Genomic DNA, 72,089 nt, shown 5'->3' with positions numbered 1-72,089 from the left:
TCATATAGGCGTAACACTCGCTCCCTCCCTCTCTCTCTCTCTCTCTCTCTCTCTGGCATCTACACACTCTTCTAAACCCAAATATACACAAGCTCACAAAATTCTGTTCCATTATAAATCACACTCTTGCACTCAAACAGTTCCCCAATCACAGTGAGCTCCCAGAGGTATTTCAGTCCAGATAAAGAACCTCCCTCCCTCTCTCTCTCTCTCTCTCTCTCTCTCTCTCTCTCTCTCTCTTACACACACACACACACCAGTACACACTCGCTCACAGATAGATAGTGCACAGTTGAAAAGCTGATGAAACTCAATGTAACTCGGTTATGGCAGTAACTCAGCATCTTCCACTGCTTCCAGAGCTGTCTCTGTATGTGTATATTTATACATATGGTTAAATGAAGGTTTTTTTTATATATATATATATTATCTATATGATTCTGCCTGTGAAATTTGTATAAATACAGGATATATTTGTTGTGCTTTAAAGTCATCAAGGTTCCAGTGGTGTGACAGACTTACCTTCACATTTTTATACCTCTCTCCTCTCTCTCTCTCTCCCCCACCCACCCCAGACTCTGTTAGAGACTACTACTAATCTGCTGAACTCAGACCTGCACTGGTCTCTGGCACACCTGCGCAAAGCTGTCAGCAGGGGGCTCCACCCACGACAGGACCACTGCAACATCTGTCTCCAGCAGTACAAGAGGCGACAGGAGAGCGAGGAGGAGGTCATCATCTTCAGGTACACGTGTGAAAACACACACACACAGACACACAATACCGTTTAAGACACACCCTGAAGAAAGCATGTGGCTTAATGGGGTTGTTTAAATCCTTGGAACTGTTTAAAGTCCAACATTTGCTGTCAGTGTTCGCCTCTGTTCTGCTGCCAGATTATTTTAAATTCTCAAACAGAAGTAAATATAAAGACAGCTATTTATTTGCTAAATTTAGCATTTAACAAATAAAAAAAAGCCTATCCATTTGTCACAGTTTCAGTCAGTGCTTAGTAAGACCCCCTTTGGCTGAAATCGCTCAGTCTTTCTATTCTTGGTTTAGGATTATATTCCCACTTTTCCTTTCCTTTTCACACTTCCAGTTCAGAATTAAACATGATGGTACATGCAAAAAGACTACCCAGAGATTCAGAACGTTCTAGTCCTGGGGGCTGAGGATAAGGCCGTTTCAGAAGCCGTTTCATGGTTTGAAGTTTGCTTTGGAATATTGTTTTGTAGAAGCCAGGATCTTTTCATCTTCACTGGACTTTCTGCTTAGGAAGTGTGTTTCTCCTCTCCATTTCTCGATTGGAGTTGTGACTGGTAATTACAAGCAGGAACCATTTGGATATCTTTTATTGTCTTCTTTTGCGTTATGGTGTCATTTTAAGGCTCAGACCATAAATAGTAGTGATGAATGGTAATAATATACAACACTGGTGCTTTAATACAATTTTAAGATATTTTTTTTCCTAGTGTTTTATTAAAGCCACATATTGTGTTGTGCCTAATGACACTGAGGACAATATTTAACCGTCACTGCATCTCATCTGTTGTAAATATGTTTTCCCCCCTGCAAAATTCTGTGAAACTGTGATTGAGGAATATAATGCTCTGCCACAAAATATGGACTAACAGGATTAATAACTCACTACACTGCAGTTTTAACTGTGGTAAAATGACTATAATATTCAGGCAAATGGAATGATTCTATGTTTGTTTGCCTCTGTATTTGTGTGTGTGTGTGTGTCTAGTTGTGGTCACCTGTATCACTGCCAGTGTTTGCAGCGGAAGGAGCAGGGGGTTATGGGTAAAGAGCCAGGGTATTTGGGAGAGCGTGTCCACTCTTGGAGCTGTTATAAATGTACATCCAGCCAAGGCTCTCGGACAGGGGACCGAGTCTCTGCAGAGGGAGGGCGAGCCAGATCCACATCTCTAGCCCAGGTCAGTTCACCGATCCATCTGAAATATCGTCCTTATCCAATGAAAACCCCGAGTCTCCATTTTTGTCTATGTTTAGTTTACTACGTCATTACTACACACAGCAGGTCTTCACATTGTGTGACAATTTTCAAAAGAAGTGCTCCAGAATTACTAATCTTTTTACATTTAGTTCAGCAGAAAGTTAAAGGAAATATCTAGTTCAGGGTCACAGTGGGTCAAGAGCCTACCTGGAATCATTGGGCGCAAGGCGGGAATACACCCTGGAGGGGGCACAAGTCCTTCACAGGGCAACACACCACACTCCTCACAGACAGTCACCCAGAAGAAACCCACAGACACAGGGAGAACACACCACACTCCTCACAGACAGTCACCCGGAAGAAACCCACAGACATTGGGAGAACACACCACACTCCTCACAGACAGTCACCCGGAAGAAACCCACAGACACAGGGAGAACACACCACACTCCTCACAGACAGTCACCCGGAGCGGGAATTGAACCCACAACCTCCAGGCCCCTGGAACTGTGACTGCGACACCTACCTGCTGCGCCACTGTGCCGCCTATATATTAATTAGTAATATATTTTTTATTAATTTAAAAAAACAATAAAAATTTCTGGAAACATCCTTGTGAAAATAACAAAGTTATGTCAGAATCACTGAGTCTCTTAAGCCCTATACGGATGGGATTAGTTTTACCTGTGGACGTGGGGGTGAAGTAATAATTACCTGAGTATCTCAGTGGTTCTAATCCCGTCTGAATAGATCTCAGTCATTTTTCTGGAGTGTACACTCCGGTTTCAGGAAAGATTCCTGAGCCTCTTACTTACTGTAAAACGAGCAGTAAATTAATCCTGTTTGAATTAAAATGTGGGTTAATATTTCGGCATATCCTGGGGGAATATTTTTTCACATGTTTTCTTGAGAACGGAGTGACCGAAAGAGTTGTTCAGTGATGAAATCCACAAAATTTATAATACTGTGTTATCTGTCATGAAGGACTAGAAGATGAAGTCGTTGAGGGCTGTATGTTTTTGGTGGGAGGGCTGACCTCTTTGTTGTGACAGTAAACTCAAGTAGCTCTGCTGTGTGACGGCAGTGCGTGAATTGAGCAACCCCTCCTATCTGTTGTTTTCTCAGCAAATTCTTATCCGGTGTGAATTACATTACACCAGCTCCCCACATAAAACTAATCCCTCATTAAAAAAGTGTACGTATCCCATCTAACCTTTTGGGGACACTTAATGTTCTATCACTTTCTGTTTTATTCGGGTATAAGACACAAAGGCAACATTTCCTTAACAGCCAGATGTCCTATAGCCCATGTTACGAGACACCAGAGTAATTAGACAGAGCATACTGCAGTGAACCGTCTGAAAATTATTGCAGAGGACAATCAGTTTCTTCATCAATCTAAATGGGTATACACAGGAGTTTACTGCATGTTACTTGTACTGTATCAGGGCTCTATGGTCAGATGAAAGTAAAATAGCTGTTTGAGCCACAAACATTTCAAAAGTGGTGAAATATATAGCCCTCAGTTCTAGGAGTGAAGATTTACTGGATTAATACACACTGGATGGTGCAGATCTGCCTGTGGTTCTCACTCACTCTCCTCCTTTCTCCTCCACCCTCTCTCACCACACTATAGTCCTCCCGTCTATTTCCAGGGAGAGGAGACACAATGTCGACTGGTTAAAGTAATGAGAGATCTCTATGTATAGATTTCCATATACAACAGGATGAATTATTCACGCAAATTGAAACAGATTTAAAAAATGCAAATGGTATGTAAATGAAGCACTCTGGCAGCATCTGGTTGGTTGTAATGGCAGGAGACTGATAACCAGTCAAAGAAGCCCGTTACCCCTGGATACCACCTGCATATGTAAAGGTGGGGAATAACTCGGCCTCTAGAGGTGGTTCAGTATGAATATTGCAGCCAGTATATGACAAATGTGGGTTATAAATTCAGTTATATAATGTCAAAATCATGGAATTACACCTGGAATCATGCAATCACCAAAACAGCTTTGATTTCTCAGATTTGCTTATATTTCAATATTAATTTTATTTTTCAAAATAATACACACAATAATACCACAACCATCACACATCACAGTGGTGTTGCAGTAGTCTCTGATGTCTCTTACGTTTTTGGCTTGAAATGAAGGAGCCACTGTCTGATGGTGTATTTTGAAGGTGGGGGGGACATTTTTAAAAACAATAACAGCAACGATACCTCTACTGTTTTGGCTGGATTAGTAAACCTGGGTTTAATCTAAAGTGTAGTAACTGTTTCGAAAACATTGGAGAGGACTGGAGAGTTTAAACAAGAGGTCCTCACGTGAGCATAGCAACAAGCTAAAAGCTAAAGTTAGCTAGCCTAGTACACATGAAAAAACTAGCATAGCTTTTGTGAGAAATAACAACAAAATAACTGTTTTTTGTGATTTTTACTCAGTAAATGTTTATACTATATATATATATACCCTTATGCCTAGGTGTTTATCCACCTATAGATTTGTGACTGAGCTTGTAGCTATGATTGACTGACACCCCAGGAATACTCTGTGACTGTGTATTTGCATAATGAATGCTGGATATTCCTTTGAGGAAACATAAAAGTAACATAAAATCATAGGTTCTCTTAAACAGATAAAGCTAAAAGGATATAGTGCTGTACTACAGAGTACCGCATAAGATGGAACAACATATTAAACCCTAGTTTTGGGCCAGATTAACCCTTTGCAGTTATAAATGCATGAATTAATCACAATAAATATTCAAATTTATATACACAAATTTACTAAAAGTAATGTATATACTTTTGTGGGAATATCCACATTGTTTTCATTTAAAATGTGAATATTCAAATAACAATGTGCCCTTCTTTACTAAACACTCACTAAAACAAGCATGGCTCTTTTGTACATGGCTCACGTTTTCTTCACATTAGCGATTAAGGGGATGATATTTGGAGGTTGAGACCACCGCAGGGCTATAATTGAGCCTGTCCATTCTCATCTCTCTTCTCTTCCACACTGCACTGTTTTTTTTCCCCTTGTTCTGTCAGTCCAGCTGTGTGTCAGAACCTCACCTGCCATCCTTCGTTTTGTTTCAGACCAAAGTGACATCTACGCATCGAGGGAGTGCCGCTGAGGCTCATGGGAGAAAGGTAAGAAGGGGTTTTATGAAATGGATTATGATATGATTGTAATGGGATTACCATCCATGATGGGATTACGCTTGATGAGATTAAGATCAGGTAATCCGAGGTGGAATACCAGGAAGTTATATTTTTATGTCTGTTGGTATGTGGTAACGTGTGTTTTTATTGATTTATTTATTTTATTTATTTTTTCAGGAAGCTTTATTGACTTGGCAATATTTAGATACAGTTCATTTCAAGGTGTATAGTAAGGCAAGAAGCCACTCGAGATTGTGAGTGCCTATAACTAACTTTACCAAGATAAAATCACTGTAATACGTGGTCTGGATTGGCTCATTGCTTTCATAAAACAGCAGCCAAGCCTTCACAATAAAACTAGTCTTCCTCCACACAACATAATTTCTTAAAATTGTGTACTGTTGCTGGGCAACATGAGGGCGAAAATATAACTATATTGATGTTGTGTAGCACATCTGGGGCTATGTTTTTAGCCTGAAGCTGGCTGAATAGCATTAACCTTCCCAAACAATCTGTGGCATTGTACTTCTGTTCACGTCATGGTGTTTGGGGCGCTGACATCGTTAGTTTTAAGGGTCCTATTTAGGGGGCGTATGATCCCATTACTGTGTAAGCCCAGCTCCACAATCCACTCATAAATCTCTAGCCATTTTCCTGGTTTCAAGAGAAATTTTAATAAGATTTAGATTAAGACTCTTAAATTTTAGAAACCAGAAATGCTATATTATCGTCTTTTTGACAGCTTCACTTTTTTTTATAATATAAACAAAAATTTGAAGAAGTGTATTCTTATAAGCTACTTGGAAGAGCACATCTTTTTTTCTTTTCTCCTCGTTCAATTAATATTTGGTTTTGCCAAATATCAAATTGAATTTTTCTCAAGGTACTTGCCTCAAATGTTGCTGGTAATCGCTTAATTTACAATGTCATGAGATCTGCGTTCATTTCTATAACTATAATGGGACTATGCTTCTTGAACACACAACACCATATTCTGTTATATTCTCTGATGCCGTAGCACCCCCTGCATTTCCTGTAGTGTATTGCAATCTGTCATAATAACATTATTGCTCATATGAATATATCGAGCTGTATTGACCCCTGAAGTTGTTGTAGTGTATTTACAGTCTGTTATAATGTCTGCATAGGGGTTATACATATATAGGACTGGACAGTTATTCATTATCAATATATGTCATAATAGAAGTTTAAAACATAAACACATTTTCAATATTTCAATGTATATTACTTACAGCATCTGTCACTGATATAAAGGACAAATATAATTTCCTCACAAACTCTAGCCAATAAGTGTCACTCTGATTAAACCAGTTAAGGAGTGTGGTGTGTTTTCCCTGTGTCCGCGTGGGTTTCCTCCGGGTGCTCCAGTATCCTCCCACAGTTCACAAACACACATTGGCAGGTGGATTGGTGACTCAAAATTGTCCCTAGGTGTGTGTCGCTCTGTGAAGGACTGGTTTTCCCGCCTTGTGCCCAATGATTCTGGGTAGGCTCCGGACTCACCGTGACCCTGAACTGGATAAGCGCTTACAGACAATGAATAAATGAATGAATGATTAGACCTGTTGGCCTGAGATGTAGTCCTGCCAGGCCGCAGGAGGTGGAGTGAGCCTGGAGGCATTCTGATAAATATGAAATTGTTTTGTTGCTTGTACAAAACAGAAAATGAAAACAAGCCGCAACATCAGAGTACAAATTGTACTGGAATATCAGATGTAAATTCACACAATCAGACGTGAAAAAAAAAAAAAAAACTTGCTGTGCCTGGAGTGTAACTTACTTAAAATGCATCAAGAAAGGTGCATTCGCTGTTCCGTCTCACCTCGCTCTCATGTTTTTAATTCCCAGCCTGAATCAACACACACTTTGTCTGCATTTGATTGTGTTTGTATGGGTATTGACCTGAGAGAGCCTCTTTAACTGTCAAACAAGGAAAAGCTACAGTTCGGATTTAGCCTGAAAAAAAAAAATGATTACCCATGAAAAAGAAAATCACAGCTAGGAAGATTGAAAGTGTCGTTGCTAATGATTTAGCAAATCTTAGAAAAGTAATTTTCCATTTCTACTGAAGAAAACCACTACCAGACTTTAGCTCATCTCTCGGCCTCAAGGGAATCCTTGTCGCCATCTTGAGCGGGGCAGGAAGTTGCTAATGATACACCCTCGAACCCTTGGTTTTGCTTGAGGGAAGGAGAGTACAGAACAGATTCTTTCATTGCTAATCCTCCTCTTCTACGTGCTTAGATCAGACTCTCAGGAACACTGGCTGTAGGCAGCGGTCGTGCGAATACACTTTAGAGAGAGAGAGAGAGCTCTTTTTTTTTTTTTTTTTTTTTCCTCCCCTTATGAGTGCAGTGGTGTGTGAAACCACCATCCAAGTCTCTGTCTCTCTTTAAAGTATACTCGCACAACCAGTGCCCAAAGCCAGTGTTCCTGAGACTCATTTACTCTCACTCTCTCTCTCTCTCTCTCTCTCTCTCTCACTCACTCACTCTATGTATCACTGGTTATCACAGCCTTCCCTGTCTCTGTTCACTGTGAGAGATGAAGCAATGTTGCAACCTTCCCTTGCCATCTGCCTTCCGTTTTTTTTTATCACACTCTTTGTATCACTTTGTTTCTCCCACTCCTCTTCCCATTTTATTTTTCATTAAACTCTCAGTCTTTGTTGTCAATCTTATCCTTTTTTTTTTACTTTCTTCAACCATTCTCTTTTTTGTTGCCTTTCCTAAACACCTTCCCTTATTTATTTATTTATTTGGGCCCTTCCAATCTTCTTTCTCTTTGCGTCTTTTTCTATCTCTTCTCACTTGCTCTTTAATTTATCTTGTGCCATTCTCTTACTTGATTTCTGTGCTTCTGTCATTCTCTCTCTCTCTCTCTCTCTCTCTCTCTCGTTTAGAATTCATTGCTTGTCTGTGGAGATTCTCCAGCTTCTCATTCAAAGTGACAGTGAGAAGTAAGAGTAAGAGACAGGAGAAGAAGTGGCATGACCTTTTTGACCCTTTCTATTCTCTCTCTCTCTCGCTCTCTCTCTCTCTCCTCCTTCAGTTTTCATCCTTCTATCTTCCTCTCCTCATCTTTCTCTCCAGTTGCCATGTGAAACTGATCATGATTAACCACTGCAATTAAGCCTCACTGTTCGGTAGGACTGTCACGTACAAAGAACTAATCATAGAACTGCGAGAAGTGGAGGAGTTTCAGGCTGAAATGTCCATTTATTTTAAAATTCCCCACATAACACATCTCCAGTTTTCACTCTGACCACACTGCGCCCAGTCTTACCGACCCAGGCAGAGCACGGGTTCAGTATGTGACTGATTATGTACATACTCAGTCTCCAGACAGGTTTAGTAAGGCCAGGAAACACCTGGAAATCCCATAGCATTTTACTGTATGAGTTTTAAACTTGTAAATAAACCTAGATGTCAGTTTGATTTGATTGGTTCTGCCTCAGATAGTAAACTGAATGTAGAACAGCATGTTCTTTTATTTTACTGTTTGATGTTTATTAACTGAAAAAAAATCATAGTTGTTTACTTCTCTTTTATCTTTTTTAATTAAAATACACAACTTTTCTAAACAATAGATCATTCTGAATCAGATGTAGATGTTATGGGCGAGGAAGCATTTAAAAAACATAAAAACAGTCATAATATTGTTTCAAAATACTGAGTAGAAAAAAGACATGGAATGATAGTTAATGAAATAAGCCACTTCAGAATGTAATTAAATGTACTTATTTGTTAAGTTAAAAAATAAAAGATCAGTTTGAAGTGGATATCAGTGAATATCAGCATGATTCAACTGAAATGTATTTACTAAGTGACTTATATCTGTATTTATCATTTGTTTAAGATGAAACAGTCAATTATTTTGAAAATGTTTTAAGTCTAAATGAGAGAATATGTTTTTTTTCCTTCTGGATCCACACTCCGTAAAACCTACCGCTCAATGTGGAGGCTCTTCTTTTGACGGATAGTGGTCCCACTGCTTCCAAACAATCGTTTTAGCCACAGTGTACATTTTACAGTAGTTTGCACTCAAATCTATATCAGGGGGTTTGAATCTCAGTAACTGTGCACATTTTTTCCACTATTCTACACACCTGATCTGATGTGCAAGGAGCTAATTCAGCAGTTTACATGTAGAAAAGAAAAACGGCATGAGGTACATTATTGGTCACTAAAGGAACAAGCAGTTTAAATATACCTCTAAAGGTACAACAAAGTCCAGTTTTGTTCCCTAAAGGTACGTTACATTCTGTTCTCCAGGACGAGAGGTCAATATTTGTAATCTTTCATTATAGAACTGTGTCAAATACAACAACATAATATATAAGTCCTGGAGATGAAATGGAGTGTAGGAAATCAACACAATTTTAAAATCTACAGTTACAATAAGGTACATTTATGTTCCCTATGGGTACCAGAGCAGTGCGTTTTTCTAACAGTGTAGGAGTGTTAACCTGAACTAGGAAAGATCACACGATCCAGCATGGAATAAAATGTAGCATGAATATTTTATAGTTGAACAGCTTCTTGCTACTCCAAAAGGTAATGAAAATCATGTAGTAACAAAATAATGCATATAACAATCTATAGCAAATAAGTCTCCTTCTTTATTTTTCCCCAAACTTAGCCCCAGATGGCGTTGACCTTTTCATTATTGATGCATAATCAATGCTTCGCCAACTGTGCGTGACCGATTGATTTCCCTACTGTCGCCCGTCAATCACATCTCAAGGCTAACTGCAAAATATTGTCTCAGTTGTCTCAAGACAACTGGATGTTGCATCCAATTAATAAAAAAATCACCTTTCTATATGCCGTCCCCTCAGTTGTTAGCACTAATAAAGTGCCAGAGATTGATCTTTTGTCACTAAGCCAATGTGCTCAGCAAAATTCCCTCAGCTCCACTATGCTAGCATTAGCTTTTGAAGACAGAGATGTAGCGGTCTAGACAGATAATGCTTTAAAAAAGAGTCTATTTTCATTTCAAAGGTTGCTGCTGTTATCTTTGATGGGGGGTGGATTATCTCACTGATGGATTATAATGACTCATCACAGTGATTTTCCATCAAGCCTTTTAGTCTCCTCTGGAGATGTTGCTAACGTCCCACTCCCTTACCCTTCCAACATAAGAGAGTCTTCTTAAAAAGCTTTTCTTGAAAGCTCTTCAGCATCCACTCTAATCTGTCTCACATGCACGCACACACATATACGTCACGCTTGGTTTGGAGGGTTAGCAGCGATTGCCCACAACCCTCATGGCTGAGCTGTTGCAAGCGTGCCTTTAATTAATATTTAACCCTCCACAAGCCCAGCATGCTAACGCTAACGAGGCTCCATGTGGTTGGCTGAGCAAGAGGTGCTGTAAATGTCAGCACCGGGATACCATCTTCCTGGCAGCTTTAGAATGACTTAATTAGTGCAGTGGATACACACACACACACACACACACACACACAGGTTTGCGGTTGGGTGTCTCTGAAGTTTGTAGCATGAATGCATTTGCTAGCTTACCTCTTTGTCATTCGTGATGGAGACATGAACGCTGACATACCTTAGATTTCAGAATATTCTGTTCCCACAGGGCATTGAGTTTTACTCATTTCAAACATCTGGTTGTGAACAATTGCATGCAAGAATCTTAATGTTGCTAATAATGAATTAATGCTAGTCACTGCCTGCTATCAGATCAGATCCAATTGGTTCCCCTGGCTAATTGGTTCATTATTGACCACCTTAGTGCCAATGTTTCTTTACTTGTGTTATTTAATGAGGACAACAACACTGAGATTAAATTGTCATTGCCACATGAGCCCTGGTCAAGAACACAGAGCATAAAACATTAAAACTTAGCACAGTGGGCTTTTGCTTCTTTCCCTGAAGCTTATTTAAAACTTTTTGTGTAATTTGCCCCCCCCCCCCCCCCCCCCTTTCATGAATAATCATAATTGATTTCCAATATGGACTGGATTGATTAGGAACTGTTCAATGTTCATTAAGCTCCATTGTAAGGTCTTTAAAAAAAAATTAACACTAAAGCTCAAGTAATAGGAAACGTATACACAACCATACCATGTTGACCCTATCATTAGGACACCATTAATTCAGTTAACTGACTTTGTGGAAAAATATCGTTCTTTGTATTTATTGTAGGTCTTTTGTATTAACTGCGCTCTTTTGTCTGTACTGTGTATATCATGTTATTTGCGCTTGTTCTGTAGTCCACCATGGTCCTGGAGGAATGTTGTTTCATTTCTCTGTGTACTAGTACATAGCTGAAATAACAAATCCTCTTCATCTTGAACTTGAAGAGCCTTAGCCGTCTGAGGCTGGGAGTGCAGAGCTCACTCTGGTGCAGTAGGATGGGCCCTCCCTCAGCAGCCCAGCAGGATGCTAACCAGTTGCATAACAGGACTGGGTTTAGTGTTCTCCCAGTGCTCTGAGCTTGAATTATGTTGTGTCTTATATGTCTAATAACAAACATGCAAGACATACCCTTTCAGCTTGGTAGCATTTTGTGATTTTTGGGTAAATAATGTGTACATAGTTTTAGTGCACAGAGGGATAAGCCTGACTCCAGAAAAAGTAGAAGAAGTTGCACTGCCCCCTCTCTGTGGACTGTTTAACCTGCAAAAGTTATATAAAAAAATATAAATAAATACATTTCCTAAAGATGCAAATATAAATCAATTACGCAATAATACACAAGAGGGCGTGCTATTACGTGAGATATTGGCGCTGGTGTGCTGCGGTCCTGAAGATCAGTACACGAGTGCCAATATATCACGTTATACCACAAACCTGGAGTGTGTTATTGCGATTATACCACAGTTCGTTATCGCTGTTTATTATTATTATTTTTTTTTTTAACAACCTTCCGCGACCTACACACGTTCCTTTTTGCTCTGGATCTTTAACTTTCTGAACTGTGGTTCTCTCCAGGAGCCAGTCGGTGTTCACACCAGTTTTTTGGGAAACAAGGTGGCATTATTCAGAGCTGCCCTCTGTCCAAATCAGGACAGAAGCAAAGATGAATGCATACATTCAATAAAATGCCATGGTTTATCCATTGTTTACAGCATATTCAGATTCTAGTGATATATATCATACACTAAACGATGCCAAGTTCTCTCTGTTTAAATGAAAAGTGAGTATTTTGCAGTGCTGCTCCAGAGCCGTGCTGCTGAGCTGGTGAATGAGAGCAGCGGAGAAAAAAGACGTGGCTCGACTCGAGTTAAACACAATCGCAGAAACCACATAGACGTAGCCAATTGCTTTTTATTTATTTATGATTTTCTTTTGTTTACAAATCAGAAAGCAGATAACGGTCCACTGCACCATAACCTTTTACTCTGTTCAAAATAACGTGCGTGAAATGAAAATGAACCGGATCACCGTTGGGTGAAAAGTCCAGGCAGAGCTCTGTCTTGTAAGCATTGGCATCGTTGCTAGGTTACATGTATTTTGCGGAGTGATACCTGGAGGGCTTCAGTCAGAGTGTCATTATCGTGTAATTTTGGCGCCCCTGGAATGTCTCTCAGCCAATCACATCACAGGGTCTGAATTAACTGTGGTATAATATATTATTTACAGTTTAGTTTTAGCCTTACTTTTAAGTGTAATGTGAAGAGATGGCTCCCACTTGCAATGTATAAGGAACATACTTTTTAGAGGTTTAATTCTTGTGATTTTTTTTTTTTTTTTAAAAGTCGTGAGCGTAACATATGTATGTTTAACAAAGTCATGTGTAACGTGACTGACCTTGACCTCTCTACAGATGGGTGTTTCTGGGATATGTATTCAGTCAGTAAAGACAAGCACAGTCCACTGTCTTGGTGTCTAAGAACAGAAGAAGCACATACATAGAAGAACAGAGAAAACACATGGCGAACAGACGTTTGATCATCTTCATTCTGTGTGCCACCAGTCTCTGTAATTAAAAAGCAGCTAGGATAGTGAAGTCTAATCTGAACAGATGTTAACAGTAACATGATGCCACGCGGCTTAACTTCAGTGTTGTCTCTCTGATGGCCCCAGCAGACTGTGTGTTGCTGATTCCTGGCCCGAAGCCTACTTTTCTGTTTGGGCCAGACACTCTGTGAAAATGTGATCTGAAACTGGATTCTCTGAAAAGTAGATGTGTTTGTTCTTGGCAGAAAGTCTTTTGTTCGGTTTTTAAAGTGTCTCAGGCAGAAAAGCAGCTCGCTGTCTGTCAACACTGGGTGTGTAATTGCTTTATTTAAATGAGAGGCGGTGTAAATATGGATTTAAATGAGGGCTTGGTAGAATTAACCTGACGTTCAGCATGCGGAGGTCACGCAGATTCGGCAAAAACCAAAAGTCCGTGTCCACCCTTGCAAAAACACTCACACTGCCGTGACCAAATAGATTTCTCTACTTCGCTTGAGGGAGACTGAAAAATAATTGCAATGATTTGCTTCCCAACTCTGGAGGCATTCACTTCTTGCTTCAAGTTCAAACTACACAAACACTTCTTTTATGAAGTAAACAGTTCTTCAAAACACAATTTCTTCAGTTGACTGTGAGTCTGGTGCAGTTGGTCATTGTAAAGTCAACTGCTCTGCTACTGGTGGGAACTGGACTGAGCTTCTAACTTCTAACTTCTAACTAACCACCATGTCAGTGTCACTGCAGCGCTGAGAATAATTCACCACCAAAATCATACCTGCTCCGTGGTGGTAACCCTAGAAAAAAACAATACTGTAACACACTCTATATTTTCTGTAGGATGAACTTTTTATTATATTTAGTATTTACATTTATTTTGTTAAAGAACCTGTATTTGATCAAATTTCATGAGCTTGTAAAAGCTTGGACTTAATATAAACCACTTGAGACCATGTTTAACAGGGGTTTTTCCAGAGATATGAAGGGTTTAGGTTTTGAAATGGGTTTGAGTTGTAGAGTATTCGAGTACACTTGATTCTAGGGTTTCCGAAACTTACTGACGCTCTATAAATAAAGTCAAAGATGCGTTCTGAAACTAAAAACAGTAGCACGTTTTCATGTGTTGAGCTCATTAATGTGTCTCAGCTGATTGCATGTCAGCTGTAGCTTTAAGGCACATGTTGCTAATTAGGTGCATGAGCTTGGTGTTTGTGTTGTTTTGACCACAGCTGTATGTCCTGGTTATTTTAATTGATGCTTCTTTGCGGGACTGAGTTAAACGGTCCATTTAGGCCACATAAGGGACAGAGAAAATACAGCCTCAGTATTTCCTCGTTTTTGTTCACTGTCTTAGGCATTGTTTAAATGTCAAAGCCGTCAGTCGATAATCTCTCCTCTGTTTTTCTATCTTCTACCCAATCGCGTAGGAAAATGTCACTTTTAATGTCCAATTAACTCCAATGGTTTGACTTTTAAAGGCTTTTTTTTTATTTAACGATTGCTCTTTGCCAAAAAAGAGAGAAAATCCTGAGGCTAAATTTTTATGCCATGACTCAGGCCTTTAATTTCCTCCTTGTCTGTAGCATGCACATTTTCTCTTTAAATAATTGAAGAGAACTGATACAAAGATTAGTTTCCCGCTGAATCATAGTCTGCCAAAAAAAATACTGTTTTCATGAGCCTCTTTCACACAGGCAACGTCTGATCCCTGTCAAAACATAACAACGTTCCTTTTACATAACGTTTACTTGCATTTTTACTGATGATAGCATGTCCTGTTTGCTTAAAAGGAGAATTATATTTATTAGAGCGTCTATCATGGGTAAAGGAGGTTTGAACCCTGTTCGCAGCAACTCTAGTAGCTTCTGAACTGTTATTACCAACATTCTGCTAGGTTAGTTCTGCATGAGTGAACAGATTCATCTCCAGTCATCCCAGAAAGTGTTTGGACATAGTTTCATGCTTAAATGTGTAATAGAATCACTGTGCTAGACCAATAACTATCATCTACAAATCTAAAGATGCATTTATTTTGGGGGGAAAAATAATTTCTCCTCACATCATCAGTGTTTTAAGAAACACTGTTTCAGAAAATATGCCTGAGCCTTTTACTTAATGTAAAATGAGCAGTTAAAATAATCCCAGTTATCCCATACTTATAGAAATGTGGGGAGTATTCCGTCATATCCTGGGGTTAAAGAGTTTTTAGCATGTTTTCCCGAGAAGGAGGCGTTTAGTGATGTAATGTACAGTTTAAGTATGAGTCTAAGCTCAGCTGTTGAACGACACACCACGCTCAAATCCAGAAAATAACCTAAAGAATCCCTCAGTGAGGAGAAATATAGCTGTAGGTATGTTTTGGGCACAATAGCAGCCTGCAGTATGTGTCTTACTCATTAAGTTACCCCTAAATGGTTTACAATAACAGTGTAAAAGATTGATCCATGCTGTGTGAATCAAATAGCCCCTCCCATCTGTTATTTTCACTAAGATTTCTTATCCAGTTCAAATTCATCATTAACAGGAATGGCATCCTGTGAAAAATATGACATTACCTCAGCTCCCCACATAAAACTGGTCCAAACCAAATAGGGCTAAAGTGTGTAAATACTCCTGAAAACACTGTATATTAATATCCTCAGCAAATACAGTATGTAGAATACTCCGATCTGACGGCAGGACAGTAATTCTGATGTTGTGCTTCTCTCTTGGTGCAGGAGCTGACCGAAGTGACGTTAGACAGCCAGCAGACACAGGCCTGGGATCAGCTCCGCTGCATGTATAAAGGACCCTCCAGAGTAAGACACGCACACATCTTCACACTAGAAATGCACTGACATTTTGGTTGCATTTAAAATACAGTTGGTTACTGTGAGTGTACAGCTGGTCTGTCACTTTGCAGCTGTGGCCATGGTTACCATGAGTTCACTGTTTCTTACTGTAAGAACAATAACAGATACTGGGAAAAGTAATCTTACGCTAGATATTTACTCTGTGCATATTTTTCTATAAATTAAGGCATATGCCATATTTCTGGGCCATTGTCGTGGCTGTCTTTTTAGGTTAAATGCCCTGTAGGACATAATTTACACTCATTTAAATTGTGATTCTATTATAAAATGCCAACTCCTTCTGTTCTGTTGATCATCTCCAGTATTCCATATTTTTAGATTGACTTTAATTTCAAACAAGACGTCATGGCCCATGCAGGATACAGATGTAGTAAATATTTCCAGTGCCCTTCCTGTATGCATACGATCAGATAAGTCAGCGTAGATAGTGCTGAGGCTCATGGAAACTGCAGGTGTAAACAGTAATACATTTCATTTATCACTGGATCACTGAGGACCAGGTATGGAGCTCTGAAGGTACGAGTCTGTGTTCTCAGCGGTTATAAATACCATGTGAGTATTTTGGATTTATATGTGATTCTGCAGTAACTGAGAATATTCTTGCAGATAGGGAAAACATATTATTTATTTTATTATCATTTTCAAAAGCCTTATAAATCACTGTCACGAATATCTAAACCGTACACATGGATTTTAGTTTCTATTGTAAGTGTGGTTCATTTCATGGCAATAAAAACCTCTCGCTCTCTTTCTCTCGTGCTCTCTCTCTCTCTCTCTCTCTCTCACACACACACACACACACACACACTGACTCTCTCCTGGGTCTGTGGTGTTTGCTGATGTAGGTTGAGGGGTTAGTGTTGATCAGCAGCATTGCTGTGTCTGAGGTGAGAGAGAGAATACACTCATCTGTGTGTGTTTCTGCCTTAAGAGCCTGTTACGTAACACACTTCACACACTGTCCTCCATCAAAGAGCACAGCTTACACACACACACACAGGAGCTCTCCCTCATTTCTCTCTCTCTGTCGCTCTCATTATTCCTCTCATACAGTCTCCCTCTATCTTGTTTACTCATACCTGTCTGTCTCTCTCTCACACACACTCACACACAGTCACTCATTATCTCTCCCTCTATCTACATCTCTCAAGCCCTCACTCATCTCTCTCTCTCTCTCTCTCTCTCTCTCTCCCCCTGTTTGGAGTAAATCTGCTAAACGGGGTCTTTTTTGCACCATGCCCCATGTTGAATTCCCCGTTAGAACGTTCCTCTATGGTTCACTCCGGGAACACTCCTGCCAGCGTTATCCAGCAAAAGGTCTGTAAACGGGGACATTAAAGGCCCGTGTGATGAAAAAGAGTTTCCTGGGTTCTTCACTTTCAAGTAGGAGTGGGATTTAGTTTTGAAACGTACCGTATGTTCCCCAGTCTATGCCATCCCTACAGGAAAAGCTTGTTTTCTAGTCATGGTTGTCATCTCATGGCCACTAACAAATTTAAATATGAAACCAAGCAGCCCTTCCCACTCACACTGTGGCCTTGTTTCTGGAGTCGGTCTAATGAATTTGGAGCTAATATTTAGGTTCCGAATTCATTCATTCATTGTTACGGCTTATACAGTTCAGCAGGGTCACAGGGATCCGAATTCATCACTTCATCAACCATCACCATGTCATTTGTGACTTATTTAAAGCTAAACATCATTGTGTGTGTGTGTGTGTGTGTGAGAGACCCATTTTCCCTCCATCCATTTCAGTAATTAAATGCAAGCCTTTAATCCTTATCAATGCTTTTTCTGCCACACACACACACACCGTGTGAGTCAGAAAGGGTTTTTTAACAGTGTGCATTTTCTATATACAGTGAATACAAGTTAAGCCCTCACACACCTGCTTCTGTGATGGGGGTCATTGACCCTCACACTTCTAGATATAGAATTCTATCTCTCTCTCTCTCTCTCTCTCTCATGAAGATGTTGGAGCATTACTGTGAGGATTTGATGACACTAAAAGAGTCAGATGAATGAATTTTCATTTTCTTTTAGAGACAAATCACTGGGAACTTTACGTTTTACAGCTTTTACTGTAATACAGCGGTACACTGTGGTTACCACGCAACACAAAGTATTAGTGGACGCGTCTAACGTGTGTTGATCTAATGATTCACAGCTGCTTTGACTGTGGTTCTTCTTCCTGATTTTGGAACTAGATCTCTGCACTTTGCGAATAATGTTTTGCATAGTTTGTGTTGAGGCTCCTGCAGTTTAGACACCCATTCATTATTCCACTTTAGATATCCAGCAGTGCCTGGTGGTTATTAGCTATTCATGAAAGTAGTTTACAGTGTAAACATAGGCTGCTCTGTGAAGGATGGATTACCAGCTTCTGTAGACAGGTTCTGAAAACACATCTTTTTTTTAGGGGACAGAATTATAAAATTGGACAGCCCGGCATTTGCCTGAGTTTTTGGGCGACAGCTGTTTGACGCGTGGCGTGATGGATTCAGAGCAACAATAGCATTTATCTCAAGAAAGGAGAAGAGCTGAGAGGAATGAAGATGAATTGCTTTCCCAGGCTAATGGAAAGTGGATGGAGAGAAATCTGTTTTCACTTTCCTTCTCTCTCTCTCGCCTTCTTCCTGTGGATTGACAGGGATAAGGACTGGAGGGTCTGTGTGTGTCTGTGTCCTCTGAATGACAGTGGTCTGAAAGCGTTGGCCCCATCATCGGTGGACTGCCAGTTTGATCCCCTTTGATGGCTCTTCAATACAGTAACCAGGAATAGTCCACCTCCAAATCTATACACTAGCCATGAGCTACTACTACTACAGAGCCAAGTCCGTCTGCTAGGCAAGGGTTAATACTAGCGCTATCAAAATGAATGCGTTAATACCCATGGGAATTTTATTTATTTTTTTGACTGCAAACTAATAATTTACCAATTTACTCTATTTACAGAAACTAGTGATGTATTAAAGGGTTTATCTAGCATTTTAATTATTATTACATTTTTAATTTATACACACTACTAATGTAAATAACATTCCATTGGGTTCATTTTACATTGATTCCTTTATTCATTCATTGTCTGTAGCACTTACCCAGTCCAGGGTCGCGGTGGGTCCGGACTCTGCCCAGAATCACTGGGAGCAAGGCAGGAACACAACCTGGAGGGGGCCCCACAGGGCCACACACACACACACTCACCTAACTTTTATTTATTTTATTTTTTTTGGACTGTGGGAGGAAACCGGAGCACCCAGAGGAAACCCATGCAGACACAGGGAGAACACACCACACTCCTCACAGACAGTCACCTGGAGGAAACCCACGCAGACACAGGGAGAACACACCACACTCCTCACAGACAGTCACCCGAAGGAAACCCACGCAGACACAGGGAGAACACACCACACTCCTCACAGACAGTCACCCGGAGGAAACCCACGCAGACACAGGGAGAACACACCACACTCCTCACAAACAGTCACCCAGGGCGGGACTCGAACCCACAACCTCCAGGTCCCTGGAGCTGTGTGACTTCATTGTTTTAACTGATTGACAGCATTAGGTTATACTCAACCCACATGCTTGCTACAAGCTAGAATGCTAAGCACTACTTGAATATGGTACACTTGTACCTTTTTCCCAGTGTGTCAAGCTACACTTAGTGAAACAAGGACAAATTATGGTAATCTGCGGCAAATTAGTGCTCGCTGTCAATTTGGATGATTTACACAAATACAAGCATAAACGTGTGTGTGTGTGTGTGTGTGTATGTGTGTGTGTGTGTGTGTGTGTGTGTGTGTGTGTGTGTGTGTGTGTGTGTGTGTGTGTGCATGGCCTACAGATTATAGAAAAGTGAAAGGAGAAGGCTAAGCAGTTAGTGAGGTACTGTTCTGTCTCATCAGTTATAGGGAGCCTGTGTATCTGGAGAAGACGTATGTAAACTTAGACCAACATTTCAGCATGTCTCCTCTATAAAATGTAATAATTTACATTGGTCCCCACACAAAAGAAGAGTACATGGGGTTTTGTTCCCCCAAATATGATATATTCCTGTTATACACTCACACACACAGCTCAGAGAGCTGTCATTAATATCTATTGCACATTTAAGATTTATCCTTTTACTGTCACTGGCTTTTTATTGGAGTGGATGAAGTTAACACACACTCTAACACACCTGCACACTCATCCTTAAGAGTTATTTTAAAGAGCGTCTGCAGTTAACAACCCACCCACCCAAACACACACGCGCTCGTGCACACATACACACACACGCACACATTCCCCACAGGCTGCCCTCCTGTTTAATTAACACACCAGGACTCCTCAGCCCAGTTTCAGAGCTTTAATTAAACAGTAAATGGGTTCAGAGGACGAGTAAATAAGAACAAGATTGGAGGAGGAGGAGGAAGTGGGGTAGTGGGAGAGAGAGTCCTACCTGTCTCCACTTCACTGTCTTTCTATCTATCTATCTCTCTCTCTCTCTCAGGAAAGTGAACAAAGAAAAGTAAAAGCAGGAGAGGGAGAGAGAAAGAAACAGGCAGAGAAGAAGAGGAGAGAGAAACAGAGGATGTTAGAGTAGAACAAGGGAAAGGAAGGAAAGGGGGGAGAGGAGAAAAAAGTCAGCCAAAAAGATGCTGTGGCCGGAGACGGACGGACGGAGGGAAAGAGAGAAAAGTCAGTGAGAGATTAGGTTACAGCAGATGAGAGGTATATTCCTGGGTATTAGTCTGGTGTCTTCATTTACAGAAGGTGAGGTTAACTCTGTGTGTGTGTGTGTGTGTGTGTGTGTGTGTGTGTGTGTGTGTGTGTGTAAATGTGTTTAGGGAAAGTTGGCAACCAAAGCAAGTCAAAGCTGCAGTCCTGATTGCATAGCAGAACTGGCACTACAAGTGTGTGTGTGTGTGTGTGTGTGTGTGTGTGTGTGCGTGCGTTTGCATGTGACTTTGAAGTGTTTTCTAGTGTTTCGGTGTGTGCTGATTAGGGAGAGTTGAGATCAGATCTCTCTTCTGTGCTGAAACACTACATAATAAAGTGTGTGTGTGTGTGTGTGTGTTTAATAAGGTCTGCATGTGTGTAGTGATTTGTTTTTGACTTGACTTTGATTCCTTCTTTAGAATTGTAGGTTTTCTGGGGGTTTTTTTTAACCCCGTCTCTTCCTCTCAGTAAGAAGAGATGTGGTTAAACTGGAGCTCCATCCAGTACCTTAATGACAACAGTGTTCCTGCATCATAGCAGGTGTGTGTGTGTGTGTGTTACATTTACATTGTATCCATATACATTGTTCTTACACTGATGAAACACTGATCGGCCAGAACATTAGAATGAACTGCTTATTTCTACACCCTCTGTCCTTTGTTATTGTAGTTCTGCAGTCGGTGTGTAGTCCGGCTGATATTCTGCGTACTTCGTTAGCCCCCCTTTAGCCAATGGTCAGGACTAGCACAGGGCAGGTATGATTCGGTGGTGGATCATTCTCAGCGCTGCACTGAAGCTCGTGCGGTGTTGGTGTGTATTGCACGGTACGAGTGGATCAGACACAGCCATCACCATGTCAGTGTTACTCCTGGTTTAAGAACGATCCACCACCAAACCATACCTGCTCCGTGGGGGTCCTGACCATCGGAACAACAAGGTGAATCTACAGACTGTACACGCAGAACTACAGGGGGCTCCTGAATGCTCAGTGGAGCTGCTAGAGTCACCGTGTGGACATATTTACAGTCTCCTAAAGTAACTCTGATGTTAAACTCAGGAACCAGATCTAAATGTTGACAGAGAAACCTGGAGCTTTTATTCTATTGGTTCTGTGGTGTAGCCTTATTTATTTATTTATTTATTTATCTATCCATCCCCCCACGGGCTTTCCTGCAAAGTTGAATTATTTTTGACATGCTACAAAAATAATTCACTAAAATAACCACACGCACACACTGCGCATTAGCCACCCACACTCTGAATCACACACTGCTGCTCGGGGCCAGGAACTCACATTGTCACAAGGTCCATATATTGATCCTTACATTACGTCAGAACACAATACATGTCACTCACATACTCTCTCTCACTCTCACTCTCTCTCTCACACACACACACACACACCAAACTGCCCCAGAGCTTTTTCTATATCCTCATCTGTCAGCCTTCCACACGATCCTCAAGGAGGTTATTATCCACCTCTCTGAGACACACACACACACACACTATTGTACGTCTGGCCTTTTCTTCCCGTGTTGTATAAGTTCTCATTTAGCAGCTGTCCAATTTCCTGTGGACAGAAAGACTGGAATATTTAGTAATTAATGCCTTTGCGTGAAGACGCCACCAGTTACGACGTGAACCCGAGGAACGGAAAGCGTCTTTCTGAAACCTTGAACGCAACCGTGACGTCACTGGTGGACAACAGCTGAACAACGCCGCGGTTAAACACCGTTATGACTGACTGTTATGACAGTATCTAGCTAAATAACCAACATTATTCATGACAATAGTCTAGCAATAAGCTAAACTCAAATTTAGAGGTACCGTTATTCTTGTAAATGTGATCGAAGTCGAGCTCGAATTCATCCGACACTATAAACCTCCGTAATGCAGCTACGCAGCCGAGTATAATCTGAGCCACCGAGTTTAGCAAGTCAAGCTAACGTTAACTAACATCAACTAAAACAGGCGAAGTAAGTGTCCTTACCCTGTTTACCTCCATGTTACAGAGGCTCTTGAACACCTTTCGTTGGTGTCCTTACATGCCCATATTGTTGGAAAAGCGCCAGTGAAATGAGCTACAGATAACGGAGTGAGCAGATGGTCCTTTCCAAAGTGCCCCTTTAAAGTTTTCTGGATATTTTGGGATCTTTGGGCCATTTGTGCACAGATGTCCCACTGTACATTGAATGATTGCAGCCAAAATCAACACACCTTTTCGTCATTTTGCATTAAATTAAGTGCAACTTCTAGAGTTGTTGTCCACCATCTACGTCACAGACAAGACGCCTATTAGAGTTTCCCAACACCGTTGGGGGTGGGGGGGCACCAACGGTCTTTTAAACCTTATTCCTTGAATTAGTAAGAAATAACATGTTTTCTGACTATCAATAAACACAAGTTAGGAACTCAGATTCCACTGTATTTATTTGTTTGACACTTTCATATAGCTGGTGCTTAGCCTTTTAAACTCCCTAAGTGCTAATATTAGGTTTTGTTACTTATTTTAAAATTCCAGCAGCATTTATGTAGCGTGAGCTGTTTATAATTAAATCATGAGTCAAATAAATAAATAGAAGCTCTCCAAAATGGAATGATACATCATCTTTAACAGGTTTCACCTCAGAGCCCATGTCTTGTCAACAACACGTTTTCCTCACTGGATATTTTTAATAAGAGTGCTGGCACTACGTCATGTTTGGGTGGGATCTAGTCAACACCAGTGTGTGAACGTTCCTCATTTCTAGCTCCCAGGTTAGTCTGCGCAGCTATGAATTAATGAAGCCATCACAAAAACATGTTTAAAAAGAGTCATATTGAAAAAGAGAAACAGCCGGTTTCCTCGGGAGACTGGAGTAATTAGCTGAATTAATTCCTGTAGGCTTATATGAACACTTATAGCAGGAGAGAAGTGTACATAAACGAACAGTATTAATGTACTATGCCTTCTGTGAGGGTTTCAGCCTCCTGTCGGATGTGTTCTCACTATGAGTTTTGTCTAAAACCGGTCTGTGACACCAAGATGGAGGCGTGACGGTATGGGGAGCTCCGTGAGCCAGGTGGAGCTTGGTGTAAAGCTGTTTGTCCTTCCATTTGAAGGAGCCGGTTGATTTTTGTTCTGGCGTCTAATAAGGATGCCCCCGGTCTTCCATTGGAGGTACTGTGAGGAAGCCCAGGACTCGCTGGAGGGATCTTATCTCCTGGCTGGCCTGGGAAGGCCTGGGGATGCCCCAGAAAGTGCTGGAGGAAGTGGCTGGAGATGGGGATGCCCTATTGCCACAGCAACACTGAGATGCATGCAGCGTTTGAAATTTGCCCTTCTATTCCACATGCACATACACTCTTTAATTAGGGGAAATAATCGAATCATATCCTATAATAACTGTAGATTTTAAAGTTCCGTTTCATCTCCAGGATGAAAAAAAGTGTTGTACTTTTACAGTGTGTCCCTTTAGTGACAGTAATGAACCTGTACAGTGCCTTTTTTAATTCCTGACAGTGTAGGATAAGCTCAGAATTGCTAAAAAGTAATCACAAATGTGGCTGATTACATGTTCTACTCAGTCGCAGTGGCTGCTTTTGCAACAGATGTCATCAGCACAAGCCTCGAAAACATGAGCGGAAACGTTTACCATCAGAATGAATGACAGCTTTTCGACTCGGCCGCATTCAAAAGGATTTCTGTACCACTTTATAATAAGACGACACGTATAAATGACTTAAAAGACAGTTTGTTACATGGATATTAATTAAGTTATGGACACTTTCCCTAATCACTAGTGTGGGGTCTGTGTGAGGGTTAAACACAGAGGTCAAAATGTTTATATATCTGAGGGTTTATATTAACTCACGATGTATGTATCTTTTTCTCTTTTCTTCTTCTCTTCCAGCTGGCCATCCTCACCGAAATCACGCACTGTCATAGCAACGAGAAGGCGGAGCTGCTCAACCCCGTCCACCCAGGAACAGGAAGCATCTACCACAGTGAAAACTTCAGCCTCAAGCTTTCTCCTCCGCCGTTGGTAGAAGAGTAGGACAGACTCCGCCCACTGTTACACTTTCTGAATAAAAGCACTACTGTGTCCCAACACAAGTCTCTGAGTTTCTCTGCTATGAATGTTCAAAACATCTCAGCCACCTGTTTCTCCTCAGCTCTGTAAATAATGAAGGGCCCATCCACATGGGTCTGTTTCAGCAACATTTCCTGAGCCTTTAAAAGGGTACAAGTGAAAAGAAAATGGGGGGTTGGGGGGGAACAGTAATGCTTTGGCAGATCTACAAAATCCCCTTTAATAACCTCCCAAAAAATACCCTGAAAAACCAAAATATCTGTTTATTCTTTTAAGCTGGTTAGTCACACGTTCACAGCTACAGTGTTCCTGAAAACTAATCCACGCAGGAGGACGCATCTGTTCATAGTCATGGTTCTATGGGGTGAAGTTTTTGCAGCGATCTGGAGCTCGTACAATAGAGTGATGGACACACAGAGGCGTAAGCCTCTGGCTGGTGGAGTGATGTATATTCAGGACTGATACGGTCTGAAACAGTGGACAGCTGGTGTGTGTGTGTGTGTGTGTGTGTGTGTGTGTGTGTGTGCGTGTGAGAGATGAAACATCAGGCTGTTCAGTTCTCTGCTGCGCCCCCACCACCCCCCACACACACATACACAAGCTCAGAGAGGGGATTGTTCTGTCCTCAAAGGCGCAGTTCACCTCCCAAACAGAATCAACAAAGAGCCTTCAGCAGCTGTGAGGCAGCATCTGATAGTCCAGCATTTTTGACGCTGTCAGACAGTTCTGAGGGCAGCAGTGTTCATTCATAAGTGCTGGAAAACATTGTGAATGTAGAACCATGTCATTTTGTTCCTTTTGCAATGTGTTGATTTTTCTTCCCCCCGATTTTCTCCACAATTCTGACCCAGCCACTTCCGACTGTTAGTTAGAACACCCCCCCGATCTCACACAATGCCCCCAGCCTTGGACGGAGAGACATGCTAAGTGCTACTGCTTCCTATCCAATTGCTGCTAGCAAAATCTCTGTGAGGAGAACACTTCCTGCCCTGTTCTGTAAGGTAACAGACGATGACACTGGCTACTATGGCACTGGCTGTTGAGAGGAGAAGCAGGGTTCTTCTTCCCACGTAGAGAGAGCTATTTTGGTGGCCTGGTCTTGGATGGCTGGGAATTCACTCTGGCATCTTTTATGAAAGTGATCAACATGTTTATCGTACTAAAGTATTTCTGAGTTGTGAAACAGAGAGCATTTGGATAGTGGACAGCTTTACCTCCCCACACGAAGTTAAGATCCTTGCCAGCTGTAATTGACAACTGCTGGCCACCGTAGTTTCACAGGCCTTGTGCTAGGGCTCTGGGAGGTGGCTCAAACCTCATTCCTCTATAATTCTGTTATAACCGCCAGAATATAAGGCGGCTGGTCTCAGATCAGTGGAACCTGAACATCTCTGCCATCACTGAAACAGCCTGGGAGGCTGTTTAATTAGCAGAGGGTTCACAAGGACACTGGGTGTTACTTTTCCCACACACTGCACCACCCAACTCATCTCAGAACTATTTACACAAAACTCTGGAGTAGTATTTGTTTCGTTTGACAAGAACTTATCTAGGACCAGCAGAAAAGAAGCATTTAACGTGTTCCCCTCTTTGGGTTCTTCTCTGTTTAATACACACTGAGTGAAGAGCCTGTGTGTGTGTGGGAGGACACAAGAAACAGTGCGAATGAAAAGAATTGAAGGGTGTTTCAGTGTTTCAATGGCAGTATGTTAAATCCTCAGGATTATAGAGAGCTGCCTGCTGTACAGCTGCAGAGAAAACGCAGCCACTTTCATCTGAGCGCTAACAGAATGCCTTAATGCTTGCCTCAGTGTTGTAGGCTTTACAGCTAAGCAAAGGTTTCAAATGTGGGTTATACATCGCTCAAGGTTCGTTATTCTGCTCTGTTGGGGACGGCTGCTCAATATCGCGCACTGCACAAATCATGCAGGCTATTAAAGTAGGGATATTATTCTGTGGCCTGCTCTGCTCTCCCCCGAGAGACTGTGATTTACAGTCACTTTACTACTCTTAATGTGTGTGTGTGTGTGTGTTGTTAGACTCATTTGGAAGCAAATTCAGGGGCTTTGACCATCTGTGGCCAGGAGTCCAAGAGAGTTTAATGGGCCTCACTCTGGGCCCCATGGATGACTCTCCCTCTCACTTTTCAGCGCGGTGCTAGCCCACTCAGGTGTTTGTTAGCTGATGTTAACAGAGCTGGCAATTGGTTTTCTACTTCAAGCGTGATAAACTGTGTTATGACTTCTCCTGGGAACACATACTAGGGAAAACAACAAGGAATTAATGTATGATTAATAATATACACAATAAGTGATTCTTCACCAAGGAATTCTATACATTTTTAGTAGGAAATAACTGCTAAAAAATACAAAAAAAACCCCAGAGGAAACCCATCCAGACACAGGGAGAACACACCACACTCCTCACAGACAGTCACCCAGAGGAAACCCACGCAGACACAGGGAGAATGCACCACACTCCTCACAGACAGTCACCCGGAGGAAACCCACACAGACACAGGGAGAACACACCACACTCCTCACAGACAGTCACCCGGAGCAGGAATCGAACCCACAACCTCCAGGTCCCTGGAGCTGTGTGAATGCGTCACTACCTGCTGCACCACTGTGCCGCCCTGGTTTAATATTTGTGTTACCAAATTAATAGGTGATATAGTGATATATTTCCATGAAACATTTTACGACAGTTTGTTCCTGGTGTTTATTTTTTAGTTTTAGTTTTTCTCCCGAGAGTGCGACTTCACCAGGTCTCCTCTGTTTTGATGTGGGATGGAGCTGAAGATTTGAAAATGGGATTTCGCTCGATACACGGAGGCTTAGGCGCTCTTTTGAAAGGAGCAGATTAGCACTACAAAAGCAAGAGCCCATCAGCGCTTGTTCTCCAACAAAATGTTTCAAGTGTCCTTTTCAAAGGAAATCTCTGGCCTCACTCCCTCCGAAACATCTGGAGAAGAGCTGCTCCGTTCTGAACTCAATCATCACTTCAGTCACATTTAAATGACCAACACCTGATGCTGAATTTGGCCTCAGAAACCACCTGACACCTAATAAACCCTCCAGTTGACCTATACGTGTGGTTCAGAAGTTTCAAAACACCTGCCTCTTCAAAACATATGGAAATAATGACATTAGTTGTTTTCCTGTTATTCTGTACTGCAGAGTGGTATCAATAGTTCTCCCGAGTGAAACCCCTGGGCTCCTCCAGGTCTTCAGGTAAGGCTGAATATGTCTTGTAATAGCAACTCTCTGATCAGGGTTTGCACCTTATATAAGCTAGTGTGGAGAAATGTGCCAGAAAACAGATGGTGTTTTTTATCCTCTGGAAGTCCTAGGTGCCTCACTGACTGAATCCAAGCCGTAATCAGTTGCTGGGAATGGTAATAGCTGCAGTGATTCTAAGGCTTTAGGAGTCACTGTAAAACTGCAACATACAAGTGTACTATATGTTATTGTTTCATCACAGCTTTAGATGAAAAAGTACTAAATGTCCTTCACACACAGCATATGTCATATTAATGCGCTAGCATAGCATTGCAAACCCCGTAGAGATGCTGGGCCACTTTTGTTCCATTAAGTGTGGCATAATCTTTATTCTTTCACTGTTCTCTTCTCTGTCTGTAGTCTATAGTGTTAAATCATCCTGTTTGTGCAGTACTCAGTGGGAGATGACAATATTAAACTGTTTCAATTTACTTCCTTGATGCTGTAATATTTATAAAATTGTAAAACAATCATTTTTTGATTTTCTCTTTCAGGACTAGAAACAGAAAGCTATGGCCTGATGCTGGTGGAAATTAGCATGATTGAATTAGTAGGAAGGTGGTTTTTATCAGAGTTTGGACACTTATGGTGGTCTGGGGGCTGAAGGCTGAGCTCTAGTAGTCGTCACGCTTGGCCACTGAAAATGTCCATATAATCTCATGCTCCTCACAGCCTCTATTTCAGCCCCTCATTGCCTCACACTAGGGGGCAGGAATAACTGCTTTCAGAAAGTGGATCTGCTGCTGCTGCTGCTGCCGGAGCCTGTGGTTCATCAGCAGGCCGATGGTGCTGTTTGAAATGAAGAGCGTGGTGCTGCATCCCTGATGGGCTGATGGGCTTTCTCTCTGAGCTTCATGCTGGGAGCATGCTGCACCCAGGTGAGGGGAGGGGTGGGAGTGTGTATTTAAAGCTTTGCGGGGACCTAGTGTGCCTAAAACTATAGTAGTATTCACACATGGCCAGCTATTTCCCCTTGACTAAATACGTTTGGAACAGTTTGTTTTTTTGCCAGATGCTTGACAAAGTCAAGGCTCTGGTCTTGAGTCAAGTGTTCAGTTGAGATTTTTGTTTTGTGTATACTAAAGAAAACTCCTAATAAAAACTGTCAACAGTGTACTAATAAAAACAACTGCAATTCAGGAAGCAAAACAACTTGAAAGTCTGACGGGTATTTTATAAATTATAGCAACTAGCAAGCTATAATATTAGCTTGAATAATTAATATGAACATAACTTGATATAGCCCTGTGAAGGACTGGCGCCCCCTCCAGGGTGTATTCCCGCCTTGCGCCCGATGATTCCAGGTAGGCTCTGGACCCCCCGCGACCCTAAATTGGATAAGCGGTTACAGATAATGGATGGATGGAGATAACTTGATATACAACAATACAATGGCTAAATTAGCTACTGTATCAACAACCTTTCTTGTGCCAGCATTCACCGCTTCATTCTGTCCCTCAAGTTTTTTTTCTGTAATGAATGTCTTGATATTTGAAGCTGTACTGATAAAGTTTAAAATGGCTGTGAGCTGTTGGAGAACTGAACTGACCCTCCTGGTCATTGTTGTTGGCTTTATTCATTCAGTAAGATTAGCGCTCCTCGTTTAGCCTGTTTGTTTGTATTTTAACGGGTGTTTGGCTTTTGTGTCAGAGTTCTGAGTTAGTTTAAGGTAAAGCTGACCTCTGACAGTCTCCTCCCAGTCACATATTGCTACAAAGCTAGGAGGGTAAAGGCTTGCTTCCCCTGAGACATTTGGAGCTGCTTTTTTACGAGCTGCCAGTTTCGAGCTCAAACACACTAGGAGGAGAACAATAATTGACCAATTCTGATAACAGTAGGGTGACCAGACGTCCTCTTTTACCCGGACATGTGCTCTTTTTTTAAAAAAATATCCGGGCGGAATTTCACAAACGTCTGGGATTTTGTTTTTCTAGAGCTTACATAGTAGTGATGTGTCGGTCGCGAACGAACCGGTTCAAAGAGCCGGCTCTTGTAAGTGAACAATGAGAGCCGGTTCCCGTCTAAGTCCGAGCCATTTTTTTCTAAGGCTTGTCATTCAACCAATCAGAGAACAACAAGCAAGCTCCAACCCTCCAACCCTCCAAGCTGAGACACTTGGTTTTCCTGAATGACAATCTGCCTTCCAAAAAATAGTTGAAGTTAAATCAGTTAAATGTTTGTTGACAGTTGTGGTAGTTTTAATCACTATCGTTGAATGCTGCTGTTTTGCACTTTGCAGAGTATTTGTTTATTTTATTACCCAGAAATTGATGATTACTTAATTTAATAAGCTATTTTGTAATACCTACCTTTTGGGTTCCATTGGCTATATTTCAGAGTTTACAAGTGATTTTTATTAAGGTGTTTAAATAAAAATCCAGTTATATATACAACCAAATGTGTGAGTGCAATCAGTGAGTTATTACAAGACAGCCATAAAAACAATTGACCATTGCAACACTATTTATTATTTTTAATATTGAACAATAATATTTTGTCCATATAGTCTTGTAAAATGTAGGTAATATTGTTCTGTACCAGTGGAAATAAGTGGTAAAACAAAGAGCCATTTAGGAGCCGAAAGAGCCGGCTCTTTATGAAGAGCCGAGCCAAAAGAGCCGGCTCCCCAAAGAGAGCCGAAATTCCCATCACTATTACATAGAACTTCGAGAAGCATTTCGTTCACAAACTAGTCCCGCCCTCCCCTACTCCGATTGGTTCGCTTGAGTGAGAAGGGGGCGTGGTGAAGTAGCCTAAAATCTTCGGATTGGACGGTCTGACTGTAGAGCTACCGTTATTGGTCGATAACCTTCGCTGTAACATTTAATTGTTCAGTCTGCACGTCAGTAGTTGTCGTCCCCCCGGAGACGTGTCCTCTTTTTCACCATCTCAGATCTGGTCATTGTCTAACATTACACAGGGTGATAGGATAGGGCCATGCTAACAAATCAGAAAGAACAGGGCTAGCTCAGAAGCCTGAGGCATAGAGGGGAATCGAACTTTAAATCTCTTAATGTTAGGGTCAACTCTTAGAAACGGACTACAAAGTGGAAATTGAGTGGTTTTTAGACCTCTGAATCATATTTATGCTTTTTAAGGCTGTGCCATATTGTATCGTTCACAATAATATTGTCATATTTTTTTCAACGATAAAAATATAAATCAGTATCGTGATAATCGTGATATTCTGACTTATTTGCATAATAACTCAGCACAATAACTACTTTGTGTTTGTTTTATTATTTACTGTGAAGCTTAAGGTTACTTTTTGTACAATTGTTTACTTTTGCTGTTTATACGCACAGACTACATTTTCTGCACTTTGGTTGTGTGGTAGATTTATATGCGACATTATTTCATACAAAATCAGAATCTTGGTAAATTACTGTTGTTTACAAAATAAGCAAATCTTTACTGATTTCTGTCACTTTTTTATTTGAATATTTGAATTTGTAGCAAAATAAAACTTTTTAATAAAACCTTTAATGCTATTAACATGTATTAAATATATTTCATTTAATATGATTAATATTAATTTATTATTTATTTTGTTGCATTAGTGTGTTATTGAAATTAATAAAAGTATTTTTCAGTGTTTTGTTTATATCGCCAAAACACCCTGAAATATCATGATATTATGTTATGGCCATATGGTCCACCCCTAATGCTTTTACATGTTTGGTTCCACATTGTTTTGTTGACTTATTAGATTTTTTTTTACCTCGGTTTCTCGCGCTTGAGCTAATCCTAAGGAAAGAAAAAAATCTAAAAGGATATCTCTTAATGTCTCTGTAGGCTCTCCTAGACAACACTAAGATCAGATGATAACACTTTCGCAAAAGTCTCCTGCTGCTTGAACGTGTCTCTTGAGATCACAGTAATCGAACGTGTCTCCTCTTGAGTTTTAGTGGAGATTTCAGTGAAGTCATACACTGCTCAGATTTGTGAGATGAACTAAACCCTACTCTCTGCTTCATCTCTTCGTTATGTACTTTATCCCTCTTTCATGTCTTACGTCTTTTTTTTGTGGGTCCAATTCTTTTTCTTCAGGAGACTATTATGTCTCCTGAGCAATTAAAGAGCAACCTCTGAGTAATAATATTTTCCTCTGGCAGTCAGTTGAAACTCAACTGTGTCCCCAGACCAGCGGCATGAAAAAAAAGCAGTCATTTCAATGTTACAAGGACACTTTTTTTTTCAATGAAAACTTAAATAAGAAAATGTAACAAATATGCCGGTAATTCTATTGCATAGAGTAATATACCCACAGAGATTCAGAAGATATAGTAAGCTCCCCACATAGATAGGAATACAGATGTGTGTGTGAGAGTGTGTAAGAGAGAGAGAGAGAGCTTGAGCAGTCAGCTACTGAAGGCAATTACTGAACCTTCAGAGGTTCTGGAGCTGGCGGCGGGTGTTTGTGTATAATTTCTCTGTGGAGGTTTCTGGAGCCTGGTTGATGTTAATGTCACGCTAATTCCTAAAGCCAATCTCAGCAATTTACCTGAATCCAGCTTGAGATGCCTTCTGGGCTCACCCAGCTGGACAGCTGCAGGAAAATAGTGACCAAAAACAATGTGATTGCTTTTACAGGGAATTTAGCACCAGAGATAATCTACCATAAATAACATGTAGCCAGGCTTAAAATAATAATAAAATAATGTCTGTGTGGGGCAGCACGGTGGCGCAGCAGGTAGTGGCACAGTCACACAGCTCCAGGGACCTGGAGGTTGTGGGTTCGACTCCTGCTCCGGGTGACTTCCTGTGTCTGTGTGGGTTTTCTCCGGGTGCTCCTGTTTCCTCCCACAGTCCAAAAAACACACGTTGTTAGGTGGATTGGCGACTCAAAAGTGTCCGTAGGTGTGTGTGTGTTGCCCTGTGAAGGGCTGGCGCCCCCTCCAGGGTGTATTCCTGCCTTGTGCCCAATGATTCCAGGTAGGTTCTGGACCCAACGCGACCCTGAACCGGATAAGGGTTACAGATAATGAATGAATGAATGTATCTGTGTGTGTTTGTAACTTTGGTTAGTAGCAGAATTGCTACATACACATATTATAAGTCCAGTGTAGGCACTAGTTCATCCAGGCTGTCTCCGGACATATACACATTGTGGCTATTGCAGTCTCTACAGTTCTAGGAAGCCTTTGGACCTAGCATTGAAACATTTCTGTGAATATTTGATGCCATTCAACCATGAGAACATAATAGAAATTAGGTTGTTTGTTTTGGAGCAAATGGGATTCCAACTCATCCCAAAGGTAGTGAATGGACACTCCACAGCCCAATGCTGGAGGCTTTATACACATTTAATTTGACACTAAACATGGTGGTCTTACACTCGTGCAGCTGCTACAGTGCGTCTTGTATCATTTCAGGCTTCTCTATGGAGATTATGCAAACTGTATTTATACACTATGTAAGTTTCTTCAAAGGGTGTATGTTAATTAGCTTATTGTAAAGTCTGTCTAAAGACTATTGGATATATAGTGTATGTGTAGGAAGAATATGAATGACCACATCCTGGTATTGTGTGTGTGTGTGTGTGTATTTTATAATGAGGACAGAGAAAGTCCACTGCTTGTTCAAATCAATCCTAAAATCCAGCTATCTCAAGTCTTCAGGCTTCAGCTGTTGATCCTTGTATGTGATTGTGTGTGTGTGTGTATGTGTGTGTGTGAGTGTATGCATACTTCCTCCAACTTGCACAGTTTGCTCTTGTATTTATAGCACTGTTTATTTGGCTCTTTCAGTCCTGAGTCTTCTCTGCTCTGTTAATGGGATCCAGAATCGACTGGGAGACTGCAGCAGAGAGACTGCAGTGAGACATGTGTGTGTGTGTGTGTGTGTGTGTATTCTGTGACTTTGCATTCACAAAATTAACAGCGCAATTAGTAATTTCTTCATCATTATGTAGCAAGGGTGCTTTTCCACTGCATGGAACCTACTCGAATCACCTCTGCTCTTTTGCTTTTCCGATGGCCAAATCTGGTACTCAGTCCCTGGATCCAGGTACTTTTTTACCCCCTGCTCGCTTACGGTTCTGCAGAGCGCTGATTGGCCAGAGAGACCTGTCAATCACCATAAAATGCAGAGCTCCAGCACAAATTCACCGTGTGTAAAATCTCTGAAGTTACAGCAGCTTTGATATTTGTTTGTATTTGATTCAGCAGCTCGTAACGCTACCTTGAGTTGTTTTGGATACGTTCAAACGCTCCTTGGATCGAGTGGCCTATAAACAGACAGGGTTTGGCGATGTCAGTGAATCTTCTGTTTCATCACATGAAGAATAATCGCTGGTAAAATGGCAACTAACACGTTTGAGTATGAAAGCAGTGTTAAGTGTGAATGTCGTACCCAGCCGGGAATGGCTGAACACTTAAGTCTTATCTCAGTATTATGAAATCTAATTTAACAATTTAGACCACTGCTGCATACTTTAAACACAACATAACTAGATAAAGCGCCTCGTACACATATACTCAAACTTCAAACAAAAACTACTCTGCAGGGCATCCACAACTGGGCCTAAAGGTTTAAAAAAAAACAGCGCCTGTACAGTGTGGAAGCTACTCTCAGTTTTTCTTCACTCTTGTTTGATGTTGGAAAGTTCAGCTGAGCGTTGTTGAAGCTAATAAAGCCTGGCCTTTGGGGAATTGACCTGTTGTGTAATAACTGACACACAGCTGTAATCAATGCAATTGTTCAAGGCTTTAGCTGCATCTCCGTGTGTGAGGTGATGCTGCTCAGCGTCTTTAGTCTTTACACAGAGCTCTTAATGACAGCCCATCCTCACCATTCTCCAAGACATTTTCTTGGCACGTGATACATACCTCAGTATTTAGTTTTTCATTAGTGGTGAAACTGGAATGTCAGAAAGAAGTTTGTGAATCCAATGATTCTCATTTTTCACATATTATGAATAGTCTTTAGCGTCTCTGAGTGAAGTGTTATTACTTTTTGATGCTCAGGGGTCTTTCAGTGATACGTTTGGTAAATGTACTGCGTTCATTGAATCAGTCTGAGAGTAGAAGTGAATGCTTTTAGCATTGTTTCCTTTATATATATATATATATATATATATATATATATATATATAAAACAAGCTGGGTACTGATTCACCTCGGATCCTGATTATATTTACACAGACTCAAAAAATAGACTTTCCCCTGGATTGTTTGTGGGAAAACTATGATCCAAGCCTTCAAGCAGATAATAGCAGTTAATAAATGTTCCCGTGGCTATATATAATGAGAGAGAGCGAGAGGGAGAGAGATTGTAATTAATCCACCGAGGCCTGGTTTACGTGCATCTCTGGGACAATGGAAAATCTGCCTCACAGGGAGGTGAGAATAGAACAGAACATAGTGAAGAGAACTGCTGACAATCTCTCTCTCTCTCTCTCAATTTAAATATATATATAGCCCCAATTCCAATGAAGTTGGGATGTTGTGTAAAACATATATAAAAAACAAAATACAGTAATTTGCAAATCCTTTTCAACCTACATTCAATTGATTACACTACAAAGACAAGATATTTACTGTTCAAATGTATAAACTTTTTTTTTCCAAATATTCACTCATTTTGAATTTGAGGCCTGCAACATGTTCTAAAAGAGTTGGGACAGGGGCAACAAAAGACTGGGAAAGTTGAGGAATTCTCAAAATACACCTGTTTGGGACAGTCCATGGGTGAACAGGTGAATTGGAAACAGGTGAGTGTCATGATTGGGTGTAAAGGGAGCATCCCCAAAAGTCATTCACAAGCAAGGATGGGGCGAGGTTCACCACTATGTGAACAACTGCGTGAGCAAATCGTCCAACAGTTTAAGAACAATGTTACTCATAATACAATTGCAAGGAATTTAGGAATTTCATCATGTACAGCCCATAATATCATCAAAAGATTCAGAGGATCTGGAGAAATCTCTGCAAGTAAGCGGCAAGCCAGAAAACCAACGTTGAATGCCCATGACCTTTGATCCTTCAGGTGGCACTGCATTAAAAACAGACATCATTCTGTAACGGATATTATAATAATAATAATAATAATAATAATAATAATAATAATAAATTTTTATTTGAAAGCGCCTTTCAAGAGACCCAAGGACACTGTACAATAGATAATAAAAAGAAAAATTAAATAAAAGGTAAATGCACATACATACATAACCATAGAGACTTATACATAATATCATCCATATGCTAGTTTAAAAAGATGAGTTTTGAGTCTGGTTTTAAAAACATCTACAGATGAACAAGCTCGCGGTTCATCAGGAAGACAATTCCACAGCTTTGGACCCGCAACACAAAATGCTCTATTTCCAATGGTGCTTAGCTTAAAATGTGGGACCTCAAGCAAATGGAGGCTTGAGGACCGAAGAGTACGCACTGGAGAGTATGGTTGAAGTAAACTACTTAGGTAAGAAGGGGCAAGGTCATTACCACACGGGCTCATGAACACTTCAGAAAAACATTGTCAGTGAACACAGTTCGTCGCTCCATCCACAAGTGGCGCATCTGTGACCAACACTGCAAGTCTTTGTGATGTATCAAGAGCCACGGTATCCAGGGTAATGTCAGCATACCACCAAGAAGGACGAAACACATCCAACAGGATTAACTGTGGACGCAAGAGGAAGCTGTCTGAAAGGGATGTTCGGGTGCTAACCCAGATTTTATCCAAAAAACTTAAAACCACGGCTGGCCAAATCACGGCTGAATTAAACGTGCACCTCAACTCTCCTGTTTCCACCAGATCGGTCCATCGGGAGCTCCACAGGGTCAATATACACGGCCGGGCTGCTATAGCCAAACCTTTGGTCACTCATGCCAATGCCAAACGTGGGTTTCAATGGTGCAAGGAGCGCAAATCTTGGGCTGTGGACAATGTGAAACGTATTGTTCTCTGATGAGTTCACCTTTACTGTTTTCCCCACATCCGGGAGAGTTACAGTGTGGAGAAGCCCCAAAGAAGCGTACCACCCAGACTGTTGCATGCCCAGAGTGAAGCATGGGGGTGGATCAGTGATGGTTTGGGCTGCCATATCATGGCATTCCCTTGGCCCAATACTTGTGCTAGATCACTGCGAAGGACTACCAAACCATTCTGGAGGACCATGTGCATCCAACGGTTCCAATATTGTATCCTGAAGGCGGTGCCGTGTATCAGGACGACAACGCACCAATACACACAGCAAGACTGGTGAAAGATTGGTTTGATGAACATGAAAGTGAAGTTGAACATCTCCCATGGCCTGCACAGTCACCAGATCTAAATATTATTGAGCCACTTTGGGGTGTTTTGGAGGAGCGAGTCAGGAAACGTTTTCCAGCATCACATAGTGACCTGGCCACTATCCTGCAAGAAGAATGGCTTAAAATCCCTCTGACCACTGTGCAGGACTTGTATATGTCATTCCCAAGACAAACTGACGCTGTATTGGCCGCAAAAGGGGGCCCTACACCACACTAATAAATTATTGTGGTCTAAAACCAGGTGTTTCAGTTTCATTGTCCAACCCCTGTATGTATGTATGTATATATATATTTAACCACTTAAAGGTGCATCAACTGCTGACAAATAAATTCACTCACAGCTAATAATATCTCCATAGAGATGCTCTGAGCCTCCTCCATTACCTTTATAATGAACTGGAGTAGAGTTTTTCTAGAATTAATATCCAACATCTGTACCTCACCTGAGTAATAGGTTGGTGTCCGAATGCAACAAAATTCTCACCACCAGACGTTCCAGCACCAGTAAAACCTTCCTGGCAGAGAGGAGACAGAAAGTGGGGACAAACTCTCTGTGCCTATCGTTAATTGGCAGAAAAGTGCTGAATGAATTCATAGTCCACAGACACTGGACATTAGAGAACACCTTCTTCTCTTTGATATTTGATGTCTAACTAATATTAGCCACAAGTATTTGCACACCCACACATCACATCCATATGTGCTTGTTGGACGTCTCATTCTAAAGCCGTGGACTTTGACACGTTAGTCCCTCTCTGATGCTATAACGGTCTCCAGTCTTCTAGGGGGAGATGATGGATGTGTCAGACTGACAGATGGGGGAAGCGTGAATCACCGCTCAAGAGAACGTGATTCCACCACTCTAGAGTCCAACGGGCGGCTTTATACCACTCCAGCCAACACTTGGCGCTGCGCATGTGTGGTTGGTTGCCATGGAAACCCAGTCCATGAAGCTCCTAGTGACGCTGACTTTGCTTATAGAGGCAGTTTGAAGCTCGGTCGTGAGCTCTGAAGTTCTGAACCGATGGGTTTTTATACACCTCAGCACTTTTTTATTTGTCTTCTGTGAGTTTGTGAGCCTTGAGTTTTGTGGCTGAGCTGTTGTTCCACATGAACTTTTCAACTTCTACCTCTCTCCAGCTCTAGAAGAGCAGAAAACATCATTACCTCACCTCACATATCTGATTACCATCAATTCCTCACAGAAATGTCCCTATTCCCATGGAGTAACAGTGATTTGTTGTGTTAGTGTGTGTTGCACTGCTACAAGTGGATCAGACAAAGCAGTGCTGCTGGAGTTTTTAACTGTTTCCACTCTCTATCCACTGTGTTAGACACCTACCTCATTGGTCCACGTTTTCAGAGTAGAGTAGCTCATCTGGTGCTGCGCAGTGTGTGTTGATCATCCTCTAGTGTTTCATCAGTGGACACACTAAGTCCATTCTAAGTCCAGCGGTGACACCAAGTGGTTTAGAAGATCTAACAGCACTGCTGTGTCTGATCCACTCATACCACCACAACACACAGACCACCACCACGTCAATTAGTGTCTTTGGGGGTCCTGGCTGTTAAAGCACAAGGTGTAAAGGGGCCAGGAAGTATACGGAGCTACAAACAGACAACACTTTATAATTGTAGAAGTACAAAGTGCACTTTTATAAGGTCAGTGCAGCTGTTAAAATTGATAAAATTTTACATATGCTCACAACAGCTTATCTCCCATAAGACTAATAAGAGAGGCTGAGTGGTAGTGAATAGTAAATATGTCTACTGGGAATCTCTCTCTCTCTCTCTCTCTCTCTCTTTAAGGGCTATAACAGTTCATCTCTCTCTCTCTCTCAGCCACTGAGTGTTTGTTCAAGTTCCTTTTTCTCTGTAGATTTTCCAGTGTGTTTTTAATGTGCTTTCCAGTAAATGCCTTGCAGTGAAGTCACAACATTTATAAATAAATCACTCTCAGGCTCCTGTTTTCGCAGTGATAGTGCTGACCATCTACACATCTGATCACAGTTCTGAGGAAGTGAAAAGCAAGCTGCTTCTGCATCAGCATTCCGGAGAAACCTGACTCCAGCAGTTCTTCAGCAAGGTCACATGAGGTGGGTTTGGTGATATTTCTGAAATTTGTACAACTTGGTGTTTTTCTGTCACCTTTTTCAGCTAATTGGCTCATTTGCAAGGCCTTTAACAAACCCTTTCTTTGAAAGCTACAGTTCCATATCATGGAAACTAGGGATAAAATAGTGTGCTGTAGGATATATTGATGTCAATGGAAACACAGCTGCTGAATTAGCCTTTATATAATTGCTAGTATGAGTGGCGCTTTTAAAGGCACAAACCAAAAATATCCAGCCCAGAGCATCCACGGCAGTCAGAGCTGCTGTCTCTGACTTTACATCTACAAGGTGGACCAGCGAGATAGGAGTGGACACAGGGTTTAAAAACTCCAGCAGCATTGCTGTGTCTGATCCACTTGTGCCAGCACAACACACACTAACATATCACCACCACGTCAGTATCAGTGAGGCGCTTAGAATGATCCACCACCAAATCATTCCTGCTCTGTGGGGGTCCTGACCATTAAATAGAAGGGTGAAATTTGGCAGAACAGTTTCTTCATTAAGATCAATACAGAGTAGCCAATACAACCCTTGTTTTGAAATCAATTGTATTATTTGGGCCTTTGTTCTCTTTTTGATTTAGGAACATTTCTGTGAGGATTTACTGGCATTCAGTCACATTATGGGAGGTCACGTACTGATACAGGATGATTATTTCTGGATCCTAAAAGCCACTCCAACTCATCCAAGAGGTATTGGATAGCACTCCATCACTGTTTCCCAATCCAATATTGGTTGGCGTAAAACCCCTCCAGCTGTCTCTTGAAATCGGGCACACGATGACCTTAGGCTCATGTGCAGCTGCTGTAGAAGCTCCCATTTTATTGACGGTTCTTTCCTTTGGAGAGTATAAAAACTGAATGTCCAGAGAGGATGCACCTTCTATAGACCCATAGAGTGTGTTGGTAGAATACTGTGTTAAGGTGCAAGCCTATGAGGTTTTGAAACAGCGGCAGTGATTGGATCATAACTAATCCCTATACACAAGCTAGGAACTGATTCACGTGCCAAATCAGGTGCTGCCTTTGGCTCTGTAAATCTAGCCACCAATCTTTCCACACATGATGAAATGTTTGGCTCGGGTCTGTGTGGTTACTAATCATCTGGCTGACATCTTTACTGTGGCCTGAATGAAATTTGAAATATGTTGCATAATACCTGCTGTGGAGCGTCTCAGTCTTAACATCATCTATCAGCCTCTGTCTGTGTTGCATAAGGGCTTTACAGCAGCTGGCACATGTTTGGTTTTTGCGATAATAGATTTGGATAATAAATAAAAATAGGCCCTCTTTATTCTGCCACAGATTTTCACTGTGGAACCCAGTTGGGAAACTACCTCCTACTAAGACCACCCACTACAACACTCAAACCCACATCTCAATCCTGGATCACCCTGTAGTCTCACTGATCTACTCTAGACTGTATCAGACTATGATATATATATATATATATGAAGTACACTTAATGACAATATCTTATAGCAACATATCTTCTGAGATAGAACCAACAGGACGTTTGGACACTTTGCTGCAGTAACAGCTTCTTTGCTTCTGAAAAACATTTAGACTAATTTGTAGATGGTCTTGGAACAGTTTTGTGAGAGTTTGATTCAAGTTGTTTCTGATGAAAAGAGGCTGTGCCAGTGAAAAACAAATTTTGACCGTTTTATAGCAGTGTGAACAACAGCAAAAAGAGTCATATCTCACTCAAATGACTCAGTGACTCTCACTCAAAGTTTGTAACATATTGTATATGCGGCAGGTGTTTTTTATTACATGTATACATGTTATTACAATATATTCGTTTATTAATTACAAATTGGCCTCAGTCATGGAAGTTCCCCAAATTCCCTTGAGGGAATTTATCAGAAGAAAAGAAGAAACGTCAACATTGGGAATATTCAAGATAATTCAATGTGATCATTGCACAGTTAAGAAGTTTCTGCAGAAGAGTAGAAGGTGGTCAGAAGGATCTCACAAGAACGCATGTTGACCAGCAAGAAAATATCTGAAGCCTGTGGACGAAATAAAGAAAAGAAAGAGGATAAATTGGATTAAAAAATATATGAAGAATAACTTGTAGCGCAGCATTAGATGGACCAGATGAATGGACCAGTGTCTGGGATGTGAATGGCTATCCTGCTCCAGTTCGACTCTGGACTCAGCCAAACACCAAGACAGTAATAGTGTCATGGTCTGGGCCAGTATCATTGACGTTGAACGTATTGCCTCTTTTTCATGTGCAAGACGGAGTGAAAGTAAACCCAGAAGGGTACTGCACCTTTTTGAGGCAGCAGTTCTTGTCAGGGTGGAAGTGTTGTAGTTCACAAGTAAGAAAACATTCATGTTGTGCCATGCATGTGCGCCATCTCACGCTTCCCACTGTCCTTGTGAATTATTTGAGAAAAAGGGGTTTGTTGTTGACCAGATTATGGAATGCCTAAGACCTCAACTGCTGAAAATTCATGGGAAATTGTGAAACAGTAATTTTATTCAGGCAGGTGTCAGTATCAGCCGAAAGTACACTTTGGATGTAGTTGTATGAATAGGTGCATCTTGTGTTAAATTTTATACAGTTGGCAGTGTATTTGTCATGCATTGTCCGGCAAAATTACTGTGAGCAGTGAATTTTCTGTTGGCCTCAAGTTTGTAAATAATAATAAGAAAAAACACTAAAGTGTGACTGAACAAAAACATCAAAATAACATAAAATGTTTCCTGTTTACTGCCAAAATGAACTTTCCTATATTTCACAGAATAGAAACTGCCACTTGCTTAATTCTAAACACTGAAATATTCTGAGCCTTTAAGCTCCTTATGTAAGTTTTGATCAGATGTGCACAGAATACCTCAAACTCTGACTCTTAAATGTTTTTTTCTTCATTATCATGTCCTTATGAGCATGTTCTTGCAAGTTAACTCCCTCCTAAAATTGTTTTTTCAGGGTTGAAAAAAACACGGCTTGTTGTCTGTATCAGTCAGTGTAAAGGTTGGTTTATATTTCTGCGTAGACCCACATAAACATCTCTGCAGGGGAAACATGGGTAAGTGTAGCGTGCTGAGGTTCGCACACCTCCAGAATCTCAACTACGTGTCGTGTGTGTCTGTGGAGCTGTGTGTTAAGTAAATGCTGATTGCGCTTCCGACACGTAGGCCGTTCCAATTCTTACGCTGTGTCTGAAACGGTGCCCTAATCACTATATACTGCACAATTTTCAGGCTCCATTTTGTAGTAGTGTTCGAAAACATAGTGGACAAATTTCAGTGCACTCAAACAATCCCACAATGCACTGCAAATGCAGTGTACAACCCATGTACACTAACAGATATCAAATTACCCATAATCCACCACGTTGCTTGGTAAATACCCACATGAGGTAGTGTCCAAAATCATTCACTACCCTCCTGAATTCAGTTCCTTATAATAGGGAATAATATAGGGCATAGTGATTATGGAACCATTTCGGACACAGGGTTAGACACCTTATTTTGCTGTCTAATAAGAAATTTTAATCTGGCTGAATTTTAAGGCAGCATTGAACCCTTCCTCAGTCACGAAGGCAATCCCAGGATGCAACGCCAGAACAACTCCCGTCTATTTAGCTCTTTTCCCAGAGTCAAAATCATTCAAATCGCGATAAAAACAGGAATATTGGAATCCACCGCGCTGAAACAGCGGGGACGCTAGCCGCTGAGGTAAGTAAACACCGGTTGCGGTGGGCGGGAACAAGCCGTGACGCAATCAGTCTCTAACAATAGCGTCCCAATGATCTGCCTCATGAGGACAGACGACCGTTAGAACGCTGTCTACTTAAACAGCTGTCTATGCAGTCAGGCCCTACCTAAGAAGCTCACTGGGTCTTGGGACAGACCAATAGAATATTGTATAATTATCAATCCTGAATATGCACCACCACAGTGACAGTTTTTTTCTGAGGTCTTACAAGACACAACATACAAAAGTGGATCTTTGCCAAAAAATAAGATAGCCCTAAAGAAAAAGTTCAAAGACAAATGGCAGAAATGTTGATTCCTGTAAATGAGCAGAGATAAATAAGGTGGCTATTATGAAAAATCCTCCAGAAGTAGCTCCAGGTGTGCTGTTACATTACGATTTCTGTTCCTCGCATTTCACAAAAAGCTTAATTTGCAACCTCTCAGTACAAAAGGCTGATTTCACACTGATGCAGATTTAACTTGTCGTCTGGCGGCCTGGGGGCTGCAGGTGAACTCGGATCAATTAGCATTTTGTGGCATGAAGCATTTCCTCACTTTTGGCCGCATTAGCCACTGGCGTTGAGATTAGTGCGTAGCTCCTGAAAATGAAACATGTCGCCATGGTTAAGTTGATTCATAGAAATGTTCCCACTGCTGTGATTTGTTAAGAAAAAAAAGTTCATTAACTGGGTACAATGCACAAATGCTTTGGCATTACATCCAGGGAGATGGAAATGGCGACGTAGTCAAGGAAATGGACAAAGGGGATGATGGTTCTCTTTTTTCTTGTGTGCGTGTTTGTGTATGTTGGAAGCCTTCTTTTGCCGATAGCTACAAGCCATTTTGGTGTTTATAACGTTTACACCTCTTCCCCATGAGGCACCTGTCTCCTTGACGACAGGATGCTCCCCTCCTCTCCTCTCGAGGGTGAACACTACAGCAGGGCTAGACCTGACATCTCCATTAGCTTGTTAGAGGAGTGTGTGCTTGCTGCTGTTCTGCTGAGAGCTTTCTCAAGAGGTGTGTACACAGCAGACGGAAGGAAAGGTGCTCAAATCCCCATGCACCCGCTTTGCGCTCCATTGATTCTGTCTGAAGGATTTGGCCGCTCTGGGTTCTTTGGTTTAATGGGGGTTTGGACAGGGACTGCATGCAGGGTGTACATTTTACCTCAACCTTTATAGGACCAGAAATACTACTTTTGTTTTCTGATACTATTCAGAGTTCACTAAATCTCCCAAAGTGTGGAGTAGTGAGTAATATTCTGCATTTATACGTATCTGTAAATACATAGAATATATCTCTGCCATGCTAATATTTTACTCACAAAGACTATGTGGTGTTGATTGATAGAATATATCTATACACTTAATAACTCGCTGTATTTTCTCACCTAGTCATTTGCAATTCCATCCATTTTATTGAATCATCCCCAATCACTCACAGTTCTTTCAGCCTCAGGAGGGTGGAGGCAAGCCACTGCTTCTTTTCGAGTTTCTGCTGATGCAACATCAGTGAACAATTTAGTGTGTTGTCAGAGAATACAAACTGCCCAGATCAGGATGCGGGAGACAGTGCTGGCCAACTGACCCAGAGTGAAGCCTAGGATATTACCTGCAATCTAACCTGCAAATTTCAGGTGATAGGGCCATCACCTAAAAGATTTATTGCTGATATATTACTCACATATCTGTGTAAGCTACTATCACTTTCCAAATGTTATTTCATTGCTACTTTACTATGTTGCTACCAACATTAGCATTACTCACTAAAGCACAGGGATTAAATCAGTCCTTGATCAGTGTTAAGTCATCATCTGTCTATTTATGGATGCCTCTTATGTCCTATTAGAGCTAGATATCTACAATACCTGGGTGTATCTGTCATAACCCTCTGCCAACATTTAAGCACATCACCGCAGAGACATCATCTGTTTGAAAGTGCACAGCTCAGCCTTTACATGTATCACTTTTCACAGCACAACCATTAATACGCTACTCTCATCTGTTTAGTAGCCACTCTAGAGCCTTTGATGGTTTTGCTGATGGGTTATTTGATACCCAATACCTTACTCTGAACGCCTGGATTTTGTTCTAATGGTGATGTACGGCAAAGGTTTCAGCTGCACTCTTCATTTCCACTGGTTGACTTCTGCGTTCCATCCTGTTTAATGTTCCATCTGGTTGTCTGCTGACAAGAATGACTGATAATTTCACACAAGCTGTTCTCTACCCATTGAAAGGATTACATTTATTATGCCGGGGAAACACCAAGTGTATTCCCCGCTGATTCATCTATTAGCCTCATTATGCAGTAAGCCCTACAACACTGTCAATTCAGTTAGAAACAAACTGAGGGACTCCATTGATTTTTTTTTTTTTTTGATTTATTTATAAGAAAAATAAGAGAAGTTACAATAACTGATATAAGAAACAAAAGGAATGGGGGATATTTAAATGTGCGATAAACATTTGTGTATCTACAGTATATGTTTGTAGCTACAGTATAATTCCCTGATATGAAACTGCAGACAGACAGGGATAACCATTCATTCATTCATCATCCAACAGCTGGAGAGGTAATCATAAAGATAATTAAGTGTGGGGTTCCTCAGGGGTACATACCAGGTCCATTAAATCTTCTATGTAAAGACCTCCAAATTGGACTTTTTCTGCTCAGGCAGTGACACAGTTCTGTGCTTCTAGACTCTAGGGGGTCGTGCAACAGGAGGCTATAGTTAGAGACTGGAGCCATCATCAGAGACAAACAGGAGTCGACCAAGTTTCCTCAGTCATAGTCTCCACTCCTGGGAGGACGGCAGAAATGATCCTCGACAGTCCCTTTCTTAATGCCATTAAGAGATTCAGTTGCATAACTGTCTGAATCTGATTTGAATACAATTGTAATCCCCTTTAATACACATCAGGGATTTCTGAAGCCAACATGAGAATTCTGTACAGTTTTATTATCTTGTTAAATAAGAACTGTACACCAACCCTCGGCAGTGAAAGGGATTGTAGGATCACTTCGTCCTGGGCATCATTTCAAGCTCATTTATGTCTGAGACTAATAGCCAAATCCACACGGTTATATCACACTGTGGCGGTTTTCATGCACTTACAGTAATAATCAGTGGTTGTGTTGGCTTTGCTTAAGTGGTTTTAAGTCTCTCATTCTGTTGGCTCGTAGCTCGTGGGCCCATGCAGGCTGTGCTTTTATGTGTGGTAATTTGCCAGTTTCAGAGCACAGGAACTCTAAAAACAAGCAGCTCTAGGTAGGAAGAGATCATTTTGTCCCACTCTGATGATCCTAGTAGGTCAGCAATTCCATCCATGTTTGGTGACTTGAGTTCGTCTTGTGCTTAAGTCATTTGTTATTAAATAAGCCTCGAGGCTTTTTATCATGGAAGGATCTTCTCAACGTTTTCACAAACATCTCGGGACATTCTCGGGTACTCACAAATGTAATCTCCGCTCTCTGAACTGGTGCTAGACTCCTTTTCCATGGCACTGCATATTCCTTTGATTTCTACATTTTCAGGTGCTTGGTCACATCCAAAAGGCGACACTAAACGTTCAGAGTATCCTGCTTTGTGCTTCCAGGAGAGAACTTGATGTTCTACTGCAGAACAGCTCGCTATCAGTATATGATTGTCAAAAAGCTTGAGTATGTTCTCCTCACCGTGGACTAGAGAGCGGTAATTTCCTAAAAAAAAAAAAAAAACCTTAAGGGCCGTACACTGTTCCGTTTTTGAGGGGTTGTGGTGACGTCCCCTCCTCTGAAGAGCCATATAGCAAAGTGGCCTTTGTTGCACCATATGAGGCTGAGAGAGAGATTTTAGGGAACAGTCGGAGGGGAATACCCTAGAGCATGGAGCCTTGACCTCTTTTTCTTCACACCATCTCATTAAAGTCTTCTGAATTCATGCATCATTTAGTCACAGTTCAAATGGATGGTGCTTACAACAGGCTGAAGAGACTTTTGCTCCATCTGCCCTTCTCTCTCACTCTCCCAAGACTTTTTTTTCCAATCTTATCACTGAGTGGTGGATGATATTTCTAGGTTTCCTTTCCTTTTCCATTGATTTCTGACAAGTCTAACAGATTGCGTTTCAGTTCCTGTGAGGAAGAATGTCATCGTAGTTTATTTCTGCAAAGCGAAGCGATGCGCTGTCTTGTTTAGAGCGTGAATGTGTTTGTGTACGTGTGAGACTTAATTTCAGAGCATATTATCACTGTCAAGTATGAACTTGCTCCTTCTGTTCGTGGAGGAAATTCCGGTCATAATCTTCAGTGTGGGTCTGAACTCCATTGTGTATCATCCATACTAGGGGCATCATGTCAAGAAAAGGCTGTGCATAAGGAAAGTGAAGGTGATTACAAGAAGGAACAAGGAGAGGGTTCCAACCTGGAGAGAAAAATAGAGGCTGTAGATGTCTGTGGAAACATCTCTGGTGCACTACCAGACAGTGTGAGTGTGTGTCCTCTTGGCTTTTTGGATGAGCTCTTGTTTAGCCCACCAGTGGTCTAGTCCCATCCTCATGTCAAAGACTAAGATGGCTTAGGCTTGTGTTGTCTGAAAAAAACACCTTGACCCATCAGACAGTCGTCTCGATCTTCTCAATGATTTCCACAGTAGATTTGGATGGTGAAAGCAAGGTGCATTCATCTTGCTCCCAGAGGCTTCCAGGACTAGAGTCTCCATCTGTGCTCAACTCATCATCCTCCTCTTCCTCATCTTCTTCGTCCTCGCAAGAGTCTTCATCACACGACTCCATGTAGTGCATACCCAACGCGTTGATGCCAGAATCTTCTGAGCTGGATGGCGATGAACAGTGGTCCATTTTGGGCCCTGCTTTTTGGCTTTCCTTGCCTTGAGTTTGACCCACCTGGGCTGTTTGTTTTTGACCCTGCTGATTGGACGACTGGGTCTGTAAAGCCGGTGTCTTCTGCTGTGGTGGACTGGGCAATGGTGGTGGTGGTCTCTGGACGTAGCACATCTTCCCGTTGATCCGTTTCACAATGTAGTCATCAACAAACAAGTCAGAGATGACGCAGTACTTGGGTGACTCCGGGCAGGGTGGGGCTCTGAAGTTGGGGGCGGTCCTGAGGAGGCGCTCAGTCAGGGAGATGGACAAGTTCATGGTTTGGGTGTGGTCTGAGGGCATGGCTGGGACTGAGGTGCTGGGAAGTTGGCAGACACTTGTCATAGGCTGGTAGACATATTTACCTACAAAGAGACAAAGAAAAGAGGTCAGAATTTAAATGGATATAATGTCACTTAAATTTCATGTTTAATTGTATTCAAGTGTATGATGGGCATGTTTTTCAGGATTTTGTTGAATGAGCTTGTCAACATTTCATATGAAGAAAGCTGCACTTGGGCTCTCTCTCTCATTTTGTGGAGAGGTCTGAATTGTTTTCACAAAATGGGATACAAATCCCTCACATTTCACTTTAATTGCTCGTTAGCAGCTCAACGCTTTAATTTTGCACATGAAGCACCAGTGTAAAAAAAAAATTATATTTTAACCTCACAGCTAGTTTTAATGTCGAAGTACAGAGTCACATTTTTTGCACACTGACCATGTCTTAGCTGGAAATTGGTGTACGTCTGATTTTAAACAGAACCATAACTTTTAAAGACAACATGTTAAATGTCGATCCACTCATTTCATTCAGAAATGGAATATATAAATGACTACTGTGAACAATCAGAGAGAGAGCAAAGCAGAGATAACAAATAGAAGAACAGAAATGGCAGAGTCAAAAATTCGTTAAGACAGAGGCAGCAAAAAGGCGAGCTGCGAAGCGAAAATATCTAAGATATGGAAAGAACAAAAGCTTGGAATGAGAGTCCGTGTTTTCAGAGAAAAGCCCACATTGGAAATCAATGGAGAGTTGAAGTTAATGACTGAGAGGCAGAGCTTCAAACATAATGTTTTACAAATAGATAAGGATACCTCATTAACATGCAAGAAAAATTTCCGTAGCTTTGCTGCTGTTTAAAGTGGGTGGCCTGCTTAATAAACGTGTCAGACTTGTACAGACTACAAAGCTTCAGACTTCAAACTGTTCACTCTAACGTTTCCTGATTTCCTTTTTTAAATGATTGTTTCACTTGAACAGATGAGAGCTGGGGAGTGAATTAGACGGTGCTCACTCTCCCAGGTTTGCTTCGAAAAATCAAAGACATTAATAGGTCTTTGGCTTTCTTTGCTGCAGTAACTTCTTCTAAATGTCATCTTACTCTTCAAAGGACATTTCGTGCTTTATATTTAAACAGTGATGAGAGGATTTGACTGAATTCAGCGATAAATGTTTGGGATCTCCGGTACTGATGTCGGATGATTGGTTTTGGATCACACACGGAGCACAAACCCATGCCAAATGTACTCAGTGGAGCGCCATCACTTCAGATAACACAGTTCCACTGTTCCACAGCACAGTATCGTGGGCGTTATACCCCTCCAGTCCACACACAGCACATGTTGACCTCAGGCTGATGCATAGCTGCTCCAGGCTGTCCCACATTACTGACAAAGCTTTTCTATGCGATTATACAAGCAATATGAGTGCAGCTGAATCAGCAGTGGATGCACCTTATAGGGACTGGCTTTAATAATTAAAAGGGGTGTATATAAATACGTATGGAATTGTAGTTAACTCCTGGTAAGGTTCGAGACTGAATTGGCCGCAACATACAAGAAATTTATGTGAAACATTTGTACCCTCTTTTCACTTTATCAGTTAAAGGTGAACTGAGTGAATGTGAATTGCACTGTGTAACCATTTATGATCGATGGACCAATAGAAATGTAACAGTTTAGTGAGGACAGTGATGATACCTGACGGTCACTTAGCTGGTTCTCATCATACCTCACACATTTTGCAATACGAATGGAGCACATTAAATTCCCCGTCATTCTCAGTCATAAAAGCAGTGTATGAAAGTGAGTGCAAGACATTTCCTTCAGGGAGAAATGGACTCCTTTTTCCGGAATGTTTTGAGAATGTGAGAGCCATAAAGAGCAGCCCATTTAACTGAAGGTTGGCATTAGCACTTATTCCAATTCAGTGCTACTCTTCCCGATTCTGTGCTGCATGGCAAAAAGCCAAAAACATTTTATAAAAAAAAACGGCATGAACTCACTTTCCAACTCGTTTTATTACTGTCTGTAAGAAACCTTCTGTACTTGGTGACCCCAGGATGTCGTCTTTCCTTTTGCACTGAATTCCTGACCCTATTAGTCATATCACACATGTCTCTGACACACTGACTACTCTCCAGCATGTTCTTCTAAAAAATGTGTGAACTTTGTATAATATCCATAGAAAAATCCTGAAAGGAAATGGGGTCCTCTGGAGCAGCCACACGAGTGTGTGGTCACTATGAATAATGCCAAGTGTCGACTAAATGCGTGTAAAGACCTCCAGTCTGTGTGTATATATGTGATGAGTTTAAAGCCTTTCCAAACCTATAGAGACTATTACTTACGGCCCTCAGTAATGCCTTTATTTTCAAGAGAAAAGCTGAATTGATATGACACTGAACAACATTCTTTCTACAAGGACAAATAATAAAAAAGCAGTCGATATGAAGAGGGTTTTGCTTTGATGACGGTGACTGAGCGTACAGGATGTGAAGTCTATTATTTGTGTTGATCACACAAAGAAACTGCCTTCATATTCATTGTCAACATTATATGAATCATCAAGTAGTTATGAATTGACACATTCTAAAGAAATCATGAATTGAAAAGAAACTCTCTCTCCTTTCTTCCTCCACCTCCTCTTTGACACTCTAATGTTAACTGATGGGCTAACAGTAAACACAATGTGACAGCTATTAAAGCACTAACCACCTAAATAATGTCTGTCCTTGAGTCTGTCACCATGCCGTTCCTTCAGGCCTGACTCTAGCTCTGTTCCTTAACTCCCTATCTTTTATTCATCAACTGTAGCGCCTTTTTTAGCTTATTAATATTGTCTTACATTTTGAAGCCGAATGTGGATAGTTTTAGAACACTGTCCTGGTCTCTTCCAAACTTGTCTTCATTGTAACTAGCTTTCATTCTCGTGAACTAACGTCATCTTAGCATTTTGCGCCGTTCTAACTGAGGTGTTCACTACATTACTATTTCAAACTGCACTAACTGATTAACTGAAGTATTTTACTGTGGTATTTTACCATATTAAGGGAGGTGTTTGCTACATTAGCATTTTGTCATTCTAGCTGAGGCGTATGTTACAGCATTTTATGGTTACATACATTTTTCTGTAAACCAGCTCAGGTGTTAGCATATGCTAGCTGAGGTGAAGTGTCCTTCATACATTATGAGAAAAACTAGCCTCCGCACAGTGTAAAAGTGCCTTTGTATCACTGACGGCTCTGAAATCCTTCTCCACTAACACAGCACCTAGTTTTCAATACAATAGCTGAACTTTTGAGTGCTCTCAGTAATTCAGGTTTCTCTGCAGTGATACACTTCGCTGGATTCCACTTTAGATTCGATGAAAATGGGAAGAAAGCAGGAGGTTTTTGTGTCATTGAAGCGTTCGTCTAAATGACAATAGCCTTTACATAATTACGCCTCTGGCAATAAGACGGTGCTTTCAGAACAGAGGTAGAAATGTGAGTTGTAAAATGTCTGCTTGCTATACTTTTTTTTTAAGGTAAAAAAAAATAAAATTAAATAAAAAATACACCATCATAAAGCCAAATTACCCTCTTGATAATGTACTGAAATATTTCATGCTAGCTCTGCCTAAAAGGATACGCATAGTTCAGAGGAAGCTGGGGATTTTATTTTTATAGTAAACATATATCCTTACATACATGTGCCCTACTTTTTTGTTCTTTCTCTTTTATCCCTGTAATCCCCAGGGAATAAGGACGTGAACTCTGCATTTGATTAATGCAAGTTATTCCTGTGGAAAATTCAATGAGGAGCTACAAAGCAGTCATTGTTCTCTTTGACACACAAGGGACTCAAGGGTGTACACAAAGCAAATGCTAATAGAATTCCCTCAGAAGATATCAATCTGTTTTATATTAGATTTATTATTCAAAATCCTGGACAAACCTAGTCTAGCTAAACAGACTGCTGCTATAAACTGATTGTCCTTTTCAGGTTTTAAATGTATATTCAATTTTTCTTCAGTGTTTAAAGTCTAGAGTATTTTCAATGTTGCTAATGTTCTCTTTTAAGTTCTCTGCACCCTACAGAGATATAATAGATTCTACACCTTGTTCAGACTGGTTATAGACATACACTGTTTCCAAAATGGCTCCTTGTTCATTATTCCCTAGATTACTCACTATACAGTGCTCTATTAATTTAAGGAAGCAAATTCAGGAGGTTAGTGAACGATTTCAGTATACTAATTTTTGTGCATTGCGGGACTGTTTGAGTGCACTGAAAATTGTCCACTGTATTTTTTGGACCCTACTACAAAATGGCAGATCCCCAAAGTAGTGCACTGTATAGTGAACAGGGCACTGTTCCAGACACTGTATTACTCTGTAGAAGATCAAGAAACATGCTGTGTATAATCAAATATTAGCTAATGTTTATTAGCAGATAAACTAGGAATATCCAAGAGAAAACCGCTGGTGAAGGACAGATTAACATGGCTGTACACCTGTTATATTTGTGGAAATCTGCAGTTGATCTAAACCTCTATAGCTGGTCTTTTTTAGGCATACAGTTGTAGAGTGTTCTAGATATACTGACTGAAAAAAAATAAAATCTTACAGAACATACGAGTGACGACCATTGGCTAACTTGTTACAGCATTAATAAGATTATAGCCCTTTCACTACATTGATAAAGATACAATAGGACTTATGGACTGCTAAGTGCTGACCACTGTTTCTGATGAAACCCCTACAGGGATCTTAAGAGAAAAATAGAAAGATCCTTATCACTTCATGTCCAGTTCAGTTGATCTATCTTTAGGCTACGCCTCAAGTTTTATCTCTGCAGCAGTAGGCGATGACGAAAGAGACTGAAATGGCACACTTCTCAGATGTGAATTATAAGCTGCCATTTCTGAGCATTGTAATAAAATGGAATTAGTCAGATCAGGAGAAATATCTCTAGAGTAGCAATGGCATGAGTGACAGTTGTTCTAAGAATGACTGAACCTGTGCTAACAGAACTGTGCCCCACTACTGGGACTAGGGCTGAACGGTGTGGGTAAAAATATATTATAATTATGTTTTTTGAACCAATTTTACCACCACAATTTAAATTTTAAAGATATAATGAAACTCCAGGCCTGTTATGAATTTAGTGTTTGTTGTCATTTTATTTATGCCTATGTTTTTTGGCCTGTGACAATATATATATATATATATATTCTTCAACCTGTATGTGCAATATTATTATTCGGTTTTTACCTGGACAGAAAACACCTTTCACTGCACTATAGTTTGGTGTGTTTTGGAGGGAATAATCGCTCCTCTGTGGTGGGTGGTTTTATGTGGGTGTGCGTGTATCTAGAGTGAGATCTTGACGGTGGTCATGAATTCTGAAAGTGTCTGTAATGATAATAATGTGTGTTGTAAATGCTCTTAATATTTCTCAGGTAAATTAATATTCATTAACTGTATTCTCCAAACGGAACAATAGTCTACAATATTCTACTCATCACTTATATGAATCTAAATGATTCTATAACACCAGTGAATTTGTAACTAAGGTTATGAAGAGTGAGGAATTTAAATGTTTGCTAACAGACAGTTGCCTTGTAACTGTACATTACACTGACATTTCACTGTATCTGCGTGGTACGACATATAACTTGGTGTTTTTTAGCATACCATAAGAGAGGATGAATTTAAAACGGATGAACAGGAGTGGATTTGGGGGCAGCACATGTGAAGCAGTGCTTTTAGCAAATATGCCATTGTATTGCACATGATTTAAAAGGCTGTAAAGTCAGTGATATAATAAAGAAGAAACCCAATAAAGTGGATACCAGGGATGTGATTGACCTGAGCATTAGCCAATGAAAATGAGGCCTTCTGTAGCTGAAGTTGAAAAACTGGCTGAAACGGCGCTGAGAGGCGGAGAGTGGGCGGGTCGAGCGGCAGAGGATGAGACTAAGCTGGATTTAACAGTCTGCTCAACAACGTTTCCTGTTGACCCCTAACAGGGCATTAGCGCAGCGAGACAAAATGATTTCATATGGGATTATAACAGTAGGCAGGGGATTACGGCCGAAGGCGCATGACTTAACAAACCGCACAAGCCCATTCCTAGATTAGGCCCATGTTATTTTACCTCAATTTTATTCCCCTTAAATAATTTCTTCCTCTTCTTCTGTTAGCAACTGTCAGAAAATATGTAGACACCTCTCTATCTTTCACTTTTCAGATTTATATCAGACTTTTTCCAGCTTAAAAAAAAACACACTGCTGTGAACTAATCCAAAACTATCCAAACTCCACCCACCCACAAATGTCCTCTTTCATAGCAACAGTTGTTAGGCCGTGGCTAGGCTCCTTTCAACCTAAAAAGAAACAGTAAGGAATCTGTGGCTGTGTCCGAAAAGACTCTCTATTTATGTTTTAGAACACTATTGAGTGCATCACTGTTTTTCTCTGAGTGTCTGAACCCTAAGGTTGAATTTGAGTGTGATTTCGAGAGCACTACAAACTCCCACAATACACTCATGATTTATAATAAACATCGTAGCTTCCTACATGAGCTGAATGTGGACCAGGATGCGTTGTGTGTTTATTTGTTACTAAGCAACAGACAGTGGAAATGTCCAAATCAATAGTGTTTCTTAGCACTTTTTAGTGAATTAAATAGTAATTAATTTGTAATCACTTATTTTGTACACATTGTTACTTTTACTTTGTATTGTTCTCATAACAGTCATGACAATAAAGCTAAATTGAATCTAGAATCTAGTACTTCACTAAATAGCACAATGCGAATGAGGGACTAGGGAGCCATTTTGGTCATAGCCTGTGTTTTGAAACAGGAGGCAAAATGAGATTCTACCATTACTACCTTTAAGCAATCTTTATTTGATCCCTCCGCTGACCAACACAGACTCCAGTACATATCAAGCCATTACACCTAAACAAAATCCCCCCGCCCACAAAAAAACATAAATTGACCATTAAAACAACACTGAACTAACAAAAGGGTGGCTGCAGAGCATGCTGGGAGCTCCCCCATGAGCTCCTCATCCCCTCCCATCCTCGATGCTGCCGAAATATTGAGATTTCAGTTTAGAAATTCTGTGTTACTGAGCTGGACTATGTTGTTGTAACTAATAAAACATCACCAAGAAAGTATCATTTATCCGTGCTAATCCAAGCTAATGTTTGTGAAAATGTGCTGTTTGCAAAGACAAAGCTAATCTGTCGTCTTGGATGTTGCCATCCCACACCAGAGACAACAGGGATTGGTGGAGTGAGTTCATATGGCCTGCAAAGGTTGGTAAAAACCAGTCATGTACATTATATATTCATAGTGTCTGTGTAAAGGCCTTGACACTCTGACTTTCATACACTTACAAACTGAACCAAACGTGTTTAATAACTAATGTCTTTTCTGGGAGACGTTGAGTGCGCTACAGTTTCTCATTAGATTGAACAGGATAAGTCCAGCGCGTCTGTAAATCGTGCCCAACCTGGCCACTTTCGCTATGAAAGAACACTTACTAAACATTGAACCCCTTTGGAAAATAGACCTGTCAAATGGTCTGGGGACATAGAGGGGGAAAATACATGAAAAATGTATCCTAGAAAGTGGAGGGTAAACACAGAGCAAGGCCTATGAACATCTAAACCCCTCAGATGATTTGTTGTGTAATAAATTACCTCAGAGGTAAACTGTGCCATATTCTGTCCCAGTCCAGATCATAGATAAACTGCTGGCCATAGCCAGAACCTGTCTAGACCGAAGCTCTTAGAGAGATGGAGTGTTTTCTGTGTTTTAGTTTCAGTCTGATGGAGGCCACTCCAGACAGAGTCCAATAACCGCAGCAGGAGAAAACGAGAAGTGAGTGTCTTACTGTGTGAATCTGTGGAGTGCTCGATAAAAGCAAATAAGTACAGAGACTGATTAGACAAGTGGAGCTGAGGAAGAGGCCAGGAGAGTGCAGGTCCATTCCATCTTAACTCCATCTATTTCTCTCTCTCACCCTATTTCTCCTCATCTTCTCTGTTTCTTTTTCACCTCTATTTGCCTCGTCTTCCCTTTTCTTCCTCCTCAGTCCTTGTTCTTCCCCATACTTTACACCACTGTCTCCTTCCTTTTTCTCTATCTTTCTGTCTCGTTCTCCTTCTTACTTTCACAGTGCTCTTCTTTGTCTCTTATATTTGTGTAACTTTTTCATGTGTCTTTATTCTCTCTCTCTCTCTCTCTATCTAAAGTCAATAATCTCACACAGTCTCTCTCGCCCACTGGTGCTCTGTTAATGAGATTCCTGCAGAAAGACCTGGTGTGGATCATTCATTTGAGCTACAGTAAGGTCACTGTGTCTGTGGGTTGTGTGTGTGTGTGTGAAAGAGAGTGTGTTTTTTTGTTAAAGTCAGAGAAAGTACTACTTAATATACAGCTCAGAAGAATGAATATGCAGTTGATGTTTTGTTGTTAGTCAATATTAAACTGCATTTCGGTTTGCACCTAGACAAGTGTCTGTCTGCTGAGTCCCACTGGTCTGGGGTTTAAAGGTATATACAGTACCAGTCAAAAGTTTGGATGCATCTTCTCATTAGTCATCGGCGGAATAGAGCTATTCACTGTATAGAAATGTGCACCAGCCCCTACCTCTGCACAACCCAATTTATGGCTACTTTGAAGAATCTAAAGTATAAAACATGTGGAAAATGTCCCAAAACAAAGGAAACCCTCCTGGGTGCGTCCAAACATTTGACTCGTACTGTGTAATTTGACTGGTACTGTGTAATTCAGCAAAACTCAGACCTAGAAATTTGGCCATGACACATTTGGAGTCCAAACATAGCTTCTTTATTTTAGAGCTAAAGCTACGAAGCTCAAACCACACCCAGGCCTTAGTTAAGGACAAATGCATTTTAGTTGAAAAAAATTGAGACAGGTAGTGTTGCAGTCACACAGCTCCAGGGACCTGGAGGTTGCGGGTTTGAGCCCCGCTCCGTGTGACTGTCTGTGAGGAGATTGGTGTGTTCTCCCTGTGTCTGCGTGGGTATCCGCCAGGTGCTCCGTCTTCCTCCCATGGCCCAAAAACAAATGTAGGTAGGTGGATTGGCGACTCAAAAGTGTCCCTAGGTGTGAGTGTGTGTTCCTGCTTTGTGCCCAGTCATTCCATGTAGGCTTCGGACCCACCGCGACCCTGAACTGGATAAGGGTTACAGACAATGAATGAATTAATGAATTTTGGATGACACTTTTCCTTAATAAAATTTAGAATCATTCTGTATGACATTGTTTACAACACTACCCTGCATTCCAGCCTTCCGGAGATGGTAAGGAAGAGTGCTGAAAAGCAGGATGTACTGTAGATGGTAATGCTGTTTAAATCTGTGTTTAAATGTGTAAATAAGGTGAGTCTGCGCAATTTTCTAAAACGGTTATATTTTAAACATTTTATGTAGCTTACTGATTCGGTAAAGCTTCTTTGTGACAACGTCAGTTGTAAAACATGCTATACAAATACAGTTTGATTTACTGAAGTATTGAAGTAACTATCTACATTCACTGGCATGTTTATACACTATTTGCATGACACTAAACACGTTTTGGCTGATGGACTGTGTATAAGGGTTCATGGAGAATCTCGGCCAAACCTTCCTTTCAAGTAGCACCAGCGTCTTTTACCTCAATGAAAAATAATAATAACCCTTCCTCCTGTACTGAGAGACAGACCATCTACATTCAGCCCTGAGGCAAAAGGCCTCTGCTGGCTAGAAGTGAAAGCTCATGCGAGGATAATTCATTCAAATCAGACACCACTGGCCCTGAGTTACGACAAGGCTTTTTAAAGCAAAACTCCTGCCTTTTACCTTGAGATTATCACACTTCCGCACACAAGGCCAGTGAGGCACGGGATATTCACAAGAAGTAATTAAAGCCAGCCCGATGGCAACAACACCTTCAATACGGCTGAGGAAAGTCCGAGAAAGCATATTTATCACTGTCGTAACAGAACCTCTTATCTCCACAAAAGTAGCTTGACAGGAGAAGGAAATATTCTCAGCTTTAATATACACCATGTGTCCAAATGTGTGTGGACACTTCTTCAAATGGTGAATTCAGATACTTTACAGTGCACTGGTGTCAGACCGCACACACCTGAGAAAAGCACTGACCATGTGCCTAAGGGCTGGAGTTGTATAAAGCCCCCCAAACACAAGTACTTGGCCTGGCGCTGTGGAACCATCTTCTGTTGAGTGATGGAGCACTATCCAGTATCTTTGGGATGAGTGGGGTTGCTGTTTATAATCCAGAATTAATCGTCCAACATCTGTACCTGACCTCACTTATGTTCTCCTGGCTGAACGCCATCAAATCCACACAGCAATGTTCCAGTATCTAGTGTAAATGCTTGCCAGAGAGAGAAGATGCTGTTGCTGCACCAAATGGGTAAAATACTCTGTGCTAATATACTTATAAAGTTGGAGTGTTTTGTTTTTTAATTTAATTCTATACTCTTTCCAGTGGTCCATTCATCATGAGGTGTTCACACAGTGATAAAGCCGTTTGCTGCCTTCATGTGGTGTGAAAATAAATTAGAAACAGGAAAAAAAATGAGTTAAGAGGTTTTGCTACGACATCTACAGTATACAGTGCAGTAAATGGGGCTTATTTTTACACGGAAAATAATGCAAAAGCCTTTGCATTTCCCTGAGGGACGTAAACAAGGGTTCCTGTAGAGGACAAGTGTGCGAATATTCATGTAAAAAAAAGAAAACAACCAAAGACAGGTAACAAATGCAGAAAGAGAGAGGGAAGGAGGAAGAGAGGGAGAGGGCGACGAGTGAAGACAAACGAGGCTGCATTGTATTCCCTAGGGTTTGCAGAAAACTCCTCTGTAGCAGCTCTCAAAGGAACCTCGTGAATTAAAAACCCAATCAGTATTCATTTATTCACCACTGTTACTGTGTGTGTGTGTGTGTGTTTATGTGAGAGAGAGAGAGAATATTGTAGCAACTGGATCATTTCACTGATTTATTCTCATTGTGGAGGGCAGCATTAGCTCTTGTTTGACTTACAAAATGAGAATATGTTGACATTAAATACAGCTGACCTACTCATTGTGCTCTTCCATAGCTAATGCTGCTAGATTGCAACTCTGCTAAAAATCCCATTCAAAAGAATGAGAAGCTGTTTTTGTCTAGACACATTATGTATTGAGTGTGTTGTTTCAAAGCTTTGTGAGAACTTTAAAAGACGAGGTGGGTTTTTTGTGTCTGAAAATCAAGCTAACATTAACATTGAGAAACTCATTGTTATTTTCCAAATGCTGACATCTGATTGACAGCAACAGCCTAGTACTTCTCTATGGCATTTTTAACTGGAAACTCAACATTATAGATCAACATCTAAACATATAGATTATATGTTTAAAGCTTTATACCTCTCAACATGCTTGGAGGAGAACACTAAGTACAATTTTGCAATTTCATTATCGTCTGCAGAATTATGATGATGACGTTTACTGTAATTATTAAAATGTAACGTCACAGATTACCACAACCTTATATTATACGCCGTCCACTTAAGAACTTTTGGAAATGACTCGGAGACAAATACACAAACTTGTATATGTCTGATTAATACTTTGTGTTCTTATATTATATAATATCACGGTGTCACGGTGGCGCAGCAGGTAGTGTCTCAGTCACACAGCTCCAGGGACCTGGAGGTTGTGGGTTTGTGTCCCGCTCCGGGTGACTGTCTGCGAGGAGTTGGTGTGTTCTCCCTGTGTCCGTGTGGGTTTCCTCCGGGTGCTCCGGTTTCCTCCCACAGTCCAAAAACACATGTTGGTAGGTGGATTGGCGACTCAAAAGTGTCCGTAGGTGTGAATGTGTGTGTCTGTGTTGCCCTGTGAAGGACTGGCGTCCCCTCCAGGGTGTAAAAGGTAATTTACCATTTGTAAATCTTCAACTATTATTAACGTGGACATGCACAGATAAGTTACCAGCTTGTACGAGTGTGTGTTGGGTAATTGCTTGCTCATCTAGTGGCTACATTCAAATATTTTCATTTGAAAAATATGGAATTACAGTCTTACATCCAAAATAAACTATACACCTCAAAACCAACATAACTTCCTTTCACACCTATAACTACACCTTTAGAAACAGTGCACTTTTATTTGGCTGTTACGAGGTTAAATAGAGCGGATGTTACATGTAGTATAAGCGTAAAATACAGAGTAAACAATCATTTGTACAACAACAACTTTTTAAAATGATTGCAATATTAAATAATATATCACTGCTGTTGAACATGTATCTCTATGTTAGACGGTTAAATCTTTTAATTAAATTTAATTTACTACATCATGTGCACAGTACAGCTGTTTTTCACATTTCCTGATGAATGAACCAATAGAAATGCTCCAAAATTACTTGGAATAAAATTTTTACATTGACTTCCAGTTAAATTAAGCAGGTTATTTTCTTTCTCCTATAAAGAAACTAATTAACGGACATTTCTGTAACAGCTGCTAACAGACCCTTGCACTGGCGAGCATCATGAAAATCTACAAACCGTGTCATTTGACCAGGGGGCCACACACATATTTGCATACAGCTGTAACCCTCAAAAAAGCATTATCTCCATCCCCCTTCCTTATTAGCCCCTCTCTGCATCATGCACCTGCTAGGGACTCCCAGAATGCCTTGCTGCGGGTCCTCTGTTCTATTTCTATATGGAATTAAGGGTAAGGGGAGGGGAGACATCAAGAACATCTCAGCACAGCTGTTCAGAAGTGGGTCAAATGTCGATCAAGTTCCTCGGAGGACGCTCCTCATTACACTTTAAACTGAAGCCGCCTGTGCTGCAATAAGCCGCTGCTGCGCTAGGCCAGGTGGAGTATTAGTGTTCATCATGTTTACAATGTTGTTGACAGCGCTACAGTCATAAACATTCTCTCAGGAGCACGAAGAGAAAGCAGCTCAATAATTGTACACGCCAAAGTCTTCACTGGACAGGATGTCCACTTTGCGGCCATCTTTGCAAGTTTATTTCACATGTGCAAGACCTGGCTCCTAGTTCCAAGTGAGCTGAATAAAGACTAAAGGAGATGTGTAAACATTGCAACCTTGTAAAACTTGAAAATCACCACAAAATGCAGACATCCAGCACAAACCTGTCATCTGTGAATCGCCAATTTACAGCAGTGGTCACATTTGTTTTTATGTGACTCACAATGGCTGCTTTTACAATTACGCCATGGTCTTTTGAAGTCATTCAAACACTCCTTGGATAGGTGGCAGTCGAAAACCTCCAGCTAGAGGCAGATGTGCGACAAGGAATGCAAAACTACACTGATTTGTGAGACTTTGGGCACTGAGCCATTTTCAAAACCCCCACCTCCACCACACCCCAGACAAAAACAACCAACAAAATAAAAAATAAAAGCAGGTGAAAACACGAGTAGCGCTTAACATTACCGCTGCCGTGGTTTTAAAAGTCTGCAGTTCCCATTAAAATGGGGTTTTCTGACAGGGACAAGGGACCCAGGCTGAAAAGCCTGTCTAGTAGTGCCAAGCCGAATCGAGTAGGCACCATGTGATTGGCTCACTGTCAAAGGGCTGAACAGAAGCCATGTTGCGTTTTTACAAGCTTTCCCATTAATTTTACAATTTACTGTCTCCTCCTCCTTATTATGTCTCTGAATTAGCCCTGATGTTTGGAACTGTGATATTAGCTGATTTTTTATTTATACTGCTGTTTGCATATACAACCCTCCTAATGTTCAGCAATCTTTGAGCAATTGAAAACATGTTTAGTACAAGAACTCCTGAGTGTCTACTTAGTGCCACACCTTTGTGTCACAACACCAATTTCTTCACATACCCCTGTGTTCCTAATTCCTAAAAATAAGGACAGTCTTTATCAAAACCTCATTCTTTCTACAATCTTTTCTCCACAGAATTACTGACCTAGCATGCTTCTGGCCTACTACATTACAGATAACACGCTGAGTGGCTGCTGGAAGGTATTCACTATATTTCAATAATGTACTATAGCAAAACCTACTGGGAATGAAGATAAAAACTTATTATAGACTTTTTTCCTTCAGCAAATGAATACGAGACATTTTACATTTGTGAGGTATGTGTTAACTTAATTTTAAGAATCAGGTCACTTGACTTGGAGACCTGTATATATCACGGACACCAATATGGCCACATGCACCATCCTTTGGGACCTGGCGTTTAGCCTCTTGTTTTCTCCCGCTCTCTTGATGGAGCACTGAAAATAGCAAAACAGGCCAAATGTCTGGTCTTTGCCATTTAGTTTAAAAGGAAAGGTTGTGCTTGAAAGCGTAAAGCCTAAAGGTCCGGGGCTGAGGGGGTTTGGCTAAATTGTTCTGACCTTTGTGAAGGAAAGAGAAGAGGCTATAACTGTGGAACAAGGGCCAGTGTGACTTCAGGCCACTGAAAAAATAAGTGTCAGAATTTCCTTCTATTTACCGTGTAAGTTCCTTCCTCTAATGATCAGACTGCACTAAAGAGAAAAAAACAAGAACAAAGCCTAATTTATCTGGACCCACCAATAGCCATACAGCCATTGTCACAGAAGTTTTTCTGGCATCTTAAAAACAGGAAAGCCCAAAATATATATCCTTGTCATTGGAAGCTCTGGGGAAGCTTTGGTGTTTCATATCAATGTCTTTGTTTACAATAATAACAAATAATAACAAACTATAAAAAAGGTTTATCTCTATGATAATGGAAAGCCTGTTATTTTCTGTTCATACAAAGCTCCAAAACTGAAGCACCGTGCTGAGATGACATTAAAGCAACTCGTTTACCAGAAAACAACATTTAAAATTAACATTTAAGTTTTTTTTAACATTTCTAGTACCAAGTTCCTTAACATTCTGTCAACCAAGTAATTTATACTTGATAAAGGAACAGGGCATCACTGGGAACTAGATATTTATAACTGACTTACATTTCTATAAGTGTCCAACTGATAAAATGGTGCTGTAATTAATCCACAGCTTATTTTTTTTTTGAGTAACACCTCGCTCTGGTGTTCTGGCTTCAATAATCCGGAGATTTTATCCGTCTTTATGTAAAGTTTAACAAAAAGCTGTACAAATGTAATTTACTTGTCAGAAAGTCAGTAACGGAGAGGTATGTCCGTGTATTTGTGTCGTTATAGGGACAGATAAAATGACTTTCTGTTTGTTAAATATATAGTAGAGAACAAAAGGCTGGGTCACAAAAACATTCTCCAAACATAGAGAAGAGACTATGATAAATATTTCTGATGGAATTTTAAGGCCACGGCATTGAAAAAAAAATAAATCAATAATAAGATTCCAAGAATAAAGTCAAAATTCTGAGATTAACCTCAGAATAATTCTGAGAAAAATCTCTGAGTAATTCTGAGAATTCTCAGAATAATTGGGTAAAAATGGTCTGTATAATTCAGAGAATATAGTCAGAATATTTAGAGAAACACTGTTTGGGTTATTATTTATTACAATATGTAGACAGACAGACTCACAGTGCACCATGAGTGAGTTGTGAAAGAAGCTGTCACTGAAGTGAACAGAATTATTTATTTAACGCATCCACACGACATGAACCCGTCAGTGCAGCCCCTGACTGCGATGCATATGGCTTTAGTTTATTGTATGAGTCCATGAGCCGTAACACAATGGAGCCTCGTGGACACGCCGGAGTTCCACTTGCTCTGGATCAATCATTTTCATGACATTAATTGTATCCTGTGAAACTACATGTGCTCTTCTGAATAAATGGGTTCTTGCACCGATTCAGGGTTTAAAGAGTGTTTATTCCTGAATAATAGAGTGTTTGTTCTTGAATCTATACCATAGCATGACTTAAGCAACACACTGCATTCCAGAATTAAACTGTACACTGCCTCATTATATGTGCAGCAAACTATTCCGAGATTATTATCTGAATTCTGACTTATTCTCGGAATCGTAATTTTTGTTTCAAAGCTGTGGACCTAAAACTCAGTTGTAAATATTACTACAACAACATTCAACACTGAGCTGCTCACCGCGGTGGGTGGTGGACCTACAGCACTGAAGCGGCGCGAGTGTGTCCCAATTCATCTCTCAAAAGAGGTCCTGTGGTCACCGTCGAACAGTTCCAAGTTTAGTTCACGAACTGGAATGTGAAATATGGCTGAACTACCAACAGACGGTGTAGTGGTGCTACCTTAAGTTCTCTGTGAAATACAGCTGAATGAACAGTTCCTACTCGCACATGAGTGTTTCAACATTAGCTGTCAGTCAGTCAGTCAGTAAGCGCAAATGCCTCAGGCTGCATTTTCCAGATGGTGAGTCAGACACTTAATGTCTTTTTTCAAAGGTGCAATAAACAGAATGTTTCCATTTTAATCTGCTAAAATATTAAAAATAGTAATGTGATGCTCCTAAGCTTGTTGTGCCTAATGCCAAGTGTAGGCAGGAAGGGTATGACGTCTTCCAACACTAGGCAGTGGAGCAGTGTAACAGTATACTCCATCTATGATGGGGCTCCATCCAATAGCTTTGTGATATCTTTGTGTTTCAACTAATGTCCTCAAGGCTGAATCATCATCAGAATGTATCAAATGGTCTTAAGCCTTCATTGAATGGTAGACGTTGTTACTGCAGAAAAGGGGCATGACGTTCCAAATCATTCATTTTAAAGTATTCCATTGTCATCAAGACTCTAAATGCTCATCACAAGCTCAGACATCTGCTATATGGTGACTCTTTAAAGGATGGCAGGCCGATGCATTAGGGCCACAGCGGAGTAGATTAAGCCATGTTTCAGGAACATTGTCCTGATGTGACTTGCCATCAACAACAACAACTACTACCACCACGATTACAACAAGAAAAAAATGCTGAGTGACCTGATTTTTTTTTCCTGCCACTCTCCCAGAAGATTAAGCATCTAAGTATTTTGGGTTCTTGTTTACGCTATGCATTCTGGCATTCAGTATTTAACACACGCAGAGACACAGACACACATACATTTATGCACTTGGAGATGATTACTTGCCCGAGGAGGTGTAAAGAATGTGAGTAATGCATTTAGCCCCTCTTTGTCACATGATCCAAACTCCTCTAGGCGAACAGAGGATTTGCTTTTTATATAAGAAACATTTATAACCTTACTCCTGATTGTCTCTCTACGTTGCCAAGACTTCCTCACCTTCAGCTCATCAGCCATGTCATGCTCCTTAGTCTCCAGTAAAGATTAACGCTCAGTCCAAAATGGCTCCCTGTTTGACATATTGTTAAAGTCCTTATATGAAAGTCTGTCCCCTGAAGGCTATCTTGGGGAAGTCCCCAAGAAGTTAGTTCCACTCATATAAGATGAGGAGAGGCTTATAAACCTAAATCCACTCACCACAGGAACATTTCAAAACCATATTTTATAGGATTTGGCTTAAACCAGGTGATACTTTCCTCAATCACGGATGCTTGTTAAACATTACACACTTTAACATTCAATATTCAAACAGTGAACTGTCTCTTCCTCCTTTATCATGTCTCTTAGATAGTTCAATATAAAGTTAATCTGAATTCACCCTAATACTCTTTTTTTCACTTAACTCAAATGTTAACTTCATGTTTAATTAGGAGATGTTTGCTACATCACCCACCAACCACAACCTTCCAGATTTTGAAAGAGATTATTGGAATACTAATGTTTTTATGTGTTTTCAGTGCTCCAGCAGCTAATGGAGGAGTGGATAACCGTACGGTGACGTCCATTGGCTATTTTAGTGTGAGGAAAAATATATAAATGGGTTTCCTGAGTGGAAAGAGATTAGTGGCTGCTGGTCTCAGAAGTCAACACAATTAGCTCATATTCAGAAACTTCTAGCTCTGATTGTCTTTTTCCTAAATTTCCAATTCACATTATGCTTACACTAATCATGTAAAATTCATTCCATTATATTAATATTTGCCATTTTCTCATTTGTCTTGATGTTAAAAATGACAAATGCATAGCAAATGTTTAAAGGTATTCTGGGTCTGTTTAGCTTTGGTGCAGGATTATTTTGTTCCTTATAAATACAATGTAGTTAAGATTCAGCTGTAACCTCCCAACAGCCTTTTATATTTTGAATGGAATTAAATCAACTCGATTTGGAAGGGTGCTTAGAAAGAAAATTGGGGTTTAATGCAGGTGCACCAGTCACTGATTAATCAATCATAATCATAATCATAATAATAACCAATAGTAATTGTGAGTTTTAAACCAACCTTCATTTTCTGTTTTACCTCTTCATAACTTTAACAGCCTGTAATAATTAGTTATATATATTACATTCATCTAGTGGCTTAAACAACTGCTGAGAGTAAGTCCAATCCACTTTCAGGCAGACACTATAATTTGTCCTCAGGATGATTTATGAAACTAATTATGATTTAGAGACACCTTTTATAAGCTCTGAGTTGGCAAAGATCTGCTGTCTGTGTCGTAGAAATGACATAGACTGCTCCCTCTTCTGGTACGTCCCTTAATTTGTCACCCATTAATTTGCCCCTAATGGCTCTGTAAGGAAGCATATAAAAGTACAGATTTTATTGTGCTTCTTGAGCATGTGTGTGATGTAAAACTAGCCTGGCTCTGTTTATTAGAAGAGCGATGTATAAAAACCAGCGAGGCTGTAAATACAGCAAAGAATTGCTAGAATGATAAATCTTTAATCATCTTACTGTTCACTCCTTTGATGTTTAGAAGAATACTGTGCATTTGATATATATTTATCCTTCATGGTTTTGAGTAAATGGAGACACACAAGTACATCACTTTTAACAAGGCTTAGGATGACATGAGGTGATGTCCATTTTACAATTTATATTTACTCATTTCTTAATAAATGCAGTTGTTTTCGTACATACTGTTAAAATGTTTTGCAAGAAATTACTTTTCAGAAGGACGGTAACCAATTATCCTTAATGGCTGATCTATGCTCATTTTTTGCTAAATCAAAAACGCTAATGCAGCTAAGCCCAACACTGTTTTTACGTTGTATAATGTAGTTTTCACTAAAATACTCCAGTAATTCTACCTTGACTGCATAACGCCTTTCATAATCTGTCATTACTCTAACAGAACATGAATTCAGCTTCTATAAACAAACGGAAGTGGCTCTTTTGTGTTCCCCAAAGCTTGTGCACTGAATGTTCTAGTCTTGGTGGAGACAATAGCCTACCAAACTACTTTCAGAGTTAATTTTAGAGACATAAACTCAAAGGTATTTAACTTCTGACATTAAAATGTAACTTAGTGAGCATTTTTTCATTTTTAGCCTTAGAAACACAAAGAGTATAGAAACAGGCTTTCAAAAGGTTTCAAGTCAATGACTGTATACATAGGTTAACTCAATAAAAATACTAAAATATTACTGCTACATAGAACTAAAGCAACATATCACACTCATGTTAGCATGAATGCGCTGGTTCCCTTTGTTAATTAGCTAAACATGAACTTACTTAGAACAGTTAAGTTTTTAACCAGCTATACACTTTTAGGCTCCTATTGGCTAGGGTAACTGTTAGCCATGTTCACAAGAGGATGAGCTAGCAAAGCCACTGTAGCCCCCTCAGTAAACACACCCAAACAGAACCACACAAACTGTCAGTGATGTGGCACTGCAGGTCAGCTAACAATGTAACATTTCCTGAGCTGTGTTTTGCAGGATATAAGTTTATTTTTTCAGTTACAACGGGCTAATTCAGTTTAGCCTACAGACGTGTTTTTGTGGTGCACAATGTAATCATTTAAGCAAAGGGAGACAACATATATAGTGTAGGTATAGACCTACTTTTAAGTAGACAGATGATGTAACAGTGGACTAACTTCTAGCCTCTTTTAGCACAAATGTAGTTGATCAGCCACAATGGGTTCAGAAATGTAATTCTTTAGTTGGAGCTACGGTATTTCTAATATTTTAATTAGTTACACAAGCTTAATGTGTTGATATTGTTTAACCACCTCAGAACTAGTGGATCAAATAGGTCCAAACACATAATAGACCACTTTAAGGTTTATTTTCCTCCCCGAATACACTGCTGGGGAGTGGGCAACTCATTACTACCGAAATTAAATGTTGTATCCAGAAAAAAAATTATAGAAAGCAGCAATTTGGAATAAAAATGTTCATAAATTTACAGACTGACTACATTTGAGGGGTGGGAAACATTTGCCTCTTCAGAGGAATTTACACACTCAGGGAAAAAAAGGTTGCACATATTGTGGTGGTACAACATTGGTCTCCGGTACTTTTATTTAGGAGACATAACTGTACCATTTCATATTGCGCTATTATTATTTTTATTTTGTGTCAAAGCTGCAAAAAAATAATAATAATAACAAATACATATATTGGATTCTAAATATTCTAAATTATAAATATAAATTCTGCAAATGTGCAGTTTTTTTCCCTTGTACAGTGCTTTTTAACTGTTGTAAAGCACATAATGGGCTGTTGTTGTACGTTAAGATTCATCACACGGTGTGTACAGTAGACATTCTTTACAGGAGAGTGCATCTTTAACTGTGAAGTGGAGTGAACCCACACTGTGTGGAGCAGTTGGCTGGTTTCTACTTACAGTGGCACCAGCCCAGATGGCAGCACCAGTGCAGCTTGAAGCACTTTCCGTGGCTGTGCGTTGCGCAGATGGACAATCCATCGCAGGGCAAGAAATCCGGGCGTCCGGCACAGCTTCTGGCCAGAGCCTGAGCCTCATCTAACTTCTCGCTCTTGTGTCCGCCGCCAGAAGCGGCCATGGCGATCCCTGTTTGGGATCAGGAGCGCCGCATCGGACCTGAAGGAGCGCAGGCTGCGGCGCTTAGATCACCACCGGTTCAGCTGGAGAAAACCCTCAGCTGCTGTTGGCATTGAGGGAAGAGTGAAGGCGCATGTGTCCAAGAAACCACCGTTTGGTATTAAGAATAATGTTAAAAATGATATACTATTATTAACAACACAACGATTCAGCCTCGCGAAACAGCGGCTTCTGCTTCTTAAAAAAAGCAAAATGTATAAAAATCATACGTACACCTTCTGGATTAAGCTTAAAAACACCCAACTTCCTTCAGAAAACACACCTATCTGCTTTAAAAAGCCACGGGAAACGTCGTATACAGTAACAACACCCAAGTTGCTCGCGTGGACGCTCGCGAGAGCGCGGTTCGGCTCCAGTTTAACGGCCAACAATTCAGTTCAGTCAAATAGACGATAAAACGGATCCCGCGTGTATTATATCTCTCCCCCAGACCTTCCCGGAGCTCCAGCTCTGTTCTCTCAGGAGGAAGAGAAGAAGAATTATGGCTCCTGGTGTATAGCTCCCTTCCTCTCCCGTCTTCTCTCTCTCCTTTGCTTGTTCCTTCTACGCCTTCCGTTGCCCTCTCTCTCTCTTTCTCTCTCTCTCTCTTTCTCTCTCTCTCTCTCTCTCTCTCTCTCTCTCTCTCTTTCTCTCTCGCTCGCTCTCCCTTCAACTTTCTTCCAGTCAGGGTAGGAGTCATATGGTCTGGTTATTCTCCACGTAGACTGTTTTTCACATTCTCTCTCTCTCTCTCTCTCTCTCTCTCTCTCTCTCTCTCTCTCCAGTTGCTGCGCTGCAGTGACGGTGAGGTGATGTACTGACGGCTTGGCCATTGGGTAAATCAAGAGTTAGATATCCAGACCATATCTCAGGAAAGGAACTTGAACTTGAAGAGTTTTATTTCTGTGGTCACCTCATGTAGAAATACCACCAGTACCCTCTACTAACCATTCATTAAGCTGAACATAAAGCTATATCTACATACTGTACAGTATTTGTGGTATGTTTTAATAAAGTTACTTTGCCTCTTCAGTCACCACCACATCATTTCACATCACCACATATAATCAAATGTTTGCTCGCTCTCTCTCTCTCTCTGGTAAAATTGTAGGTTTGTGAAGATGGAGGCGTGCCATAAAAAGGCATTGCACAATGAACTTTAACTGTTTTTCTTTTGCTATTAATTAGGACAGGAAATTATGTGGGTGTTTACAAAGCAAGTCTTTTCATATTTAAAAAAAAATCATTGTCTCCACGCCTGCTCCAGTCATGTCCAATGCTGTGAGTGTTTGATTGCGTTTTGGCTTTATAACCCCACCGGTCAAAGATTTGCATTGGACATGGTGAACTTAGGCTCATATACAGCAACCCATTCTTATAGTTATTTATGTAATATAACCTTTGTTATCAATACATCAGCAACACAGCTAATACCTCTCTGGATAAATTTGGATAAATAGTGTGTGGCTTTACTAGTTGGTAATAAATAGATGCACAACATTTTGGAATGAAACCCTTCATTTATGAATAGTGAAGCAGTTTTTAGAATTACAGAGCTGGACCTCCACAGTTTTAATGATGTTCCTGACTCAGCTCATAAAGTCATTAGTAATTACAGAGCCCTTCATTAATGCAGTTGGGCCGCAGATCTACCGCTGGGAACAGACAGTGAAGCGGCAATGAGCACTTACCTTGTTTCTGAAGGGTAACTGCTGGCCAGCACGGGTGTCCGTTATCTGGCGTATCACACTGTAGCATCTGTTCGCATCGTTCTCCAGGCGTGGTAGTTGGCTTACCACAGGCATATGCGTGTTCTTTAGACTGGAGGTAGTGTGTGTGTGATTGTAGGGGGCTACATTACTAACTGCCAGGTTAATTTTATAGGTGACATACTGTATTCAACCCCTTTTCCACAAGTTAACACAGTCTTAATAAAACATCTGAATGTTTTACGACGAGGATCAAACACACAGCAGTCTTTTTCCCCGTGTATAAACAGCCCTGTTCAAGAGTGAGGAGCGAGGAAGAGAAGCTCTGGATTTTAGCCGTTTTCGCTGAGTTCTCTTTCTTCTCCGTTCCCATCTTCTCCATATTTAATCCCTGTTATTATTTCTTCATTCTTGTTGCATTTGTTTTGCTGTTTCGCCTTATCTTTGCGCTCTCAGATAAATGAGGGTCCAACACATTTATTGGAGAGACTCAGATGAGGAGGTCTACCAACCTATCCACCTACCAACGTGTGTTTTTGGACTGTGGGAGGAAACCGGAGCACCCGGAGGAAACCCACATGGACACAAGGAAAACACACCAATCTCCTCAGACAGTCACTCAGAGGAAACCCACGCGAAACACAGGGAGAACACACCAAGTCCTCACAGACAGTCACCCGGAGGAAACCCATGTGGACACAGGGAGAACACACCAACTCCTCACATTCACCCAGAGGAAACCCACACGGACACAGGGAGAACACACCCTAGAGCTGTGTGACTGCGACACTACCTGCTGCCGCACCATGCCGCCAGGTAGTCAAATTATTTTGCATATTTTCACAATGCAAGCACTTCAAATGAAACAAACAACAAATGTCAATACACTGTAATGTGTACCATTTATACATTTTTTCAAAAGTGTTATTACCAAACTTAAGGGTAAAAGTAAGGGCAAAAGGTGGGATTGGGTTGTTTCCATGTGGAAATGAACGACAACTGTCAAGGAAGGGGGAAAAAAACAACATTATTTTTTAAGTGGATTTTTGATTTGCTGAAAAAAGGGTGGAAAATCATAACTTTGCCTGGACTGCCCCGTGGCACAGGCTCTAGTGGCTGTTCTCATTCGCTGTTCCCTGTTTTCATGATTGCTGAAGTTGGACAAGTTCAGGACGAGGTCACTCCATCCACTCTCTCACATTCCTTCTCAGCCTTTCTGAGTGACTGTTGAACCAGCAGCCGGCGGGCTAAGGGTGCGTGTGTGTGTGTGTGTGTGTATCTGTCTGTCTGTGCCTG

The 72,089-nt window shown here is 40.8% G+C and overlaps 2 protein-coding genes across 2 annotated transcripts in view; one reads left to right on the top strand and one right to left on the bottom strand.

Annotated features, from left to right (window-relative positions):
- The window catches only part of vps8 (VPS8 subunit of CORVET complex), a 93,628-nt gene extending 68,909 nt beyond the window's left edge, over positions 1–24,719 (top strand). Inside the window, exons 41-45 of the mRNA XM_066661001.1 lie at positions 576–745; positions 1,754–1,943; positions 5,073–5,126; positions 15,796–15,876; positions 24,528–24,719. Coding sequence (XP_066517098.1) covers positions 576–745; positions 1,754–1,943; positions 5,073–5,126; positions 15,796–15,876; positions 24,528–24,671 — 639 coding nt within the window. The 3' untranslated portion in view covers positions 24,672–24,719. The remainder of the gene's footprint in view (positions 1–575; positions 746–1,753; positions 1,944–5,072; positions 5,127–15,795; positions 15,877–24,527) is intronic.
- Positions 24,720–45,491: 20,772 nt separating this feature from the next.
- Positions 45,492–69,639, bottom strand: c2h3orf70 (chromosome 2 C3orf70 homolog). The gene is made up of 2 exons (XM_066660265.1): positions 68,869–69,639; positions 45,492–48,307 (listed from the first exon to the last, which is right to left on the bottom strand). Exons 1-2 carry the CDS (start codon positions 69,044–69,046, stop codon positions 47,676–47,678), a joined length of 810 nt encoding a protein of 269 aa, XP_066516362.1. The 5' UTR covers positions 69,047–69,639; the 3' UTR covers positions 45,492–47,675.
- Positions 69,640–72,089: the final 2,450 nt, after the last annotated feature.

Source organism: Hoplias malabaricus, chromosome 2 (assembly GCF_029633855.1).
Source record: "Hoplias malabaricus isolate fHopMal1 chromosome 2, fHopMal1.hap1, whole genome shotgun sequence".
Taxonomy (NCBI): Eukaryota; Metazoa; Chordata; class Actinopteri; order Characiformes; family Erythrinidae; genus Hoplias; species Hoplias malabaricus.
This window is presented reverse-complemented; position numbering and strand designations above follow the sequence as displayed.

Bases quoted from the DNA above. Each gene is read 5' to 3' on its own strand.
- c2h3orf70 (XM_066660265.1), bottom strand. From the start codon at position 69,046: ATGGCCGCTTCTGGCGGCGGACACAAGAGCGAGAAGTTAGATGAGGCT. The intron at 48,308-68,868 runs GTAAGTAGAAAC...GTCTCTTTGTAG, and splicing joins CCATCTGGGCTGGTGCCACT to GTAAATATGTCTACCAGCCT.